The following is a 72089-nucleotide window of genomic DNA, read 5'->3' as shown; positions in this document are numbered from 1 at the left end:
CCAGTAGCAATAGCTGCCTTGAGTGTAATGCCAAAATGATGTGGAGCATCACCTGAACATCATTGACATTGGCAAGATCCCTGTCAGTCAAGTGCAAAACACAGCTTTACTTGGAAAAGCTTGCATCCTGCAATAATAATTTTTACACCCTCAAGCTACATCGGCCTATCCCAGGTCCGTAAGAAAGACAAGATAGGTAAAAATGCCAAATCGAATCTAAACATCTGGCTGACTGTGTGACCAACCATAATAATATCAGCCTGATATCATCCACTTGATGAATAAAGTTCTCTTTATTGAAGATACCTGGACTGTAATCTACCGCTGTCATCAGTATGGCTTGGGGAAGGAAGGAAGCAGAGAGTGTATTTGTGTGTGAGAGAGAGAGAGAAAGAGAGAGAAAATAGTAAAATGGAATGTTTCTTTTTTCAAAGTTTTATAGTAGTATTCATCTTTGACAGATTTCCAAATCTAGTATTCTATGTATTGGATTAAATTTTTCATCTCTCTCAGCTAACTTGGATGAGTCTTGTACACAAATATATCAGGCGATGTGATATAAGACATCATTTTAATCATTTCTAGAGGAAGAAAGGGAACTAGTCTGCACCACTCTGAATCTATTTCCTAATTAAACAAACAGAAGAAATGCTTTGACATAATTCCATAGGTATACCAGCACTCTCTTTGGGAAGCATATTTTATGCCACACTGCCATCCTATGACAAGGTTGAGTAACTGCAACTTCCTTCTTGATTGCTTCAACAAATAGTTGAGATTCTTTTTTAAAAAAACTGAAGTATTCCTAAATAAAGGCAAGTAACAGTTTTTTCTGCACCCATATTTTATTTAGAATATTGTGTGTCTAGCACTAAGCATCGTGCTTTAAGAAAAAATTGGAAATTAAAGAAATTAAAAAATTGGAAGTGGCTCAGGGATGCCAATTAGAAAGATCAGAAAACAAGTCCTTTGAAGGAACTGAATTCATTTAGCCTGTATCAAAGAGAGACTTAGGACAGCATTCTGGATATAGCTAAAGGCCAGGTCTTATTCTTTGCTGCTTCAGAGGGCATGATGAATCCAATAGGCCAAATTCTTGGACCTCTAGAGTTCAACAATACAGTCATATCACCCACTAAAACGCTGATAGATCAGGCTGGCCAGCAGCAATTGTTTGCAGAAATCTATCTTTTTAAGCCTTCTTATTGTAAGACCAATCTAAGCTATACTTAAAACAAACCATCATCCCTGCAGTTCTCAATTTTTCCTTAAAAACACCAACTGCAGGACTTTAGTGCAAGATTAAAAAGTGAGTATTTTTCCTTATGTCATTTCAAGAAGAAACTAAAACAGTTACCCCCTACTATGGTATCTCCCTTTCAAACCACTTGGGGAGGAAGCCATGTTCCTTATGAAGGCAGCAAGAGGAAACTCTTGGTGCTCCTTTCCCCATTGTATCCTGATTCAAATTGACCCTCCTGCAGTGGGTAATTAAAAATGAACGGATAGGAAGGGGAGAAGCAAGTAGGAAGGTTGAGGAGAAGGGGGAGAGGGGGAGAGTGAGGAAGAAGAGGGAAAGAGGGAAGTGAGAGAAGAGGTTAGAGGGTGGATGCGGTTTGGGGGGAAATGGGTGAGCAATACCGAAAGTTGTGCGTATAAATTTATTTTACTCTTTATCTGAAGTATTCTTTATGAATGTAATGTAAAATTGAAAATAAAAATTTTTTTACAAAAAAAAATGAACGGATAGACAGAGGGATTATTGAAGGAGGAATGCGTGCAGACCCTTTGGATCATGAGTTTTAAGCAGGAGTGAGGATCACAGAGCTTTCCACAAGGGGTATGACTGATCTGCAGCATCCAACTACTGCAGGCAGCAAGGCAGATGATGCTGAATGTAAGGAGGCTGTATTTTATAACATTTGGAAGATCACAGGTTCTTTACGCTTAATTTAGTCATTGTCTAGCTCACTGTAAATAAAATCTATATCCCTCAGATGAGGGATTTCATCCAGCATCTGCCTCTGACATAATATCTGAGAGGAAAAAAGGGAGGTAAAAGATCAAGTTGTAAGAATATGCTGGAATTGATCCAGCACAAATTCTTGTGGTGGTTGTTTCTCTTGCCTGCTTGCTCTATCTGACTTTGTGCAGTGCCAGTTCTGATAAAATTCATAATATTGTACTGAGTCATTTTTTAGGGGGGGGGGAAGTCCCATGATGCAATCCAAGAAGTCTGATGAGGATTGAAATACCATTTAATTTAGAAGGCTAAAAGAAAACACTTCTGGTTCCACTGTACACTTTCCGTATGCATGATGACTGGGAGTTCAAATCAGGCAGATAATTACAGAAATGTCTGCAGGGAAAGGAGGGTCAAAAAAGTCAAGATGGTAGTCTCCACCCTTTAGTTGAATCCCTGCCCTTTTGTGCCTGCATGAAATATCAACACAAGCACAAAAAAGGAAGGACTTTGTGCAACGACAACTGCCTCGATTTCTTCTTAGCCTTCTCCTCCCTCATCCTGCAGATATTGCTGGGAAATCGTTCATTTGAGAGTGGATATTTGTTAGTCTTTCAAGAACCACAAATTTTTGATTGTTCCTTCAGGACTCATTCTGAAATGGTGAAGTGCTCCTGGTGTTATTTCTCAATCTGAGGTTTTACATAGTTTGTTTTTTTTTAATTTGGCGGGATGGAGAACTAAAGGAGAGCTATGCTAGATCAGATTAAAAGCTTATACATTCCAGCAAACGTGGGCCTGATGCCAACCAAAACCAAACTGGAATCCAACAAGCAAAATAGGACCTGCCACTCAGGCAGTCTTTGCTTCTAAAATCAGCACTCACTGTCAGGATTAGTGGCCGTGCTGAATCCCTGCCAACTCCTAAATTAAAAGATCGGAGAGTAAGTGATGGTAAAGAGCTCCAGTCAAAATATTTTACTAAATAGAACAGTCTGATACATGGCAGCTATAGTTCATCTGTTAAAGATGCTGCTGCAATTTTTTTTTCTATTGAGTTGAATATTTATGGGCTTTTTGCAAGTTTTTGCATTGGTTCTGGTGCAGGGGCAAGCGTGCTCCTAGACCGGTGATAGTGAACCTATGACATGCAGCTCACAGGTAACATGTGAGGTCATTTTTGGTGACATAACTGGCTTCCAAACCTGACCCTGCTCTTGCACGGCCTCTGGAGATTCCAAAAATCACACAAAAACAACTTTTCCTGTTCTTTTGGGAAAAGAGGCCACACAAATTCCAGAGTTTCCAGAGTGAAAACTTTGTGCAGTCCAGAGCTGCCTCAGATTAACTTTTTTTTCCTGAGAGAGACTGGGGCAGAATGTTTATTTCACCAAGTATTGGTGAAATATTCAAACAATAATGAATATTTTGGGTGTGTTCTTTATGTAATACATAATACCACATATGATTGGGCTGCATTTTTAAAAATAAATCAGTATGTAAAGAATTGTTTCTCTTTCGTCCAGCAGCAGGGTGTGTGTAACACACCAGCAGAATCTAATTAGGCATTTTCTAAAATTTTGACACAATGAGACCAAAAGTTCGCCGTCATTGTCCTAGACCTTGACAACCCAGTAATGCATCTTTTGGACGTATAAAGCTTTTTTTTTTTTTTAGAGGAGTGGAGATGACATCTAACTGCATGTTTTAATATAAAAATTTTAAAAAGGATAAATGTAAATCACAAAAAATGGGAAAAGGCTATAGTACAGATCTACCACTTTATATTGGTCCAACATTTATTTCTTGATGGGCTAGTTTTTAGAGATGCACACAGTGATGGGATTCAGCCAGTTTGCACCACTTTAGCAGAACCAGTAGCTAATTTTTTTTGTTGTCCAGGCCCAGAATGGACTTCCGGAAAGCAGCATCCACACAGAGAACTGGTTGTTCACATATTTGAATTCCACCACTGGATACACACTAATATATAGACATTCTTTGATGGTGGTGTTTTTCGTGTTAATTTTGGATTGTTAATCATGTTTCTAAACCTATTGGCAGGAGAAGATATTGTCTTGCAGAATAAACAAATAAACAAACAAACAAACAAATAAATAAATAATCAATCTCACCCTGGCTGCATTCAGATGGTTAGTTGCAGCAATGGAAGAACAGGTTGTACTTAAAAACAGTACAAAATGTACAGATAGCGTATTTGTGACTTAAGGCTGACCTGTGCGGTCCTTGACGCTCTCTGAGCTTGATGGTTTTCTTGCAGGTATTTCATTACCAAACTAGATAATTTCATCAGTGCTAGCAAAAAAAACACCAAGCTCACCAAGCACCAAGGACCCCACAATACAAAATGAGTATGCACACACACATACACACACACAAGGCATACATACTCAACACATACACAAGAAATACTCTTGAACTACTCTTGATGTCCTTAATCCGCTGTGTTAAGAGAACATTCAGCTGGGCTGGCAACAAAATATTAAGGGCTTAACTAAACCCAAAAGTATTTGTATGTCAGGTGGGAATGCTAGCCCATTTAACTCAAGGAAACTCCTCTTGTCGTCAGTTGTTCTTCTGATTCTCCAGCCAGATTTTCTCCATTTTCTGCTACTTGCAGATACCAGAGTGAAATTAATCCATAGTCTCTGGGCTCCACCACTGCAGCGGATCATTTTCCTAATTAAGAGGTACTTGTATGAAACCTACCTGGGCAAAGGCAGCAAGATAGATTGGAAATGGATAGAGAAATCCTCACACACAGCACTCCCAGTAATCAGCTAGTCACTTCTTGCTAAAACTGAAGCCGGAGGGGGAAACTGGAAGCTTTCTTTTTTTTTCTAACAAGCTCCAGGAAATTCAGACATATGTTTGAGAAGAGCTGATAGAGAGATGGGTTAGGGACAACAATGGAGTTACACACTGCCAATGTGTAGTGGCACAAAGGTTGGAAGAAAAATAGTTCACAAGCCCTGGAAAATGCAATACTCTGGAGGTGCCATCTTCAGTCTGTTTCCTCCAGATATGGAGGAGCTGCAATCCCCAGTCATTCACTGAAGATGTCCAGATCTGTCTAGGAAATGTGGGAATTACGATTCCTAACTCTTCCAAGGCTATTGCTTGAAGAAATCATAGAAGAAACTGCCTTATGCTGAATCAGACCATTTAGTCCTGGGCTGGTTATTGGCAGTTGTTCAGAAATTCAGCCAACCTGTAGATGCCAGGGTTGAACCTGCAATTGTTTGTGTGCAAAGCATGTCACTTGTCCGCTGAGCAATGGCCCTTTCCTTTGCGGACTTTGATCTTCCTTTTAGGAAGCCAAACAAGTTTAAAGTGAATAAATTCTCCAAGGAAAAGAGGACTCCGGTCAGGCTGAGTCAATATTAATTAGGACTGAAATACAAACTTGGAAGCAATATGGATTGTGTCAGTACCTGCAGTCACCATACACAACACTATGGAAATGTAGAATCTTGTTGCATAAGAACAAAATGAAAATTACTCTCCCGTCCTCCGTTTTCTCTTAAATTGCAAAGCTCTTTGCTAAATTGTTAACAGTAGCTTTATCAGGGACATGGTAAATAAAAATACATCATGCTTTTAATATTTACATTTACAAAATAATTCTTTTTGTCTTTGTGTTTTTTTAAAACCTACAATATAATTAATTTCCCCTCAGACCAAAATAAAAAACTGTTGGAAAACAGTGGTTTCCAGAGAAATTTGAAAAGTAGGTAGAAATTCCTTGAAATGATTTGCAGCAAATTCCAGCTTGAGCTCTCACCAATAATCCATGCATGAGAAATGGAAACAGACAATCTCTCTCTCTCTCTCTCTCTCTCTCTCTCTCTCTCTCTCTCTCTCTCTCTCTCTCTCTCTCTCTCTCTCTGTGTGTGTGTGTGTGTGTGTGTGTGTGTGTGTGTGTGTGTGTGTGTGAAAACAGGCATACTGATGGTCACTTGCAAGTCCCATCCATTTTATATATGTGTCCATCACAGGCGTGTCCAAATTAGATGGCCTTGAATCATAGTGATGCTTCTACCACGTTGCATTTTTTGACCCAAAGCAACAGTTTTAATGAAAATGATCAGAAACAACGTTACCCTTCCCTAAGTATATATTATTTATCTAGTTGCATTATTGTCCATGTTCAAGCAGGATTTGTGGACTGGGGGGGGGGCTGCAAAAGTTGTTTGACTTCGAAAAGCATCTTGTCCTTCATTTCTGGGCTCTCTTTCAAAATTGCAGATATTACAAGGCAAAGATTTGCCAGGACTAAAGTTCCAGTACATTACATTCCAATTTACATTTCACGATGAATTTTATTATCTGATAGTAGCCAAAGACTGAAATCTGAACATTACCACTGTGAATCCTATTTTATTATATACACTGAACTTTACAGGATATATAATCATTTTACTGCATAAGCATTTGGATTTTATGATTTCAAACTGTGAGCAAATGCTGTAACTATAATTTACTAGTTCAGCATTCAGTCCAAAGATCTCTCTCTGCTCTGCTCTGCTCTGCTCTGCTCTGCTCTGCTCTGCCAATGCCACACTGCAGTTTTTACTAAATCTCTCTTGTAAATTTCAGTCTTGAAGCCACTGTCATGTAACAGATGGGAGTTTAATTGCCTATCTTAAGTGGTACTTCATGATGTTCTCTTGAGGTTGTTTTTTTTTAAGGCAAAACATATTTAGGAAAATAAAAAAACCCTCAAAGTATAGTAATTGGGAAATGTAGGCCATTCCCACATCCCATCCACTTACTTCCCTTTAAAGTTACCCCACATTCACAATCGTTTAACTTCTACTGGCTTTGGAACATTGAAAATATACAGATAACACTCTGAGTTAATGACTGCTCCTTCCAGCTCACCAAGTGGAGAGCGCAAAGACGGCATTCAATCAGTACTAACCAAAGTTTGTGCACAAAAGGAAAGGAAATACATTGCTAGCTCTCCCTCTTTTCCCATCCACCTATTCAGTCCATGTGGTGTCGATTCACATGACCATTTGGTGAGAACTTCAGTGCCTATGATGAAGCCAAATTGCTGGTTGACTTGGCTTCAAGCTATGTAATAAATATCAAGTCTCTGCAAAATAAGATCGCATCCAGCCACAATGTAGTGGCAGATGAACAGCCAGCGCTGGCATGGATCACAGAAATCTCAAAAGATGAAGATGAGCTTGTAGCTTTGACAGAATATTGCCTAGCCAGGTTTCAGGTTGCCCAGCAGACAGGATACGAAAGTCAGAGAACAAAGGTTAAAGCAATTGTTCTCTGCTGGTGATGAGTATCAGATAGAAGATCCTAGGCAAAGCATTTTAGCTAGATCCTTTCCAGTGAAGATTCAAATCCAGGAATGGGGGGATCTGATAGCAGTGGTCACTTTGGTAGATTATCTCTGATAGAGGACCTAGCAGGTGGATCCTTCTGATATGCTTAGATATTTTGATATTATCAACCATAACATTTTGCTGGACATTTTTGGCAGCTCCTAAATTCACTACTATCAGTGGACATTCAAGCAGTCCTAATGGGGAAAGAGCAGTCAAACTCATGGTTGCTCCAATGTAGGTTGCCATAGAGTTGGACCAGTTTAGGGACAGATTGCCATGGAGAAAATCTATCAGTGTGGTTGCTAAGGGGCAACAACAATTTGATGGCACATCATCGTTGTCATCATCATCATCAATCAATATGTTAGTGGGCAAGGATGATTATTGTAATATAATACCACTCTCTGCTTACTTCTATGATGATGAAAAATCCAACTCCATGTGCTGCCTTGGTCTCAAAACCTTTTATGAATTTATTTATGAATCCAGAAAACCTTAGGGATTATCTCCCTCAGATAGAATCTGTTGGGAGAGGATGTAAGGGGACATTGGCCCAAAGGGTAGCTCCTCAGTGCTGTTTGTGAAATACTTTCCCTCTGGAGTGTTTTGACACACTATTTCTTGATTTTCCACAAAGCTGTGAAGACTGTTATGCTTCAGTGGGCACTTGGAGTTTGACTTTTCAGTACTGTTTGATTTGTGTACTGTTGATAAGAAATTTGTATGTGAACTGGGCTGCTGTTTTTATAGAAATTGTTTTTATAGCATTAGATTCTTTGGTTTATTGAATTTTTAATCTGATTATTGTAAACCAGCCAGAGTATAGGAAAGCAAATACATGCTGCTCATTCATCACTGAGGAAAAGACAAAGGTAGCATCAAGAAATGGGACATGGCATGCATAAAAAATGATATTTGTGTTTTCATGTCTAGACATACATTTAGACATACTGACTCTCACTTAAATAGCAAAGTCTCTTATGGCCCATAAAGGACTTAACAATCCTATTCTTCTTGCTTTAGCCTTAGAGAAACACAATTGACTTAATAAGACACAGCATCCTCTGAAGGGGTGAGCAAAAGGCCAAGATGGCAGATACAGCCATAGGAATGAAAGCCATCCCTTTTTACAAGCCTAACTCATTGATGAAGAGTTGGGCTTCATTTGCAAGGTCAACCCACCATCTTGGCATTTGGCTCCCTTTCACAGATGCCCCTGATGAGATGCATGGGAAAGGCAGAAGGATATGATGGTCAAAAAAGTCAAGATGGCATACGGAATTGGACCATTAAAGTCCTGTAATGCACTTTAAAAAAGACAGTGCTTTGATTGGGCAGGCACATCCATTGTCTTGACTCTTTTTGATTTCAAAAACCTCTGGATGGAAGAATAGGAGAGCTGGCATTTAGATCTGCCACAGAATTGGGTTCATGTCCCTATATTAGTGCAACATGGTCCAGATTTCATGGTTAGCAGCATTTGCAAGTTAGGCGGCTTGCAAGCAAGTACCGCAGAGGTCCACTTGCAAGACTTGTGAGATGGAATTTTTATTGAGTTGGACTAAGTTGAAGATGATGTATGTGTGTCACACCTTAGAGAACATTCTGAGTGCATAATATGCCTGTTCAATCATTTAAGCATTCTTCTCTCTCATTGCATCTTTACAGCAGACTATTCACATCCTTTGCAGCAATGATGAAACTTGAATTGTTGTTGTTTTTTTAAATAGCAGTACAAGTTCTTTCTAAAGTCCTACTACCCTTCGGCTAAAAAGCTGGTCTAATCTAACCAAAACACATCCTCAAATCAAACCTGTAGAGCTGCTCTATGTAGAAACAGCAAAATTGGAAACATTACAAATCACCTTCTAATAGGAATGGCAGACACTGTGTGTGTGTGTGTGTGTGTGTGTGTGTGTGTATTTGCCTGAGGATGCATCTCATCTCTGGATAAACCGTAAGTGTCTCCAGGGCAGCAAAGTTCAATGATGTACAGCTCTTGACAAGTACAATTCAATTTAAGCAGATGAGAAAGAGAAAAAAAGAGATCTCTGCCTGGGAAGCCTATTGAGGATAATGAGGATAATGAAGTAATTGAGGATAATGAAGGAATATATTCAAGTGCCCAAATTCCAAGAGGACAACCTGAGCCAAATTAATAAGTCAATGTCCTTGTTCAGCTCGCACTAAGTCAGGGGACTTCTCTGATGCCATGATGTATTGCACAAGGAAAGGAGTCATGACGTTTAAGAACAAGTAAGGCAAAACCCCTCCAGTTTGGACAAGTTTAAAGGGCTTTGATTGTGAATTTATTAAGTAATGTTACTGGTTTTACACATACTAAAAAACTTCCAGAGGACAACTTTTTCCTCCTGTTAGTCAAAAAGGAAGGAAAACTATTCAACAGGAAAAATAATTGGTTTTGCTTTAAAAAAAAAAGGTGGGTATTATTGGCCTTTATGAGCTTTAGGGAAGGAATTTGTTTGCCATTATCTGGAAAATATTTTAATGTTATAGATTGAAAAGGGGCACAGAGATATATACCAGATGAAGAAATAAAAAGACCAAAACTCCTCCCCACCAGTAATCAGCACCCAGATGAGCATAGATTAACTCCAAGATTAACATCAAACCAACAATCAAGGAACTGCCAAACAAGCCAACAATAAACAGCCCAACAGTCCAAAACTACTCCCACTAACACTGACAGGGCAAGCCACTGGAATATAAATTGAGAGCAAACCCCACCCCTTGCTAGCACTGGTGATGTTACCTAGTATGGGTAATGAAATGTCTGCAAGAAAACAACCAAGCTCAGAGAGCACCAAGGACCCTTCACACCAGATATGGTATTACAGATACACATAATGGCATGGAAGTGTGCACTTAGTTGTGCATATCATATTCTATGCACCTTTCAAAATTTGGATGATGTGTATTCAGTACACAGATGCCTGACCAGTCTCTCACCAAAGATAATGGCTGCCTACATGATAAGAATTTTCTACAGTAGCATATTTCTTATAGTGGCATTTCCAGCATCAGAATAATTGGAAATACAATTTCCCAGACTTCTGGGTTTCTATCCTAAAGTTAGATGGAAGCTCTATATTCTCTAAGCCAATTGAAAAGGAGAGGGAGATTTATACGAAGGATATAGAACAGTGGTGGCGAACCTATGGCACGGGTGCCAAAGGTGGCACTCAGAGCCCTCTCTGTGGGCACGTGCACCATCGCCCAGTCCTAGGCCTTCAGCTGGGTTTTATAAAACCTTTTTGCTTTAGGCCTCCGCCGCCATGTACAAAAAAAAAAGGTTCAATCAATCAGTCAATTTCAACTTTTTGCGGGGAAAAAAAATCTTGCAAAGTTGGAATTGATTGATTGAACTTTTTAGTCCCACTCAATCTGCTATTACCACCGTAGCCACACCCAGCCAATGGACCACACCCAGCCAATGGGCCACACCCACCTGGCACCCAACGATGCATAAGTGGGTTTTGCGTTGCAGTTTGGGCACTCGGTCTCTAAAAGGTTCGCCATCACTGATATAGAATATATATCATATAGATCAGTGTTTCTCAATCTTGGCCATTTTAAGTTATGTGGACTTCAACTCCCAGAATTCCCTAGCCAGCCATGCTGGCTGGGGAATTTTGGGAGTTGAAGCCCACATATCTTAAAATGGCCAAGGTTGAGAAACACTGATATAGATACACAAATAACATAGATGAGAATATTAATAGCCTTCTTGGAGTTTTCTTTTTATAATGCCTATTCCCCCCCCCCTTCCCCATTTATTTATTTATTTATTTATTTATTTTAAATCATTTGAAGGAATAAATAAATGACTGCCTAAAAAAGCACGAAATAAGAAAAGAAATAGTGGCTGAAAAATAAAATCTCAGTATGTGAACAGAGAATTTATAATTGTCATAAAATGTAGGGTTCATTGTTTCATTGATTAAAAATAGGATATATATAAAACTAAAATCATTGTATCATCTTTAGAAATAATTGTAACTCTAAACCTAAAATAAATGCACATGAACTTATAAAAAAAACATAAACATAAATGCTAAAAACAATAAGTTAAAATAATATTTTTCCCATTGTACCCAGCCGGTTATTACATTGATTTATTTATAAATATTAAAACTGCTTCTGATTAATACTTTATATCAAATATTTTTAGAATATGATTCTTTAATCCATTCCTCGTTGTACACTAAGCTAAGCATTTCCAACAGAAAGTTTACTGCAAGAATGTTATTATTCATAGGTAACAGGATAAGTCTCTGGGTTTCTCTATCAGGATATGGAACATTCCTAAGAAGAATATTGCAAATATCTCCAAGTGGCTCTGGGAGCAGAGAAATTGAAATTGCTTGAGAGGTTCTCCAAAAATGTTCAGCACACTGGAAGTGTTACAAAAGAGGCTATCAGTAGATTGGTAAAACTCCCTGATGATTTGTCCATGTACACACCAATATACAGCATTGCAGAAAAGAAACAAAACATAGGAACGATCCTAAAATACCCAGGTCTTCTGCTCCATCAGGAAAAAAAAAGGCATGGGAAATTGCTACAGTAGCCAATTTGGTCATTTGTGAGGCTGCAGCACTTCAGATTCAAAGACAAAAAGCTACTTTGGTGGCTATTGTGGTTTTTGGGGACATAACGATACCTCTACAATGTCTCAGAGACATTGCACCTTTTCCTAGGGTTTGTGCAGCTGTCTTTCCTGCCTCACAGTTCCAGGAAATGGTGTTTGGGTTAGAGACTGAAACGACAGTGGTCCTCATTTAGCAGCCACAAGTGGAACCCTCAACATGGTTGTTAAGCGAAGTGGGCTTCTCAGTGAAACTATAACGGTGTTTATGATCTTATTTAAACTTACTTTTGTTTTACAGATCTGCAAGGATCATAAGTATGAGCCCTGGTCACAAAGTTATTTTTTTTCATCACTGCAATAACTGCATAATAACTATGCAATCAAACAGCCTTCCAAATTGAATAAATAAGTAAAATAAAAACATTTGGTGATAACATTCTGGCTTTGAAAAATTTCTTTTCCTCCTTCTACCTTTGAATATGCACAACTGAGTGCCATAATTTTGTGTGGTTTACCTGTGGCAATTCCAATTATTGTCTCGAGACTTCTGATCTTATATTGGCCGTTGAGCTCTTTCCCAAACTTTTCTTCTCTGAAGCCAATATTTGGATCAATTCATAGGTTAGTGATACAATGTTATTCAGAACACAGAGATGCTTAGAAAATGTGCTGATGCAGCTGTTCCTCTTCTGGCATCTTGGAATCATTAGGATTCTGCTTGAGAAGGCCCCAAACATTTGGAAATGGATTGTGTTGAGCTTTCACTTTTACTGAGTGCCCCAAAGACCCTTTTTTTCTCTCTTCAGGCAAGTAATTTTTGCAGTTATGCTTGCCTTTAAGAAAACACGAAATGGCATTTGTTTCTGATTGCTTTATATTAAACCATTCCCTCCCCTAAACACATCTCTGCATCAAACCAGTACATGCCTGTTATGCATTTTATAGGCCTTTATAAAAATGTCAGAACAAATTATACAAATCCTGTCAGTTCCCCAAGGCAGTTTTGTTACTGGCAGTGTTTAACTTTCTTATGCAGTGGTGCCCCACCAGGAGATTGTGCAGAAGCCTCCCTTATGCACCTCAGAAATCGCTGCTATGTATAAAGTACAGTTTGGTTCCTTGACCTGCCCCAGGCTGCAATACAGCATAGCAGAGGGGAAAGTGTTGCATTTCAGCTGGAAACTGAGGCTCAGTCCCCATGAAGAGGGAGCACAACTCTTTGTTCTTTTCTTTTTTTGAAAGTTGCCCTCAGTTTCTCCACCTGGAGAAAGATCTCCAAGAAATAAAAAAGTCTCAACTTACTTCATTAGAGTGCTATGGGGGGGAAGGAAGGAAGGTATTCCTTCCAAACAAAGATGGCTTACACTCCCAGAGGAATACACACACACACACACACACACACACACACACACCTATGTCTATATCTCTATCTATCTATCTATCTATCTATCTATCTATCTATCTATCTATCTATCTATCTATCTATCTATCGGTACCGCTGATTCTACTTTCCATCCCAAAGACCTTCTAGAGGGCCATGTTAATGGTCCCCTCTCCTGCTCCTCCTCCCTGACTCTTGTAGGCCCACTTGGATTTATCTGGGCAGAATCAATCTAGAAAAGGTGCTCTCTTCGATATCCAGGCTCTGATAAATATAGGGCTTTAAAGATAACAACCAGCACTTGGAACTGCAGTTGGATACACAGACTGGCAACCCAAACAACTCTAGCAACAATGATATCCTTTAATAATGGATTATTTTGTCAATGCTGATCAATGCTGGACCAGTGACTCTGAGCTTTCCCAAACCCAGGTGTAGGGGTGTGATCACAGATCACTGAAAGCTACGATCCTTCCTTTAGATTCACAGGTAAGATTGCAAGATGCCACTCTGTCATGTCAATAGATTCAGCAGCTCCCAACCTTGAGTGAATGAGAGAAATTATACCCACAAAGTGTAAACAATTACAGTGTGGTACATTTGCTTCTTCCACCCAATTCCTAATACGAACTGACACACACAAAATAATAATTTTACTTACTTACCCCACCCTTATTATTTTTACAAACAATCCAAGGCAGCAAACATATAATAATAATAATAATAGTAAAGTTGGAAGGGACCTTGGAGGTCATCTAGTCCAACCCCCTGCTCGGGCAGGAAACCCTACACCATTTCGGACAAATGGCTGTCCAGTCTCTTCGTAAAAACTTCCAGTGTTGCAGCATTTACTGCTTCTGGAGGCAAGCTGTTCCACTGATTAATTGTTCTAACTGTCAGGAAGTTTCTCCTTAGTTCTAGGTTGCTTCTCTCCTTGATCAGTTTCCACCCGTTGCTTCTTGTCCTGCCTCAGGTGCTTTGGAAAATAGCTTAATTCCCTCTTCTTTATGGCAGCCCCTGAGATATTGAAACACTGCTATCATGTCCCCCCTGTCCTTCTCTTCGTTAAACTAGACATACCCAATTCTAGCAACCGTTCCTTATATGTTTTAGCCTCCAGTCCCCTAATCATCTTTGTTGCTCTTCTCTGTACTCTTTCTAGAGTCTCAACATCTTTTTTACATCGTGGTGACCAAAACTGGATGCAGTATTCCAAGTGTGGCCTTACCAAGGCATTAAAGTGGTATTAATACTTCACGTGATCTTGATTCTATCCCTCTGTTAATGCAGCCTAGCACTGTGTTGGCCTTTTTGGCAGCTGCAGCACACTGCTGGCTCATTTAAGTGATTCTACTAGGACTCCGAGGTCCCTCTCACAGTTAGTTTACTATTGAGCATGTGCCACCTATATGCACTTGTGCATTTTTTTCTTGCCTAAATGTAGAACCTTGCTTTTTTCACCATTGAATTTCATTTTGTTAGTTAGTGCCCAGTGTTCAAGTCTGTCCAGATCCTTCTGTATCTGAAGCCTGTCTTCTGGAGTGTTGGCTATTCCTGCCAGCTTGGTGTCGTCTGCAAATTTGATGAGTTCCCCATCTATCCCTTCATCCAAGTCATTGATGAAGATGTTGAAGAGTACTGGGCCCAGAACAGAGCCCTGGGGCACCCCACTACACACTTCCCTCCATATAGATGCAGTTCCATTGAGGACCACTCGCTGAGTACGGCCGGTCAGCCAGCTACGGATCCATCTGGTGGTGGTTCTGTCTACCCCACATTTTTCTATCTTGTCAAGTAGTAGGTTGTGATCTACTTTATCAAATGCCTTACTGAAGTCCAAGTAAATTATGTCCACAGCATTCCTCTGATCCACTAATTTTGTCACTTGGTCAAAGAATGCAATAAGATTTGTCTGGCATGATCTATTTTTGACAAACCCATGTTGGCTTTTAGTAATGACTTTGTTTGCCTCTAGGTGTTCGTTGATTCGTTGTTTGATTATCTTTTCCAGGATCTTCCCAGGTATTGAGGTCAGGCTGATAGGTCTGTAATTTCCTGGATCCATTTTTTTTCCTTTTTTGAGGATGGGAACTACATCAGCTCTTTTCCAGTCCTCTGGTAGTTCCCCTGTGTTCCAGGATCTTTGAAAAATATAGTTCAGTGGCTCCGATATTACATCTGCCAGTTCCTTGAGAACTCTGGGGTGTAATCCATCTGGTCCTGGCGATTTGAACTCATCTAGGCTGGACAGGTGCTCCCTAACCATTTTCTTGCCTATCTTAACTTGTGTTTCTGTTTTGTTTTTTATGGCACTATTTTTAATAGGTTGGTCTGTTTTTTCCCTTTGTGTAAAGACAGATGCAAAACACGAGTTAAATAGTTCTGCTTTCTCCCTGTTGTTTGTCACCTTCTTGCCACTTCCACCCACTAATGGACCAATCGTTTCCTTCACTTTTTTCTTGTTTTTTACATGTTGAAAGAAGCTTTTTTTGTTATTTTTGACTTTGGTCGCAAGCCTTAGTTCATTTTGAGCCTTGGCTTTCTTCACTTCATCTTTGCAGGCTCGGGCTATTTGCTGATATTCTGACTTAGTTATGTTCCCCTCTTTCCACTTTCTATACTTGTCCTTTTTATCTTTCAATTTGTCAGAGAGTTCTTTATGCAGCCATGCTGGTTTCTTTTGAGAGCTGTTATTTTTCCTCTTTGTTGGTATTGTGCTAGACTGTGCTTTTATTATCTCATTTTTCAAAATTTCCCAAGCTTCTTGAGTTGTTTTCCCCTTGAGGATTCTCATCCATGGAATCCTTCCCAAGCCCTCTCTAAGTTTATTGAAATTAGCTCTCTTGAAGTCCAAGACTCTAGTTTGACTGTGTTCTATTGGTTGTGCTTCTATAATGTTGAATTCTAATATTGCATGATCACTTCCTCCCAGGGTTCCTACACATCACACAGATCCAACACATCTTCCTCCTCCTATTTTCCCCACAAAAACAACCCTGTGAGGTGGGTTGGGCTAGGAGAGAGTGACCGGTCCAAAGTCACCCAGCTAATTTTCATGGCTAAGGCAGGACTTTAACTCATAATTTCTTGCTTTCGAGCCTGGTGCCTTAACATAAATAGGGTAATTGACCAACATGCCATAGAAGTAATGAGGGCAAAGAAGTTTTAAATAAGGATTTGTGGTAGCAAAACTTGCTATAGTGGATTGATAGCCCAATATAAATTTAGTATGTATACATTAAATGTTTCTAACAAGTTTCAACTAAGACCTTCACTGAGACACGTCTAGCTCCTTCAAACAGCATTATCACACTGTGGGCCACATCTTTTGCAAGTTAAACTACTGAATTTTAATTTCCTTCTACAGAGAGAGTGTGAAAATGATGTTTTTGAGATAACACTCTTAATACAGCTTTTATTTCAGACACAGCCTTTTATCTGCTTCCTTTTCTTGTTTGATGGTTTTCTTTTTTAAAAAATGCACGTGTTTAGAAGTTGCTTCTTATGGGTTTTCTGATTGTTGGCACATTACCAACTCAATAATGGCAACATTTGAGGCTTAATTAGTATCATGAAGGCATTTCTGAAAATAAAATGTGCAGTGTGCATGTTCAAAAGCAATGATAGTTAGCAACAACTACTTAATGACTTTGGAAAATTTCAGTAACACACTCAAGAAAAATTAAGGCTTGTTGATGGCAGGTAATGTTTATTTCATTCAAATGGATACTAGCTCTTCCAAATAAATTCTGTTCCAAATACAAGCCTGAAATATAAGGAAAAATATTAGTTGCAACAAACACAAATAATTGTCATACGTTAACCGTAAAACCCAATATTAGTTTAGTGTCAGATGTTGAAGGACAGCTAAAAGAGATGACCAGAAAGACACTGGAGCTTGCAAAAGGGTTTCAAGTTTCTAAGCCCTAAGTATAATTACATCATCATCATCATCATCTCCATCTCAGGCCTCTTCTTCTCCCAAGGGTCCAAATTACTGATAGTCTGCACCCAAACTCAAAAAGAGAAACTGGAATTTAGAGACTTTTTGCGGGGAATCACATTTTTGAAACAAAGCAGATCCCCAGCTTGGCAGACTAGAATATCTTCTTGGCATTCACCAAGCCGAGCCTAATTTATTATTATTATTGTTACTATTTAGATTCCTGTAGTTAAGAACAAAATGGATGGGAAACTGGGGTACAATATGCTAAAAAATAACCCCACCACCAAGAATGTTTCTGAGTTTCACATTTATACAGAATGAGTTTTTAGAAAATAAAAATTGTATTTGGGAAACTGCAGCCCAGTATGGCTGTTTGGAAATGTGTATGCTTGCTCACGGAAGCCTAGAGCTTCCTAGAGATCTGAAGGAGAAAACAGACACAGTGTGCCTGCCCTTTTATTTATCTACCGAAAGAAGGTGAAAGTGTGAAAGAATGTAGTTATATCATACAACCTTAGCAACTTTGGGGAAGTCTCTGCCTCATTACTTTTTGGTAAGGAGATCTCGGTTTAGCTTGGATTGGGATCACATGACCAAGGGTGAAATCTGGTGGAAGAGAAATCATAACTTCTGCTCTATCAGTTCTCTGAATGTATTGGCCTTAAAAATGAATTTTATGCTGTTTTGGTTTAACTTGTAGGGTTATCCCTAAGAGAAACTGAAGAAACAATGCTTTAAAAATGTTTTCTTCTTTTTAACTTTCCAAAAACCAACTGGGATCATTGCAGACTCTTGCCTCGGGATTACTAGAGATGGATATGAAGCCCAGTGGATAAAGATCCCAAAAGATTTGGATTTGCAAAGTCAGTCTGATGCTTGTTGTTTTTTTTCTTTATATTCTACAGCAAAGAAAAAGAGAGATCTGTCTTTCAGCCATAACCATTCTCCTAAGCAAAGTGCTACCCCCAGAGGTTGGTACTAGATCCCAAAAATTATTTATGGGTCATCAAATCTTTTGAGAATACGGAAGACTGAGTTGATTCATACTCATACCGACAAACAATTTTTTTCTTGAAGTATATTCTAGCAAAAGTTAATAAGAAGAACAGTAAAGCTAAATGAATCAGTGATGCAGTTATTTTGAATTGTTTCATAGGTGTAGAGAAGCACAAAGATGACCTTGGAAAAGAGATGCAGAGACTGTTAGTAAAACATGAGCCCAATAGGAAGGCAAAAAAGTGTGAGAAAGAAACTCAAAATTGCCTCACCTTGACTTTCTTTGGTATAAGAGGGAGAGAAGGGGAAGCACCATCCGGGTTTCAAAATCTGTTGTTACAGCCTTGATCAATGGAGCAGAATTCTACAATATCTTGTGGTGTCTCCTCCTGATCTGATCTACCTCAGGGGGTGATAACAGTGGCAACCAAGGATAAATTGCAACGAAAAGAAATATTCAGAAAATAAATACAACAAGACTTTAACAATGTTGCCTCAATTGGAAGATATTTTTCAATGCAGAATGCTGAAAGGGGCAGACGTATACAATAAATATTGCTGAACAGAGCATAGAAATTATTATTATTCATCGCAAGGCAATTGCCTGACTATATTCCCTTCTCAGTCATACTCATCAGTTATGTTAGCAATTGATCTTTTCTTGCAACGTGACCGTCACAAACCAAACTTCACCGATGTTTATACATGCATGGGTCCCTGCCTGCATTTAGTAGAGATACTAAAAGTTGAAAATCCTCAGACCTTGCACCTCAGGTTTTATTTCTCTAGCAAGTAGTCCTATTATTTGTAGTAAACTTGTTTTAGAAGAAGAGGGTCTCTATATAAATGGCTTACAATGATCTGGAGTGCCTCATTAATTGAGATGTCAAACATAGTGCCCCAAGTTATGCCCAAGCCATCTGTACGGCTTTTCTGTTGCTTTTGTTTGCACACTTTAAAAAAAAAAACCAATTCTTACCAGCAAACTGATCTCTATTAGAAAAGCTCCAATGGATCACATTCCCCTAAAGGCTTCTCCAGCCTAGGGAGTCAGTTCCCGTGTTAGAAATGTTGAAAGAGCTTTTCGCAAACCTCTAACTTCCTGTTCGGCTTTTTACAAGCCCTGGTCTTCATTTCCACCCATCACTGATTTAATTCTCCGTGCTAGGTAGCCAGGCATGTTTCAAGTCTTCCAGAAAGGTGGTCTTATTTCACTCCCTCTTCACCTTGCAAAGATCAGCTGTAAAACAAGGAGTAAAACAGGGCTTATGCCCTTTCCTCCCACCAATCTTGGTTATTCTGATTACCCAAGATTTATAATGTATTTACAAGAAGCAGAAGGGAAGGGAAGAGGCTTTTAATTTCTTTCTGCCAAAAGCATGATTGTAAAGGCACAGTTTCCTCATTCACTGCCATGACCTTTTCCAAAGGACTTTCTTAGCTAACAATTAGATGTACCAGCACGTATTTTTACCCTGCACGAAAAAAGGGGGAGCGATCTGCAGAGGGAAGGCTGGTATAGTCGATCCTGGTGGGATCTACCTGCAGATCTGGATCAAACAAAGTGAGTTGGACTCTATGATGGTGATAGTACAGACAGCTCATCTACCAAGCCATGGTGTTTTTTATCTACTACAGAAAGCCAGGGCAGTGCTTGGAGACATTCATGCAAAAAAGGCCTCAGGCCCTTTCTGCGTTCCTGATTTATAGCATCTTACAACATCATCCAGCCATTGCTGTGTTAATAGAAATCCTGTCTTCATTACTGATATATCGCCACAGCGATGGCCGGATGACGCTATAAGACTCTATAAATCATTGCTGTGGAAATGGCCTCAGTGTCTTATGGTTTATGAACTCACTGGGAATGGGGAAAACGAAGACAGGAATTGATTTCTAGGAGTCAAGGGGACTGAATGGCATGAGAAGTAACATTAGTCATCACGGTATTTCTCAGTCAATCCCAATAATGTGAAAGTATTAATGTGACTTTTTAATTTTCTCTTTCAAACAATAGAAACCAGATCTTTCTTTTAAAAACAGCCCCTCCTTTGCCAGGAAACTGATCAGTCAATCCCTTCCCAAAAAGGTGAACATTTGTTTTAATTGGGGGGGAAAACACCTTGACTTGGACAGCAAAACAAAGAAGCATTTCCTGAACTAGGCATAAAAATAAAAGAACCACCAACCAGAGTATCTCGCACTGTCTCTCTTGCAATGTCATGTACCTTTGTTACATCACTAACGCTATGAAAATGAAGGTTACATAATAATGAACTGAGATATTCAGATATAGAGGAAAGCAAATTTAGTCCTTGCTCTCATTTCCTGACCATTTTTCACACATACAACCATTACAGCATCCCCATAGTCAAGTGATCAAAATTGGGCACTTGGCAACTGACATGTATTTATGAGAGTTGCACTGTCCTGGGATCACGTGATCTTCATTTCCAGCTAGCTCCCCACAAGCAAAGTCATTGGACAAAAGCAGATTTGCTTAATGACCGCTTGATTCACTTAAGAACTACAGTGATTCACTTAACCCTGGCAAAAAAGATCATAAAATGTGGCAAAATTCACATAATTAAAAGCCTTGTTTGGCAACAGAAAGTTTGGGCTCAGTTGTGGTTGTATGTTCAAGACTACCTATATCAGGTTTCCCTGAAAATAAGACCAGGCCTTATTTACTTTTTTTGCCTCCAATAGAGGAACCAGGTCTTATTTTCAGGATAGACCTTACCTCACCTCCGGCACCGACAACCCCACCCAGCCAGTCCACTTCTTCTGGGGCCGAAGTTCTGCAGCTGTATTCAAGCCTGCATTTTGCAATCAGGCCTTTCCAGAAGGCCTAAGCAGCTGAGTACTGAGCTATGGATTCAATCCATAGCTCAGTGTTCAGCTGCTGAGGTCTTGCAGAACCTGGCTGCACAGCCCTTCCGGAAAGCCTTGTGACTGAGAAATGCAGGCCTGTCTGCAGAAGAGGTCTCAAAAGAAGTGGGCCAGGGGGGAGAGGCCTGGCTGCAAGGTAAGTGGGTGCGGGGCGAGTGGAACAGCTCCCTACCCACCCACTCTGCCCTAGCTTGATTTTTAGGTTTGTGCCTTGCCCTAAAACTAGGTCTTATTTTGGGGATAGAGCTTATATTAGGCCCACCCCCAAAATCAAGCTAGGGCTTATTGTTGGTGTAGGCCTTACTTTCGGGGAAACACAGTAGTTGAGGTTGGTCATTTCTGAACAAGGAGAAATTTCAGGTTTGTGTTTATTTTGTATTCAGCACGGAAGTCACAGGAGACTGATGATTCTTTAGACCTCTACAAGATAAGAGGTTAAGAGGAGAAGAATGGAGTCTCTTGTTTTTCAGCTGTAGGTGAGCCCTGATTGAGATGTGATACTTTCAGCAGTTTGAGGTAAGTAGAAGTGAAGATGAACCTAGGTTGAATTTGGACAATTTTGAGCTGTTGGCCACATTCACAATTTAAACTTGTTTAGAAGATTTTTATTTTACATTTAGTTTCACTTAAATATTCACACCATTTTTTGGTCTGTCTTAATCACCGCAGTCATGTACAATAGACTAATTAATTGCTTCTAAGAGACAAAGCATATAGCCCCAATGAAATTAAAATTAAAACCTGAGGATCTGTATGTGTATGCATGGAAAATCCAGCATTTTTATATCATTTAGATTTTACTGGCAAATTAAACACTTTATCACTGCAAAATCAATAGTTTAACAGAGCTTAACCTCAGCAGGATTGTGCCTATACCCTACATACTTAACACAGAATATTTTTCAGTTTTACTTCTCTGGTTAAAATAATCTATTCAGACAATAGTAATGCTATAGAATATTCCATCTTGTGAAACACATTATTTGACTTTTGTACTGATCATATTATCAATTCTTAATCCCCTACTGGGCCCAGCACAAAAGAAAATATCCAGCTGAAACTCATTCTTCAACAGAATGCATAGTCTGAATGAAACATTCAGATGCCTCCAGATCCGGTTGAGGAAGAATTTAGTCCATGGAGGGGAAGCAGGGGAAGTAGACAGAGATATGTGGACTTCAACTCCCAGAAAAATTCTTAACTATGGTTATTTTGGCTGGGGAATTCTGGGAACTGAAGTTTACATACTACAATATTACCCAGTTTAGGAAACACTGATCTACATAATAGAAAACCAGTGATACAACACTGGTGCAGTGCAGGTGAGTCACTTTTCAACTGATGGCCTTAATCCGAATAATTTGCAATCAAAGTGAAATATTTCAGCTACAGGTGCACAGCCTGCTGCTTTTTCATACATCAGGGAGGCAAATGCATTTGGCAGGCCTGAGTTTAACAGGACTTTTGCATGAGACAATTCTTCAAGGGAGTTCTTGGGAGTTACAAAAACTTTCATTCTGTTTTGATCCCAGGAGTGAAAGCTAAGCACACTTTAATGACAGCTCAGTGATTTTAGTGGTAGAGTTTAAAGACTATTCTTCATTGTCTTTCATTGTCTGAAATCAGTGAGCTATGCTGGGTAATGTTTACATATTTCTTTATTAGCAAGGTCCTGACTTTTTGGGGTCTGGCTTAATATCATGTCAATGGCTCAATTATCATACAAAAGAAGAAGCTTCCTTATAATGGTCATTCTTTGGGGGGGGGGGAAAGACTCCCAGATCCTTGTAGGAAATATTCTCAAAATGTATCTGTATTTGTGCGCCTGCAATTCCAAGATGTATATGTAGGTCTATAAAATCTGCCTCAAAGTAAGTAAAAAAGAATTTTAGGAGAGAGCATATAGTTGGAGTTTATATATTCTAGTGCAGAGGTCCCCAACCTGAGGTCCGCGGCCCGGGACCAGGCTGTGGGATCTTGTCCAGTGGGCCACAGAAATGGCTGGCTGGTGCGCGCACATGTGAGTATGTATTTCCCCCCCACTCACGCTAGCGCCCGCGGCCGTTTGCGCATGCATGCAGGCACGAATGGGAATGCTAGCGTGGGGGGGTGTCTGCAGCCCATTTGTGCATGTGCAACTAGCCCAGGAGGTTTGCACAGCCCATTTATGCATGTGTGAATGGACCGCTAGCCGCTGTGCGGGTGCATGGCCATTTGTGCATGCCCACAGCACCAGCACATGCAACATGCACAAATGGGCTGCTAGTGTGCGTGGCCCTGTGCGCACATGCGCACACACAAACAACAATTTTGAAGCTGCTCTCCTTCCCTCCGGTCCTCAAGCCCAGAAAGGTTGGAGACCTCTGTTCTAGTAGGTTACACCGTCTGTCAGTAGGCTAATTTTTCCTCTGCAAACTACCAATCCAATTGCAGAATCAAAATTAAAAGCAGAACAGCTCCTTGAAAACTAGAAATGAATTAGCACCAAACTTTGATTAAAAAAAAAAAAATCAACAGAGAGAAAAGCTGAGCTACCTGGCTAGAAGAAAAAGAAAATTCAGTTAAGACATCCACTAGTACAAGCACTAATGTTATTTCTATTTGTGAATGCGGTATAGTTAATAAACTGTCTCCAAAGTAAAGCACATATAAACACATTTGTTGATGTACCTAGGCTGTTTCCCTTCTAAATGCAACTCAGAAGATCTCCATGCTAAAAATTATCCTTCTGTAGAAATAATGCCTCATATTTTGTGTATATAAAATGCACTGATTATTTCTATATTTCTCAAGGGAGGACCGTTTTTCTGGTGCATTATTTGACCTGACATCATCCTTTTTTAAAAAAAAAAAAAGTAGTATTTAAAATTTCCCTATCACTGAGCAAGTAAATTCTTAGTACACTTGGCAAAACCCAGAAACCTCTCACCAAAGAAGTCTGTATTCCCCCAAACTTGTAACATTTTATTTTTAGCAGTATCCTCCTGCTGTTTATTTCTTTTCTCTGTAGATAACATTTTGGTTTAGACTTATCCAAACTGTTTGTTGGAAGGGAGCTACATGACTTGTCATTAAGTATGTGATGATGTAACTGGTTTTAATCACAAACTGACAGTGTTATCAGTCATCCAGCAGCCAGCAGTTTGAACTGGATAAGAATGAAAGGCACACACCTCATTGAGCAAGGATTGTTATGCCTTACACTTTAGCAGTTTTATCATCATCAAGACTAATTGACCATTTGCTGAAGGTGCAATAAAAAAATGAAAATAGATCCTGCTTCCCTTTCTACTATGACATGAGTATTCCTACTGGGTTACTGGTGACTCATATGTTTACTTGGCCCCTCACAAATATTATCCAAATGTATGACCTACACAATAAGTTATGAGCAATGCTCTGTTTTATCACATCTTCTCAAGGGAAGTTCCAGAAATTGCAAAATAAAAAAGACATTTCAATCTTTCTCTTCAAGAATCGCCAACACAGAGTGGACTGGCTCAATCAAGAATATAAAGATTCGCTGGGAAAGTATCATTCAGAATAAATGAGAAAAAAACTAAGGCATTTAATTTGTCACCAAACGAGGGCCCAAACTTTGGGAAATTCCCCCACCGCCAATTATTCTGAGACAGCTGCAAAAAGGGATCAAGGAAAACACATTCTGCATTCCTGAGATAGAGCATCAATCTCAAAATGGAAGATTGCAAGGAAGTTTTAATGTATGTTTTTGCAGCCTGTGAAACTGCCAACCAGCCTTTCTTATCTTTCCCACCCTGTTCTTAATACAGTGCTTAGCGCAGCTCTCAGGCGTTTGGAATGCTAGCGGCTGCTTGGAGCTGTATGGTACAGGAGTGCATTCATACATGTGTAAGCATGTATTTCCTATACAGAGAGACCCCAGAATTGCTGCCTCTAACACAAAAACCAGCAGCCTAGTAGCACCTTTTCAGATTAACACATTTTATAAAAAAGGCATAAGGTTAATGATCTGCAACTTACTTCATCAGATTTAACTAGTCAAGGCTAGTCTAGAGCAAAAAAAGCACTAGGGGTGACATGATAGCAGTATTGCAGTATTTGAGGGGCTGCCACAAAGAAGAGGGGGTCGACTTATTCTCCAAAGCACCAGAAGGCAAGAGAAGAAACAATGGATGGAAACTAATCAAGGAGAGAAGCAGCCTGGAATTAGGGAGAAACTTCCTTACAGTGAGGATAATTAACCAGTGAAACACGACTTGCCTTCAGAAGTTGTGGGTGCTTCATCACTGGATATTTTTAAGAAGAGACTGGACAGCCAATTGTCTGAAGTGATATAGGGTCTCCTGCTGGAGGAGGGGGTTGGGACTAAAAGACCTACAAAATCTATTCTGATTGATTGATTGAAAGATTGAACTTTCAACTCTATTATAAAATCTTGCATTTTTCATCCTGCATCTGATGAAGTGAGCTGCAGTCATGAATGCCTAAACCTTTTGATAAAATGTTTTGAGTCTGAAAAGGTTCTACTAGCCTCCTGATTTTTGGCTACCATAAGACTAAGATAGTTCTCCTCCTGAAAGGCTTATAACTCAACAAATGGTGCCAGAAATTTATTTTGATCAAAGGGAATGTGCACACTAAGTAATCCACCTGACCTAGACTCTAACAGACAGTATTAGCTCTGTTAGAAAAGGATAATGCATTTAAAAGAAAGGGGTTCTAGAGATGACATACAAAGGGACATTGAGGTGAATGATAAGGTAGCTGAAAGGGGCGCTGTCTTACCTGAACGCCTTTTCTCAGCATGATGATGGATAATACACGGATGGTTTCCTGTTGTCCGGTCAACCAATAGACTAAGTCTGAGAATTTACCACGCCTCCTGCTGGGCTAGGCTGACCCAGTTCTGACAAATGCAAAGCAGCAGACGAAGTCCGACGCGTTGGTTCCCCCTACCCCTAACACAGGCCCTGACAGACACTAAAAAGGGGTGGGAGTGGATTATCCATCATCATGCTGAGAAAAGGCGTTCAGGTAAGACAATGCCCCTTCTCCAGCATGAGGATGGATAATCCACGGATGGGACATAACAAAGCTAGCCCTGTCCCTATGGGGAGGAAACAGTCAGGGCATGTGTCCCACCGGATGACACCACTTGCTGTAAAACTCTCCGGACAAAGGAGGCGTCAGCAGAGGCAAATCTATCAATTCTGTAAGTGTCTTATAAACAGGGAGGGCGACAACCAAGTCGCCGCCCAACAAATCTCGTCAATGGGTGCCTGAGTCGATCAAGCCGCTGAAGCAAGGAAGAAAGAACCCTAGAATTAGCTTATTTTTGTGGGGGAGAAAGAAATCTTCCTAATTGCTCTCTAAAGGGGATGAGAAAAGGGGATAATTCACGGATGGTACAACCTGTTGTGTTCTGAGGAAAAAAACCAACGCGTCCTGCTGGTACAAGACCCAAGTCGGAACTGGGTCAGCCTAGCCCAGCAGGAGGCATGGCAAATTCTCAAGACTTAGTCTATTGGTTGACAGGACAACAAGAAACCATCCGTGGATTATCCATCCTCATGCTGGAAAATAAATATCTCTCTATTGATTAGTGAACTTCCTAAGGTTAATTTTTTTACTGCTATTTTTGGCAGTTATAACAATGCTTCAAAAGATTAGGCTGCTGAAAAACAATGACAGAACATTAGAAATTTCCAAATATTTTAAGAGGTCACCTGCAAAGCTAGAAAAAAATTAGATCAGCCTGTCTCTCATTCACATATATTCTATCTTCTTCTTTAAAAGGAAGCACACTGACCTTTCATTACAGTTCAGTTTTACACATATCAATATTTCAAAATGCTTTCATTTGCCAGTGAACCATAATTTCAAAAATCCATTTCAGAAATGACTGGGAGCTATCTTGATAGTCATTCCTCAGAAACCAGATGTCCTTGTCCTGTTTCTCTGGATCTGTCAGCCGTTACTTCGTCAAAGCAAAAAAGCATCGGGCTAGACCAAAGATTGCTCGCTTATTGCTAAATATATTTTCAATAGTCACGGGGAATAAGGGATATCAACACAGCATGGCAGAAGCTATCCTGTAGTTTGTAATATGTATATGTATGATTCTAGCCTTAATCTTTTCACAGGTTGCCATATGCAATATTTGATAAGGAAATAGAAATTTTGATGCAACTGGAAAAACTGACAGATCAATGAAAGATGATACATGAAAAGAGAGCTATAAAGGTTTATGGGATATTTATGGAGCAGAAAATTTCAAGTCTATTATTTTTCACCATTGTATTTTTAACTCAGAATTTCTTCCGCTGTTCATAAACAGCTCTATGGCTTATTTCTGCCTACAATACTTACGCGAATCTTTAGTTCTTTCATTCATGTTCAAACTCTAGGCTGTGCAGGTGAAACCGTCAATGTATTGACCCAATGTCTGGAAACTGTTTGGGTCTGGATGGGAAGAAAAGATTTTGGCTCAATCCTCACAAGACTGAGTAATGGTGACTCAATGATATTTGGCTCCCCAGGAGATATTCCCACCACTGATCTTGGATGGGATAGCATCCCCCCATTCAAGACTGATATGCAGACTTGGGGGAATTTCTGGACTCACTGCTATTGCTTGAAGATCAGGTTCCAGGAATGACTTGAGGATTCATTTATTGCACCAGATGCACCCTTTCCTAGGAGATCTGTCACACATTCACTCATGTTCTAGTCACTCAGGTATCTCTTAGTATTGCCTTGGCTGTGGTCCCTTCTCTTCCTCCTCAAGACCACTGCCCACCTTCTCCTAAACTTTTGGATGCTTCCTTTAAAATATCCTAGATTCCCTAAACTAGCCCCCTAACTCATGTAGATGATTCTATTTTATTGCCAATGTTAATGCAACAAATTCACCGTCTGACTTCTTGTTGCTGCCCAGCCTAAAGAAAAATTGGGCGGGACAGCCAATATCCTGGAAGACAAAAATAACAATGATAACATACTCAACAAGTGAACAAAATAGGCTGAAAGTAACATAATATAATTGTTAGATGTGTGCAAACATCATCACTTAGGAAACATAAAGCAGGCTAACAGGGGAAGTAACTTGCTTGGCAGTTGTACTTGTCACAAAAAATCTTGAAATCACCATTTGACAGTAAACTGGATATGAGCTAGAAATGTGATATGGCTGCTGAAGAGGCAAATACAATTTTAACCTGAATCCAACAAAACGTAATTTTCAAGACATTGGGAAGGAATAATTATACTGTGTTCTGCTTTGTTCCAAAACCACAGCTACATCTTAAAAGATTCAGGGAAATTAGAACATGTTTGGAGAACACCAACAAGGATGACTGAGGGATCAGATAAGAGATTAAGCCCTGGAAAAGCCAGGTGTAGCCTCATGAAAAGATGACTCAGATCTCAGTGTTCTTCAACTATTTGAAAGGCTGTCACACAGAAAGTCAAAAGCAGGCTGTCTTGGCAATTTCAAGGTTCAAAACCACAAAAAGTTAAGATTTAAATTTCAGAAAGGCAAATTCCAGTTGAGTATTAGGACAAAAAATAAATAACATCCTTGCAGTAAGAGAGTTTGAGCATCTAGTAGAAACATTTACACAAATAGGTGGCTGTTCCCTTTCATCAAATGTGTTCAAAGGAAGACACACAGTCATCGGCTGAAAGGACTGGAATGCTTCAGTTTAGTGCTTTTAATCACCAGCCAGCATTAAAGCACTACTTTAATTTGAATCCCTGTGAAGAACAGAGGCCATATGATTCAGGTTCTGGTCTGCCCCAGACAAGGACGCTTTAAGAAATCTACTCATTTGGATCAGGCACACTCTCTTAGCCCAGCCCACATCAGAGGACTGTTATTATAGATCAAACTAGGAGGAAGTAGTTCCATGTGCACCACCTTGAATCCTTGAAAGATATGATATAAACTGAATTCATCCATCTATCCACCCACCCATCCATTTAACCATCTGATATGATAACTTCAACATGTCCAGTCTTTTCACCTGAGTTATCAAAAAGCCACTCCCTCCATACATGCTCATGTTTTGTGGGACTTTGCCTTCCTTTTGGGCCTTATGTACCATGTATGAGAAGTTTGCAGCCTTCAAACACAAATATATTTAGGGATGGCACAAAAAAAAAAACCTGGAAAAGAGTATGGAAACGTAAGTTAAATAAGGCAACTTGACAATTTGTGACACATCTGAAAAAAGGTGATGTTCAGTCATTAATAATTCTATACTATGCAAAGTTTATCAGAGACAAATCTTTAATTTTGTTGGACGGTCAAATAAGCATACATGGGCAGTGCAAAGTATATGTAAAAAGTGCTTTCCTTCAAACTATCACAGGGGTACAGAAAGAACATGAGGTCCTCCCCATACTCCTCCCTCAAATTTCTTGGCTTGGGCAATAATAAATGTTCCTCCCATAATTATAATATTCATGAAAAAGTACACTCAATTGTGGTTCAAATGCTATATTTATCAACTGGGGAAAACAGGCAGAGGAAGGTGTGCTGGATATGTTCACAGCCTTGAGTTACTTGTAAAAACAATAAAGGCAGGATATAGAATAGAAATAAATAAATAAATAAATAAATAAATAAATAAATAAATAAATAAATAAATAACTGAACCAGGGTAAGAGTAGATAGAAATGCTTTCAAAAATATTCTAACAATGAATAGCTCCAAAAGCTGCCCCATGTCGCTAGCTTAAGCTGTCTTAATTGGATTTGGATGGTTGTACAAGTATTTGTAATTTATGAGAGAACAGCTATGGGTTCAAAAAGCAATGTAATATGTTGCTGATATGAATTGGCAGGGTATAATTACATTTCAGATACAATTTTGGAATTAGATTTAACAGCATATCTTTCCTTATGAGAACTGTATTTTGTTTCTTAACATTTTGTGAATATTTTTTAGCCCCCTATCAAGACTGGTATTATTATTTTAAGTGATGTGAAATTTATTTATTCTTCTAAGAATTTAGTTTTTAAAAATTCAGATGTTATAAATTGCATCAAACTAGAGTACTCCTAAAACATTGGTGTGTTCTTTAGAAAAATCCTCAAACCACAGGAAAAAGAACAGCATGCTATTCTGTTTGGATATTTGAATGTTTTTTCTTCAGTCTATCAGATTTAATAATGAAGTTTATTCATTTCATGAAGTGGTAATTCTCTTTCAAGTGCAATTATATTACACAGCAGGCTTGCTGATTATGGAAACATAGAAAGATAGTTCATCAGGAAATTACAAAAGAATTAATCATCAACAACTTGGATAGTGAAAATCACTGTATGTTGCAGTTTTGTTTAAGTATTTTACATCCGATTCTTACCAAACCTTTATGGAGAAATGCACCCAAAAATATAAACCCATTGCTAAATTTACATCTTTAATTGTGCTTGAAAGATGAAATAATTAAAACTTTTAAATGAAGGCGTAGAATATATCATCAATAAACATGATTTTCGAGGGTTGTAAGAGTAGAAACCTAAAAAAGAAAAGAATGAATTATTAGCTCATAATATTGTGATAGTAAATACAAAGTTAACTGTCATGTAATAGTTCCTGTCATATTTATTACTTACAGCCTAATGAGTATGCTTCAGCGGCAAGAATGATCAGGTTAATTCTGAATAACGCACTAATAATTTTAACCTAAAAGAATATGCAAGTGCAAACTAATCAACATTAAAAATATTGCTTTATCCTTTAATACCAACAGGGCAATCTTATATGCTATTATTTCAGAATAAGTCCTCATTAATGAAATGTGCTTATTCTGGCTTATTATTATAGCTCTCTAATTCTAGAGCTATTTAACTTGCAGTGAGTCCCATGAAACTTTTAAAAATATAACATACCGTACTTTCCGGGGTATAAGACGACTTTCGCAAGCGGTAAAATCGGCGCCGAAGTTGGGGGTTGTCTTATACACCGAGTCATCTTATACGCCGGAAATTACGTAGTTTCCAGCATATAAGATGACTTTCTAGGCATGCGACTCGGCACCGAAGACGGGGGTCGTCTTATACACCGGGTCGCCTTATACGCCGGAATATACAGTAACATAACATATATAGGAATGTACTGCCTATTACTAATATCAAACCTAATTTCTATTTTTATTAAAGATTAAAGTTTTATCTAGATCATTTTCTCAAGTATCTGCTAAGCATGTATGAAAGGAGTACCAGATTTGAGTTGCAAAAAGTCTGTTGACTAGATCATAGCAGTAGAGTTTTCCACCTCTCACTGCTATCTTCTGTTAATAATCATGACTTCTGGCAGACTTAGTACACAAGAAAATATGTGTCAAGTATCTTGACACATAAAATAATACCTTTATAATGACAAGATGTTTAAAACCGTTTCTTCAGTCATAACCATAGGCATCCCAGTATTCATTTTCCAGAGGGTAATCCTTCATTTCTTTCTTTCTATCTTGTTCTTCCTCATTTCCCTTTATATCTAAAAATTGTGTGCACATTATTTCAGTAGTAAAGCAAATTCTATTCATTTCTATGGCAAGACACTGTTTCTCTTGCGTGAAGAAACAATCAACACAATTTTGAAATTGTTCACTGCTCTCAAAATGTATCCTCGTTTTACATTTATCAATAAGAATGAAAAGTAAAATATGGCACAACACAATACCTCTCAGTAAAAGCGCATTATAATTTCATGAAATAGCATGGCCAATACACATTCAACACTGTCTGTTGGATGTACACAGAATTTGGGGATTTTTTCAATCTTTTGTGACTGAATCACTGGAAGTAAGTATTATCACTCCCATTTCAGAGGTACTTACTTAACTATTGTAGAAAGCTATGGGGGGTAGTGGAAAAAATGCTGGGAGTATTTAATAGGCAATAATAGATAATCAATATGATTTCAACATCTAGATTTAGGAATATTCAATGTTGCAAGAGAATCGAGCCTACAGGAAGCCAAAACATCCAGAGAAAAACTTGAAATATAAGCCTCCTATATTATATACATGCTCTGAAATATTTATTTAGCCGATAATCTCAAGACCACATGCCCTTCTTCCAAGAAAGTTAATGGAATTGAATGTGGAATTATCCCATTTTAGCCTTTAAACTATGATGTGAACAGTAGTCTAGAAACATTTCTAGGTTAAAAATAATCACTAAGATTATAATTAATGTTTCAAGCAGAATAATCGGGTTTTGTGAGAGAGAGCCTTCTGCCAGAAATGTCAGCTGCCTGTCTGGTTCTCTCTTTAATGTCTAATACTACCTACTTTCTGCTATGACATCACAAGATTCCTGCCCCTTCTCTGCTTATTACCTAATGTTAGGAAATGAGAAAAAAACCGCTACAGGTAGTCCTCAACGTATGACCACAATTTCTGTTGCAAAATGAGACATTTGTTAAGTGAGTTTTCCCCACTTTATGACTTTTGCCACAGTTGTTAAGTGAATCACTGCAGTTGTTAAATTAGTAACACAGTTGTTAAGTGAATCTGGGTTCCCCATTGACTTTGCTTGTCAGAAAGTTGCAAAAAGTGATCACATGACATCCAGGACACTGCAACAGTCATACATATGAGTCAGTTGTCAAGCATCCAAATATAAATCATGCTATCACTGGATCCTGCAATGGTCGTAAGTGTGAAAAATGGTCATGAGTTACTTTTTTTCAGGGCCGTTGTAACTTCAAACGGTCACTAAGCGAACTATTGTAAGTCGAGGACTATCTATATATGAATACAGAGGTATTGGCTAAGCTGAACTGCAAGATAACACCCCCCCCCCAAAATTGTCAGTGGCAACCCACTGCATTTTTAAGGCCTTTATGACTAAATGAAAAAGCCTGGATTTCTGTCTCCGGTTTTCTAGACTGACTACCAAAATAGCTTTAGAAGAAACATTTGAATACAGCTTTGCATGATTGCATTATCACTGACTTACGTGTAGTATAAGTATTTCTGACCGCAGTCTCCTTCTTCATTTCCTACAAACTTTCTACCAAAATAAGCAAATGAGGCAGAATCCTACATTTGACAGCTCATGATAAAACTCTATTTTATTCCCAGGCTCTCGTTTCCATACTTTGCTGAATATCTCAGCGCTCCATATAGCATAGGCAAACATGTGATACTATAATTAAGTACATTTTTACCATACAGTACATAGAGCAAGAACATATGTAACCCCTCAAAGATGGCATGCATTTCTAGTATCAATTTATGCTTACAACTAGATATTCTGATTTCTAAAAAGGATTTCCTTATAGCTAAATACTGCACAATTTAGAATTTAGGCGTTTATTGTGCAGTAAGTATGCACCTTTTGTATACATTGGCACAAGAAGCAGGATATAAAAAAATCCTCTTTATAAAAAGGCAGAAACCCTCATCCTATAGATTGCACAGAACAGGAAATTAAATGAAATCAATTAACGACTCTGATCTGGTATACAGAAGTCTTAAATCTACATAAAAGAAGCCATTTGCCTATCAAGACAAATGGGATTTCGCATATTATCACTTCCCTGGAAATAGCATGCCCATTAATCGCTGAATATTTGCAGCCTGAGGCGAATCTGAAATGTTTCCACAATATGGCAATGGAAATAATGTGTTAGGCAATTATATTGACACAATGTACTACTACATCTGCAATAGAAATGAAATAATAATACTTTGGACTTAGCATATATAATTATATCTTTTCACCAAGAAAAGTAATTGAGAGTACAAAATATTTTTCTCATTACATTTATGATAATCAGTTATTTACCTAAACCTAATCAACCAAGAAATGAAACCTTATGTGAAAGAAAGAGTAAATAGGCTGTTGTTGTTACTATATGTATTTTAACATAAAGTCCTCCTGAATATCATAGCATTAACTTTAGGGTATTTAATATCTATGCCTCTGTATATAGGGATCTAATGCATTAATTAATGCATTAATTTCAAAAAATTAATTATGGAGGAAAGAGGGTTAGAAAACATTATATGGAAAGCAGGAAAAACATATATGGTGTACATGAAACTGGTATATTTATTTTACTTTCATCCAATTAAATATAGTAGACAAATGGGAAAATTAGATATATTTAATAAATATGCTGTCAGGTAAGTTATTACTGTCGCCAGTATTCTAGAAATAAGCAATGTTAACAGTATCATTGAGTTTGATCAAGTACACTAATTATTTTACAATCAACTGAATTATAAAGAAATTCTTCTCAAAGGCAGAATAAAAATTGAAAATAGATATAATGCAAAGTAAATATTATATGCTTAGTAATACTTGCCAACATCATGAACTTGATATGCAAATCAAATATCTTATTTCTTATTGAAGAAAGTAAAATATAAAATGAATATGTAAATGAAAGGGGAAAGAAATGAAAATAAATGAAACTTTATATTCAACCATATGCAAAATTTTTACATAGAACAATACTTGTACAGATCAAAAGTAATTTTCTATACTTTTAAGTTACTAACACAGCTACTAAAAATCATATGTATAGGGAAAATGTTTCCTTTTTTTCCTTTTGTTATTAAGTTTATTTAATTTTATGATCTCTTTTTTACTGTTAGCATTTTAGTCTCTTACATATGTCATCTTCCTCTGCCATTTTTGCTTTAAGAGCCTTGCCTTTGGTACATAAGTTACACACAAACTTACATACCAGAGGGAATTAAGCCCTCTGATAAAAACACTCCTCTACTAGATTCTATGGATAAAAACTATGCGCTTGTAAAATCTACATTTTCTCAACTTCAGCCAATTAATCTTTTGCAATTGGAAATCTGCAGCTGCATATTCATAATGCTAGTTATTGAATTTAACAGTAAGACATTTATGACTTTTTTTAAAAAAAGAGAAACCTATTTAGCCTCTCCAATGACAAAAACAATTTTAATAGCCATGATAGGAACAAAGATAATAATTCTCAAAAAGAAATGAAACAGCTGATGTAAGCAATAGGTGGATTAGGTTGCAAGTTTAATATCCACTTAATATTGGAAACAATTTCAGAAGAAATAACAAACAATACTGTCTAAAACACGGGTGCCAAATTCGCCGCGTCTCGTGCCTAGTCGCAACGTATCGTGACTTTTTTCGCATTTCCAGAGCTGGTGTGGGTGTGGGTGCCACATGATGCAACTAGCCCGCGGGCTGGCAGTTTGACACCCTGGTCTAAAACAACAGAGCCTCATTCATGACAGAAATTAGTTCATAAAGCCACGTCCATTTGGGGGGGGGGGGAAGCTTTGAAGTTCTTGAATTACAGAATGGGAGGATTGATGCTGCAAGGGGTTTTTGCCTCTTTCACTGTGAAGAAAAACTTCTTTGAATTATTAACTGAATTATTTAAGACTCTTTACTACTTAATGTTCATGCCTAGTTTTCTCTTTGCTATAACTTTGGAATGATCATAAGCTCTGAATTCAATGCAAGGGAGCAAATCTGTGGCTTCTGCTGCATACATACACATACAATCAACGGAACATGTCATAATCATCAACAAAAGCAAGCTTGATGGCAGACCTGAAATGTCAGACTAAGCATTAATTAAATATTGATATTCTGGAAATTAGCAAATTAATTGATCTAATTGATCATATTAGAGATTTGGAGCCTCCCACCCTGATGAAGTTCCGGAAGCTATTAAAGACCAGACTATTCTCCTTGGCTTTAGGGCAGACTGAAGCTTGAGCCCCTGCTGGAAAGGGGTTCTAGTTATATGTTGCTTTTGGTCTATCATTTTTTTCTACTTTTTTCTTACTTTTTAACTGTAAGCCACCCAAAGTCATTGGGAATTGGGCCCTATACATTGTATAAATGAATAATATTAGAGGAGCACCTTCTATCTCAAACAAGAAAATCATAGACGAAATTGAGCAATCAGCAATATTAGTGTTCAGATGCAACCCAAAAATAATAGAATGATCTCAATTTGAATTAAATCTTTCAGACTGGGGACGCTCCATGAATATGCTCCAAGCACAAATTCAGGATAAATTGATACTGAAAGTTCAATTTTTTTTTCAATACAACACCAAAAATGCTAAAGTTGAAGGTAAAACAATATATGAAATAAACTGAGAATTTGTTTTCATTGTACAAAATGAAGCATAAGGACTTCCAGGGAAGAAATGCTAACTGAACACAGCTCTGTTAAAAAGGGCTATATGGATTTGGTTGTAGGTGACTATAGATCAGGGGTGTCAAACTGGTGGCCCATGGGCCAGATGCGTCATGCGCAGGCCACACCCACCCCGGCTCCACAAAGGCAAAAAATGTCACGATACATCACATGACGCGATCATGTTTGACACCCGTGGTATAGATATATAGTTCATTTGCTGTATTTTAAGAGAAGGTGATGAGTTATTAAAAAAATTATACTTGGGAGAAAAGTAAATTTTATTTTGCTTTACTATTTTCTTATTTTATCTTTTTTAATATATTTTATTGATTTTTTGCAACAACAATTTTTAGTGCTTAGTAAACAGCGTGTTGTCTGGGTTCATATATTTAAAAAACAATCAATAATAATTAATTTCTATAATTCCATAATCAATATATTAATGATATTTTCCTTGATCTTCTCTTCTTCCAGTAATATTCTCCTTTTGTCAACATTAAGCAAATATAATTCTTAATACTTTCGATACATACAAGGATGGATATAAACATTTTTCTTGTGTTTGTACAAATAACAGTAACATTAGCATATAATATCTTTTCTAATCAGCCTGTTTCAATTGTATTTATAAAAGTCATCTTATTAAGTCACTATATATCCTGTTTTCAAGATTCTTATTTAAGCTTAATTTCCCCTCTGTATTCAAACCATTCTTATCAGTCATAATTTTCTCAAAGTTAATTATCTTTAAAAATCCAAACTTTTCATTCATATACACCATCCCAATATTCTTACATTTCATATATTATAAAAAGTACTATACTGGTTGCATATCTTATCCCTTTTACTATAGGGCCTCTTTATATCCATAATTTATTAATTCTTTTAACCATATTCAAACAAGTGTTTAATCATATAGTGTTCCATCTGGTAAGTCGAATCAAATCTCTTGAATCTAACTCTAGCCTTCTTTCTTTTGCCAAGTAGCTTTCCAAGTCAGTTTGTTCAGCTTGCCAGGGGATTTTTTCTGTATTTTTGTGAGTGTTGTTGGGAATAGGAAAGACAAGTTAGGTAGGATGTGCATTTTTTGTCTCCCAAACTCTAATGATACTCTTGGCTGCTCTATAATCCATTTTGTTAGAACTTCTTTCCTATCTTCAAGTTTATTTTGAAGCCCTGAAAAATAAAATATCTTTTCCATTTCCATTGTTGCGGCAAAATCTTGCAAGTTTTCTATTGTTTGTATTAAGCTGTGGTTCTCTTCATTTGTAACTTCCCTCTTTGGGTCACTGTCCTCTGGTTTGTGTTCTTCTATCTGGTTTGTTTGTTCATTCTTTGTTGTTGTTTTCTGAGAGATTTTTAATTGTAAGTTTAGGTTAAAGATGTGCTCATTTATGTCATCAAAGTTGTTTTTAATCTCATCATGGTTTGAAATCATTGTCATTTGAATCTATCACAGCATTGTATACATTTCCTCCTTGAAACTATTTGCCTTGTTTTGGAGTATTGCTCCTGCAGATCTCTGATGTTCCAGGCTAGGGCATTCAGAAGGAGATATTAGGTGTGTTTTCCTGCCACTTTTAGATAGGTGTGCAACATCCATTTTGTCTTCCCCCTCCAGATAGTCTTTCACCAGTACCATATTCTCTGTGATTAGCCATGTCAAACCAGCCAATCTTAAAGTCCAAACAACCAAATCTTGTATAGTTCTTATATTTATATATGGTTTTTATAATCCAATGTGTTTCCAATTGCCCAAGCACCACTAAAAACAGTATTTTATAACAGTTCTTCTATTCAGGGGTCTTACAATTATCAGCCAGCCAAAATTGCAGTCCAGAATGTTTAACCACCTAATAGCTTTCCAGTAAATTCCTCCCAGAAGATTAGCCAAAAGTCAACTTTTTCTTTCTCTGCAAGCAATTCTTGAGCTTAGAGATCACAGCTCAGTAAGTATTTATAATCCCAGAAGGTCAGCAGTTTTTTTTAAAAAAACAAATATAGTTCTCACTCTGTAGTAGGTGACCCAATGTATTTTGTTCCCAGCTGTTCTTTATTTAGCTAGAAGTCACTGAGGTTCAAAGGAACAAGTTGCTCTTTATTTCTGGGCGTCTTGCCAATTTCTGAGTCAATGCAGCTGCTGTTCTGTACTCTAATCTTCCACTAGATGTCAGTAGCTATTCATTTTCCAACTTTTAAAACAAATAATTATGTTCTTGTATTTTCATCAATACTCTTTTTTTCATAATTTTCAGATTTATCCAGACTGTAGTATTATTAACTTCATTTCAATATATTTCTGTCCCCATAAAAATTAAATTGCCACTTCCGTTCTATGGAAGAGTGGGGATGTGGTCCCCTCCCTTCTAACTTTCGGAGGATTTTTTGCTTCTTTGGGATCTTTTCTAGGAAACCAGTTACAAAATAAAAGAAAGAAGATCAATATTCTCACCCAGTTCCAAGCACGCTGTTCACCGTTGTTGTGGTTAGTGCTTTTGGACTTCAGCTTGGGCTAGTCACCAAGGTGTAACTAGGCTTTCTCCTGTTGGCTTGGAGGGCTTCCCCCAGATCAAACGGATCGACCGCCATTGTTCTGCAATCATCGGAGGGGCTCCTTTGCAGCCTCTCCGGGGTAACTTTGGACCCATTTAGGGTCCCTGGCAGGGCGAAACCAGCCGCGGGGTACGGAGCCCTGCAAACCCTCAGCCATGTCGCTACGACGCAAGACTGGAAATCTTTTATTTTTTTCTTTCTTTTCTATTTTTCTTTCTATTTTTTCTCTTCTTTCCTGCACCTTCTATTTTTTCTTTTTCTTTTTTTAGCTTGTTTTAGTTTTTACTGTTGTAACTTCTAATCTTTAACAAAATTACTATCAAAAAGTATATATTGCAATCAACAAACCTGTAGGAATTGATGAAGTACAGCAAAACTGTTCAAAATCTTAAGAGATGATGCAGTTAAAGTGATACATGTGGATTTTAAGGAAGTACAGAAAACACAGCAGAGGCCACGAACCTGGAAAGCATTTATTTTATTCTAGGACTTAGAACATTCTAATGACAATTGAACTGATATCACATTATAGCACAATAATATATATATTATTGGGTTCAGAAGAGGCAGGGCCACTGAAAATTCAGTGCTAATATTCAATGGATAATGGAAAATGCAAAAGACTGCCAAAAAGATTTTTGTTTAATATCTTTTGACTGTATAGACCATATGTAATTATGAATAGCTATGGATAGGAATGGATTGACAATAATATTCTAACTATATATGAGTCAAATCATGTATGATCTTAATTTTTAAAATTTGTAACTAATGATACTCATAAAACTTGATAAAGAACAAGTCCGATATCAACCTCACTGGGATTCCAAATCACTTTAAAGATTATGCTTCTTAACGTCCAGCACTGCTTTACAATACTAGCATTACCCTATTCTTCCTTGAATTCAGAGTAACGTATTCCCAGAAAGTATAAATATTTTAACGGAAAGGAATGAGGCAAGAATGTGAAGTTCTTTGTTTTTGATCTCTTGCAGACAGAGAAATGGGACAAGATAAAGGAAATCCTTCTCTCTCTCTCTCTCTCTCTCTCTCTCTCTCTCTCTCTCTCTCTCTCTCTCTCTCTCTCTCTCTCTCTCCCTCCCTCCCTCCCTCCCTCCCTCCCTCAAACCATCACAGGATGTTGAATCAAAACTGAAGCAAATATATATATACACATATATACAGGTAGTCCTCGACTCACAACTATTTGTTTAGTGACCATTACAACAGCACTGAAAAAAACTGACATGGCTATTTTTCACATTTACAACCACTGCAGCATCCCCGCAGTCACATGATCAAAATTTAGATGCTAGGCAACTGACTCATATTTATGACGGTTGCAGTGTACTGGGGTCATGTGATCACCTTTTGTGACCTTCTGACAAGCAAAGTCAATGGGGAAATGAGATCCAATTAATAACTGTGTTACTAACTTAACAACTGCAGTGATTCACTTCACAACTGTGGCTAGAAAGGTCGTAACATGGGGCAAAACTCACTTAACATCTACCTTGCTTAGCAATGGAAATCTGGGGCTCAAATTCTGGTCATAAATTGATTTAATTTAATTTACCTGTAAATTAAGTTAAGGTGGTGTAGGTCGCCTTTGAGGCAGGCCGGCGAGCAACCGGGTACTTACCGCCAGTCATTAGCCCTTGGGCAGAAGTGCCATTCCAGTGCTGGATCCAATGGTCCCTCGCAGTAATTTCTTCCTCTGTGTCGCTCTTTCTTCAATCAGTTTCCAGAGACAAAGCCACAATAGCTTCCCACCAAATGCCTTGCCCCAGAACTCAACTCAGATCACCCCTCCCCCACCAACCTATGTGAATAGTAGGAGAAACACAAATGGTCTCTTTACTAAGGCTTTGCTACACTCTTTACTAGACAAGAGAAGTAAGGCTACTACTTCCAATCACAGCAACAGCTAAAGCAAAAGTGGAACTTTTCTACCCAGAACTGAATTTTGATTCCCATCTGCAGCAAAACATCTAAACTCACATGTTTTAGAACCCCAAACTATTTGCTGCACATGTCAAAAGATTCATACATGGAATGCTTTGCATAACCCACATAGCAATGACTGCTAGCATCTAAATGGTCACTCTTTTGTTCTCAATGGTATATTTACATTCTGGGATTTTTAACTGTTTTTTCCCAACTGTATTTTCAAAGACACAAGGTTCATCCCACCTTCCGCAACCGGATGACCAAGAGGCCATTTTTTGTGTGACTTTTTTTAACCTATGGGTCAAATAAGCATTTGTGCAAGCTACCAGAGGGGGCAGTAAACAACTCCTCTCCATTTTATACTATTCACTTTTCGATGAAAACCTAAGAAAATGTTAAATGCATCCACAAAAATATAAAGAATTAATGTAATAAATACTTATGTAAACATATCAAAGATCTTAAACTGACTGCTAAGGCATGCCAGTGCTCTAAGGAAGATGTGACATAGCTAAATATTAAAAGGGAACAAGAAAAATATATTTCATAAAAAGAAGAAAATACTTTCAAAGAAAGGCTCAGATGGTACATTGAAGGCCACACTGTTCTGCCTCATCTTACAAAATATCCACAAAGTAAGGACTGATCAAAGAATGCCGAGATGACTACAGGTATAAACCTCTTACTAATTATAACAGCCAAGAGCTAAGATGTGAAAAGCTGACCCAGCTAATCCACAATTTTGCTCTACCTGTTGAATAGCCTATGAGCTGGATAAAATCAGGCATCTCACGTACTGCAAGTGGCACAAAAAATACACTGTCCCACAAAAGAAGGGAGTAGAAAGGAAGGAGTATCAGTGACTGACAGCCTTACTCTCTTTCAGTATGTCTACTTCTAGTTAAGTCCACACAGACTTTTGGCCATCACTAAATTTTAAGCAGCAAATTCCACAAACTGTGCTATATCAAAAAGCACTGAATCTGTCCTGAATCTCAAAATACTTAACTTTGAAATTAGCCAAGAGAAAATAACTTCTTTCCTATATGTGAAATTTTCCTAAGGATCTATCATACTGTCCATTGTTGATGTTATGAATGCAGTAATAATACTTGATCGGTTGTATGTGAAGTTGTATATCTGAAGGCATTTACGATGTTGAAACAATAAATACGACATACCTTTTCTCCTTGATCTACTGAAAAAGAATCCAAACATTCTTTTGAAAGGACCTTTTTTCTCCTGTAACAGAAATCAGTCATTAGAGATCATGAAAATCCTAACTATGGAACAGCAAATTTGTTATATATATTATATATTATATATAATATAATTTTATATATATTATATATTATATATTATATAATTTTATATATACTGTATATATATACACATATATACAGTATATATAAAATTATATTATATATAATTATATATATATATAATTATATGTTTGTGTGCATAATCTTATTTAATTCTATTTAAACCTCTTAATTTTAATCACTTTATATTATCTCCTGTATCTTTTCAATACAGTGTAAGTAGCCGAGAATCACTTTATTAGTGAGATGGGCAGCATACAAATTTTATAAATGAATGTATGAATGAATGAATGAATGAATGAATGAATGAAGTGTATGTGCGTGTGTGTACACACACATATATAGTATAATGATAAAAAAGGCGTTCACCAGGAGATAAAAACAATACAGTTTTAATAGATGAAACCAAGCTTTCAATGGCTAGGAATCTGCCATCATCGTCAGGGTGCAAACCAACCGGTAAGAAAACTTGCTTATGAGTACAGCCACACCCGCATTCTAGTCTCCTTGCGCGGCTGTACTCATAAGCAAGTTTCCTTACCGGTTGGTTTGCACCCTGACGATGATGGCAGATTCCTAGCCATCGAAAGCTTGGTTTTATCTATTAAAACTGTATTGTTTTTATCTCCTGGTGAACGCCTTTTTTATCATTATGTATATACCCAGGAATCGTTACTCTTCTATTTTTAACGTTATTTTTAACATATATAGTATATACATACATACATATACATATAAAGGTAAGGGTAAAAGTTTCCCAGTCCAATCGTGTCTGACTCTAGGGCATGGTGCACATTTCCATTTCTTTGCCAAGGGACCCAGCTTTGTCAAAAAACATTTTCTGTGGTCATGTGGCCAGCATGATTATATGCCGAGCAGCACAGTACACTGTTACCTTCGCACTGAAGTGTGTATCTATTTATCTGCTTCCACTCTGCTCGCTTTCAAACTGCTAATGGGCAGGCGTTGGGGCAAGTATGAGATTTCAACCCATCACACAGTGCTCAGGTCTTGAACCCAGACAGTCAGCTTTCCAACTGACAAGTTCAGCATCTTTAACCACTGAGCTATCACGCCCCTCTACACGTACATATACGCACACACCATTAAAATATTATGGAAATATATTACAATATAATTATATTAAGATTAGGTATTAATGTGATATATTATATAAAATATGTGTCATTAATTATTATATAATGCCATATTAAATATATAAATATTCATACACACACACACACACACGCACACACACCAATACACACACTCAAAAAAATAGACACAGTTGGAGATGGCTTTCCTGGCTCTTTCCTCTTTTCTTTCCTGCTGAAACTTCTGCAGCCACTGCTCCTGAGAAGTGGCAGATTTTCCAGAAGAATACAGTAAGGAGTGCTGGGCCAACTGGTAATAAACATATGATTTTTCTTTCATTTCACATAGATCCCAGTCTTCCCAATAATGTAGAAAATATTTTGAATTTGCACCATTTTGAACTCAAAAGTTTTGAGACAGAAATTTAAGTGAAAAATAATTTTGATTTATAGTAGTGCTAACTTTACCAAGGCCGCCTTATGTCACATAGCAGAGACTTATTATATAATAGTCTGTATTCTTCAAAATCAAATGACTAATGCAAAAAATTGAAATATATCTAGTGGGATTGCAAAGACTGAATAGGGATACAGGATGGGATTGTTTGAGAACAATAATAAGTTGTACATTAAATGCAGAATAAAAGAATGCATGACATTCTTTAAAACAAGGAAATAGAAACTTTAAAAAATGTATTAATTACATTTTTCTTCATCAGCAGAATTAAATGTAGGATTCAACCAATTTTCTTTTGAAAATCTTACTCGAAAATCTTTAGGAATATTTATATCTAGACATAGTTTATATTCAGCATAAATATTTCTCAAGCATATTAGCTATTCATGACATTACAATATTCTACATACAATTGTTACAGTAATGGGTATGTGTAGAATTGTGCCAAAATTCTTATTGTATGCAGCCTAGATTAAAAACTTTAATTGCAAGTTATTTCTACACGTCTTTCAGATTTCAGCTGATGCATAACAGTTCCAGTGAATTAATATCAGATAATCTTTGGTAGCAATTCTAAAATATATAATAGCAGGACTAAGCTGTGTCCTGAAAATAAGCAGCAATATTCACTTAAAAGGATTTGTGGGTAGTGCATGGAAAACCAATTAGAAAATCAATATAGATTTAATTTTTTAAAGTCACAGAATTTCAGTGGGAGACAAAATGCTTCATCAAGCAATGTGCACTTTATTGGCAGATTTGGCATTATTAATTGAAAGATACTCTTTCGCTGATAGTGGATTGCTGAAGTAATCAATAGTAATAAATTATTCCTATGGATTTTATCAAGTATTTAAACCACATTCCTTGCTTAATCCAATAGAAGCAAATGTTTTGTTAACTGTTGCCAAAGCAAATATTTTACAGATTATATAATGCTATAGATAATACAGGAAAATTTAGGCACTTAGACCCACCGAAAAGACCTATATATCTATAAGGTTTCTTATTTTAAAACTGAATCTTAACAGAAGGAAAATAATTTTACCAGACAATGAAATCATTAGTGATCTTTTAGACAATATCATTGAGTTAGGATTTTAAAAGAAACCTTCTGCTTATTCAAAATTATGAAAAATATGTTTTTATTTATTCCAAATACCCTAAAGGAATGATCAAACTTGAGGCTATGTAAAAATTATAATTTTTAAAGAACCATGGAAAAGGCTTTCCTTTATTTGTAACACAGTACTAGCTTCAATTCGATATATTATAAATATTTGCTAAAAAAACAAAGATTGCACCGTACTGTAGAAGCTAAAATTGGTAGACTACTTCCTCAATATCCTGTCAATGCTTCCCCTAATCTGATATATCAGTTGTGATTGACCAAGCAAGATTGTAATTTATCTCTTCTATAGTCACTTTTTCCCTATGAAATTAATCTGAGATCACAACTGAATATATGGAAAAGTGAGATGCATAAGAGTCGATTCTCTCTGTTCTGTGGTGGAAGCAATATGAAAGATGGTGTTTTATTTTCTGATTTAATAAACTAACTCACCTGAAGAAATGCTTACTGTAAACAAAAAAAATAATAATGTCTCCTTGAAGTTGAACTAGACTCCTAGTGACATATCCATGTAATTTGAAGGGGAATAATTAGTTAATCGCTTTCTTCTAAGATTTATTTTTACTTTCAACCTAGACGGATAGCTAGGGATTTCAAGGTAATCTCCTATCCATGCAATAATCAGAAGTGACCCTAATTAGCTTCCATGTCAATTTAGCCACTATAAAGAGACAATAAAGCAAAAGGAAGTCAATAATTTCCCAACCCAAGAATTTCAGATTTTGCTATTTTGTAAGTTTTAACAACTGGAAAAAAAAATGTTTAACACTGACCTGCAGTTGCTCACCTTCTTTTGCCTACATGAAAAAAAAACAGTAAAAATGAACCTTTCCACTTTTTAGTCTTTAAAACTAAGAAGTACATTTGCTACATCTTATCCACATCCATTATAGCTGAGTAGAGCTTTTATTTTATTGTAGGTTCTATATGGAACAATACCTAGCTTCTTCACTACATTCTGGGTCACTGTTATTTAAAAAATATCATGCAGTAAAAATGAATAGTACCTAGATGTATGTTAGAATAATAACAGACTAGATGAAGCCTGTATAAAAACTGAAACAATCTTGTGTCTTAAGCACTGGTGCTCATGCTTTATGGCCCAAAGCAGTCAGGTATCATCAGTCCTATGGATGGTGTATTGGTTGCTGGTTTATTACTGTGCGCTGGTTATAACCTTGAAAGTCTCGTGTAGCTTGGAGCCAGCAACCACTTGCTCCAAACAAAGGTAGTCCTTGATTTATAACCGTTCATTCAGTGACCGTTCGAAGTTGCAATGGCCACTGAAAAAAGTTTTTCACACTTATGACTCATTTCAAACTTATGACCATACGTTTTTCACATGTATGACCTTTACAGCATCCCCATGGCCACGTGATCAAAGTTTGGATGCTTGGCAACTGGCCTCTATTTAGGACTATTGCAGTGTCCCAAGGTCATGTGATCACCTTTTGCGACCATCTGAAAAGCAAAGTCAATGGAGAAGCCAGATTCACTTAACAACCATGTTACTAATTTAACAACTGCAATGGTTCACTTAACAACTGTGGCAAGAAAGAGTGTCCGCTCTCCCCTATTTTCCATGATACTTGAGGAAGGTCAAAGAGACAATGGTCAAAATTGTTATGGATAAAATCATGTTTTCGCTTTCCATAAGAGACTGCTTCTGTCCTCAGTGGATGACCATCTACCAGGGCTGAATTATGTAGCCTTGTGCACCATATAAGGAGAGTCAGCCTGATCAAAGATGTGTTATAATGTTGTGATGCAAGCCCTATCCCTGTTCCATGCAATGTTGCATGCATGTCCCAAATGGCTGAAACTTGGGGGGGGGCTACACTATTTTTGTCATTGTGATTCAACAGCTTGTCCCAAAAATACTTTTCCAAAGGGCACTTGGACTTTCTTGGTTTTTTTTCTCTGAAAATGTTTCGCTTCTCATCCAAGAAGCTTCTTCAGTTTTTGGATGAGAAATAAAACATTTACAAAGGGGAAAAAAACAAAAACAAGAAAGCCCACTTGCCTTTTGGAAAAGCACCTTTGGGACAACCTTGACCTGGATGATTGAGAATCTCTATAGATTCAACAGCTTTTTGCATAGACCAGACTGAGCTATTATGTGTTTTTTTTAAAAAAGCTGTTGAATATATGTACATATTTAAAGCTGCGAATGTGTTGAGTAAGGTAGAAATGAAACTGAAATTATACATAATGTATACTATATATTTTTATGTTAAAAACTGAAAAGAAAATTAATTATAAATCATATAATTGTGCCCACTTGCAACATAAACATATGCCTAAACCATCGAACAGTGAATTATTAAGCACATAGAACTCAATCTTCCTGAAGCTATGCTACCCCCTTCAGCTGAAGTGATTGGCAAAATGTGCTGATTTTTTTCCCAGTTGTTAATCAGATCAATTATCACATATCAGAAGTTCTGGTTCTTTTACATTCATTTCTCTTTTTAACAACTAGGAAGCAAGCACTCAAAACTGAGATTTCATGTTAAATATCAAAGTTTGCTTTCTGGTATTATAAAAACACAAAAGTCAAACTGACCTGTTCCTCTATATTCTTAGCATCAATTGTCTCATCCTGAACAATCTCAGCTGGAGCCTTGGTAAGATAAATTCTAGTTATATTTGCATAAAAGATGGAAATAAATCAAAGTTTTCCTATATTATCATGAATTAAAGAAAGGTAACTTTGTTCTGTTATTTTTTATAAAAACCCATTACCTTTTGCCCTTCGTTAGCAACCCTGAAAGCCGCTTCTTATGAACAGAAAATGCAAATGACAAATGTCCTAAATGATTTTAATTGCTAAGATTATTTTTGGTTTTAAAATGAAAAAAAGCTTTAAATCATCATCAGGATTTCTTTTTACATATCTAATATCATTCCCCATTACTTTAAAAAACAAAACAAAACAAACCTGCACTTTAAAACTCCCAGGATCTGCATAAATCTCCTCATCCTGGATGATCTCAGCTGGAACCTTAGATAACATAAATTCCAATTCAATGTTATATAAATAAAAGTAAACAACTTTCAGCTTTTTAAAACTACAGATTGGGGGGGGGGGGAGTAGCCAGCTATTTTCCTTATTGAGGAATAAACTTTCTACGTAGCAAACCTATGACTCACTTCTTTTGATTAACAATATAAACACAAAAACTGTTGCAAACGTCATGATATTTTTTTTAACAAACTGACAAACAAGGATTTACACCTGAGATTTCATTTGAAACAAACAATACCGATTCAAAAGCTGTAAAAACAATTAACAAAAACTAACCTGCTCTTTTCTAATTCCAGGATGCAAATATCTTTTCTAACTTTCACTTTCAGCTACAGCCTTGGTTAGAAATAAAATCTATTTAAGATTTGCATATACACAGTTCAGTCAAATGAAATTCACCCTACATTATTTTATCACAAATAAGGTAAAAAAGACAAACAGTGATTTATTTCCATTAAAAGCACTGGAGTTTAAATTCCTTATATTACTCTCCAGTGTTGCAAAAACAGTTAAGAAAACTAGTATGTTTTATTGTAATCCAGGATATGAATAAATTTTCTTGATCTGGAAAACCTCAGCTATAGACTTTATTAGAATAAAATCCAGTTATGATCTGCAGAAAAAAAAAACAAAATATAAGCTTTCTGGCATAACTTTCTCACAATCAGTAAATAAGCCACGTTCTATTCACTTTTTAAAAACTGATTTCTATACTTTGTACAAGCAAATCAAATATCCAGTTCTTACTAATGATTGTGTTTGGTCAGAAAAAAAGTTTTTTTTTTTGTTCTAATTCTATCCCTCTAACAATGGAAAATCAAAATCCAAAGAACAGACAACCAGTAGAAATGTTTAAAAATGATTAGAAAATATATTGTTTGCTGCTGCCTCTTTGAAATAGAGGGCATAACCATACCTGGTCAGTAGAGGGCAGCAAAACTATGAACAACCTTCTTTGAAGATGGAATAGTTACATAGCATCTTTAGACTAGTAAGGAAAGTCATTCATCTGCAAATCATCTTAACTAAATAAGGCATGAATTTGAGTATTGTCTTATTACATAAGTCAGTGTTCAAGAGTCTTGAACTGAAATTAAGCCAACATTCCAATAGGTATGCAATAATGCCAAAAACAGAGATGAATCTACAAAATCAGAGACTTCTAAAAATTTTCACATCTGTAGTATTTTATTTCTGAAAATATAGCGTAGACTATTTTTTTGAGTATACATATTAATACTGGTGGCTGTATTTTTCCTTCATTTATTTTCACTTAAAAAGAACACTCCCTCATTCAAAAAAAAAACGTTGTCTGCTACTTAAAATCTGAAATGGAGGACTAGTTGGCAAGATGTTAAGTCCTTTACAGTTTACAGAAATGTTTTGACTTTCTTAGTAGTCCTGAAAGAAAAACAAACATGGGCAGTTGGGAATCAAAGCTCTAATAAATTCTTTCAGGAAAAATCTATTTTAAACTTACCTGATCAATGGGTATTTCCACTTTAACATCTTTGTCTTCTTGAATCTCACGAGCCCCTTCAATTTCTGTTGGGGATTTATGAGCTATATAGACACTATGCCCTGAAAATAAATAATTAAAAAACCTGTTTATCTTACTCTATGGAACTACTAACATAAACATTCTACACACATATATATAGATGAAAACTACAACTACATTATTTTTGCTAAGCGTTATTTGTAGCTAACAGAATTTTGAGCAACAGTTGTCTAATAATAATTAGTAGTATTGTTTACATTAAGAATCATCCTTATTAGTAAATGAATAAGCAAAAGGAGATATTATTCAGCTTTGCAAGCGTGAGTTGATAAATAATAGAAATAATTAAATTCCTAAATGTTTAGCCTTCTTCTACAAACTGTTCAGCTTTATTTTATAAGTGTGGGCTCAATTAGTATTTCAAAGGCAAATTGATCTAATATGGGCTGTGTAAACTCAAATGTACAAAAAGGGAATTACTGTAAGCCTTGAATCTTTATAATTGTTTTCTAAAACCAAAATGAGTATAATATAATGGCAACAAAGGTGAAAGTGCATTTGTTCATTGCAATAAAAAGGCTCTTATTAGAAAAGTACATACTATCTTTTAAATGGTTATTAATTTTTTAATATTGTGATTATACTATAATATTAATAGAATACAGTATTTTAGGGGGCATCATTGTACACTTTTAAGGACAAAAATCCTTCAGCATTATCCACTTTGCTGTTCCATTATAACTACATTTATTTTTTGGTGTCTTTAAATCTGAAGCGTGATCCCTGTAGTTTTCCTGGCAAGGTTTTTTTCAGAAGTGGTTTGCCACTGCCTCTTTCCCAGGTCTGAGAGAGACAGGGCCCAAAGCCACCCAAAAGAACTCATGGTCTCCAGAATTCTAGCCTGATTCCCTTAACCAAATTGGCTCTCTTCATGTGGATCTACTGAGACATAAAAGGAATGAATGCATAAACAAAGTCATCTAGCGTGTGATATACCAGTGTGAGAGTCACTGCCCCCTTAGTTTTCGTTATTAGTTGTACCATTTTCAGCTTCAATAACTGCAACCAAATGTTCAGTCCCTCACATCACTAAGTAGGAATGTTAGCCAACTCTCCATGGCAAACTGCTTCATTTCAGTAGCATTTGAATGTTTCCTAGCCTGACCCCTATACTTCGGCGCCTGCTATAACATTTGTGTGGTGTTTATCACTTTTATATTTTTCATTCAAAAACAATTCATTTGTTTTTCTTTATCCATGTTCTTGGAGACTTACTTGTATGTTTGGGATCACTACCTTGTATGTTATGGATCCCTTACCTCATGGTTTCTACTTCATTTAGGAGACAGAAGATCTAATAGCCTTCTGTAAAAATCCTCTAAAACAAACAGAATTCCCCTTCCTTTAAATAATGGCACATCTAGATTCTGAAGCAGCAAAGTGTCCCTAAACTGTGACACTATCATCTCTATGTTTGACAGGTGGTATGAGATTCTTGTTATGGAATACCAAGCTTGGTTTCTAACAGCCATAACCTCAATGTAGCTTGAAAAGTTGCACTTTTGATTCAGTCAATGTCCACTGAACATTCCTTCACAAGTCTGGAGAGTCATCCAGATATTTTTCTTCCAAACTTGAGATGAGCATTAATATTCTTTTATGAGCCATGAATTTTGTCTTGCTATTCTCCCATGAATTTCATGTTTGCTCAGTTTGTTTTCTTTTCTTGATGTTGGAGTCCTATAAACTTATTTTAACAAAGGTTAGAGAAACCTGTATGTCTCTGGATATTGTTCTGGGGTCCTTTGTGACTTTCTGGACAATTTTATTATGTGCTCTTGGAGAGATTTTGACAAGATAGCTGTTCCCTATTGTTCCAAAACTTTTCATTTTAAAATCATGTCTCCAACTATAGATTGGTGGATTCCAAAGCTTCATATAAGATTTTGTAATTTCTTCCAGAGAGACAGATATCAATGTGATTTCTCTGGAGGTCTTCAGAAATTTCTTTTGAGGAAGGCACAATGTGCCACTAAGAAAAAAGTTTGTGTAAGATATATAGAATAAAGCTGGATCAAATCAGCTGACAATTTACTGATATACTTGTTGGTCCTAATTAACTCTTTAACTACATCAACCAAATTGGAAGGAGAGAAATTAACTTTTTCACTCTGACAAATTACATGTCAGATGACTATTTATTTTAAAAAATTAAACAAATTTGAAACCTTTGGGTGATTTCTTCCCTCAAAATCCCTTTTCATGTATAATTTTGATACAATCAGCAGCAGAGATATAAAAAATTCAGAAAATCCAGAAAAGAATATATACTTTTCCAACGCAACTGTAGTTTAAACACAAATACATAATCATCAGATAGGGTTATCCCAGAGAAGAAATGAAAGTATTTTAAAATACAGACAATTCCAAAATGTAACTGAAATTTTAATGTAATTCATCTTTGAATCTTAAAATGGATATTTTTCATTTGTCAACTTCCTGTTCCTAACCTGAGCTCTGAAGTAACTGAACATGGGATCTAAACCATTGATAAGTGAAGTTTGGCAATGGGTTTTACTGCCAAATGTCAATGGCAAATGAAAAGGATCTGAAGGACTGTTTACCAATGTTGTGCAAAATATAAGAATTTTTTGCTACACAATTCTTAAAAAGTGATTATATTACATATTTTGGGGATTAAAGTATAATTAAATCAACTTAGTCTGTAGCTCTAAGTAGTTGCTTAAGCTCTTCGAGAGGTGCCTATGCTAAATGTAAATTTTGAGGCTTTTTTTTTTTTGCACAACTGATTTTAAGGCAAATAATTTAAAGAGGAATGAACAAGAATTAATATTCTTGAAGAGCAAATTCTTCTGTTGAGCTTATAGAGCTAACTGTGAACTGAAGTATTTAAAAAGAAATTTGCATTTGGAGACAATTGTTTTGCAATTACTGTCATATATAATTTAACCAAAATTGTTTGATGTAAGCATCAATTATGTTCATTTCTCAAACACAAGAAGAATATACAAGTACAATTACAAAGGGCCTTTTCCCACTGCTGTCCATCCATCCCTTCAGAAAGAATATCTGTGAAAGTTGCTGTTTTCACTGGCAGTCCTTATATCTATTGTCTCTGTTCCTAATCACTGCTGACATCTGACTTTTCTCCAAAGCAGTGTTTCTCAACTTCAGCACTGTTATGTGGATTTCAGTTTATTTATATTTTATTTATTTATTTATAAAATGTATTGGCCACCCAGCTTACCATAAGGTAACTCTGGATGGCTTACAGATATAAAAAATATGTCTGCATTAAATAAGAATAAATTAAAACCAAGATTAAAATCAAGGACATGTGAGGAGGGCCGAGGTGGAATGGGGAGAGGTGGAATCTGTTGTTACTTGATCAACCACCTCCACTGTGCTGGTCCCCCATTGGGGCCCCAGGCCAACTGGCAGAGCCAGGTATTTAGGCCCTTATGAAAGGATAGGAGGGTTGGGGCCAACCTCACACAGGGGCGGGAGATATTCCAGAGGGCAGAAGGAACAGCAGAGAAGGCCCTCCTCCTGGATCCTGCCAGCTGGAATAATCAGACCGATGGAACCCGCAGCATGCCTTCTCTGCCGGCATGAGTGGGATGAGCCAACCCCAGTGGGGTGAGATGGTCCCTCAAGCAATCTGGATCTATACCATAAAGGGCTTTAAAGGTGATCACCAACACCTTGAATTACACTCAGAAGCAGACCGGCAATCAATGCAGCTTGTGAAGCAGTGGTGTTATAGGAGCCATTCTCCCCCCAAAAAAACTGCCTGTGCCACTGCACTCTGTACCAGTTGTAGGCTTCAAATGCTCTTCAAGGGTAGCCCCATGTAGAGCACATTACAATAGTCCAACCATGGGATGACTAGGAACTGAACGAGCACAGGGAATCCTGATCCAGGAAATGCCGCAACTAGCGCACAACACGAAGTTGTACAAAGGTTTTCCTTGCTGCGACAGCCACCTGCTCCTTGAGCAGGAGTCACAAGTCCAGGAAAACCCCCACGTTGCAGACCAGATCTGACTGAGGCAGTGCCACCCCATCCAGAGTCAAAGATGACAAAGTCCCAGATTCTGGAGTTTCAGGTACCCAAAGCCATTCGGTCTTGCCAAGGTTCAGTCGAAGCCTGTTTTCCCCCATCCAGGTTCCCACAGGCTCCAGGCACTGCGAGAGGGCAACTATAGCATCACTTGGTCACCAAGAACAGAGTACAGAGTTGTGAGTCATCCGCATATTGTAGATACCTTAACCTGTGGTGACGGATGATCTTGCCCAGTGATTTCATACAGATGTTGAAAAGGAGAGGAGAGAGTACTGAGCTCTGTAGCACACCACAAAATAGGGCTGGACTACTCTGGACCAATACCCAGAATTCCCCAGCCAACCATGCTGGCTAAGGGATTCTGTGAGCTGAGTCCACACAGCTTAAAGCTACTGTGGTTGACAAACACTGCTGCAAAATAAAGATGACAAAGCTTAATAGATTTTATACATCTTCAAGCTGAGTAAGGAAAAAAACATGATTTTAATGCTAGTATAGTGAAAGATGACTTCACTCTGTCTTATTTGTGGGATAGAAGCATGATTAACAAAACAGCATGGAGACACAGCAAAAAATGACACTGCCAAATCAAATCTGTGCCACAATTATGTGCAAGTAGGAAAAGACCCAATGTCATTTTGAAATCTTAGGCACCAGCTACCGTACATTATGTCATGTTACCATCATTGGGAGACACAGGTCTAGGAGCCTGTCTTTCTTGACTTGGTTTCTCAGGTTTGGCATAATAAACAGAGATCCTATCTCCTCCTCCTTGTCTTGATACTTCTATGGGAGTCACAATACGATTTCTTTGCTTAGGTGTTTCTATAGGAGGCTGCAACAGATACAACAAATCCCAAAATGATGGATTTATTTCTTTGGTGTTCAGAACTCTCTCTCTCTCTCTCTCTCTGCACTGGAGTGCCAGAGTGGTATAGAGCAGAGGTCCCCAACCTTTTGGGCACCAGGGATCGGTTCCGTGGAAAGAGGCTTTTCCACGGACTGGAGGACACATGGTTTTGTGTGCTGCCTGCATCCCATGGATGGGGCTTTGCTTGTTTGTGCGGACCAGTTGCTGGCAAGCCGCGGCCCGATACTGGACCAGGGGTTGGGGACCCCTGGTGTAGAGGTTATGGTGTTGATTTGCAAGTGGGAAGACCCAGCATTAGTTCTCTCTTAGGCACAGAGGTCCTGCCTTGGGTACAAAGCCAACTGGATGACATTGGGCCAATCACTCTTGCCCTACAAAGGAGAAAAGGGCAAACCACTTCCAAAACCTTGCCAAGAAAACACAGGGAGTCAAGCCAATCGCCAAGAGTCAACACTGACCTGAAGGCGAAATAAGTAAAATAAAAAATAAAATAAGTAAAAAATAAAGTAAAACCATATAGTACATCAGCTCCCAGTCCAATGGTGACAAAGAGAAGTGGACCGGAGAAACAGAACATATGGCACAGCTCTTTCCTTTGTTAGAAAGTATCTATTTCTAATGACCTTTTCTTCAGCAATTGTTCAAAGGTACAAGGGACTGAATCATTTTTATGCCCCGCCCTCAAACTTTGGGCTGTTAGTGTAGCTCAGAGGTCACATGATTTCCAACCCCGTCTAAGGGGCTGCCACAAAGAAGAGAGGTCAATCTATTCTCGAAAGCGCCTGAAGGCAGGACAAGAAGCAACGGATGGAAACTAATCAAGGAGAGAACCAAGCTAGAACTAAGGAGAAATTTCCTGACAGTGAGAACAATTAATCAATGGAACAACTTGCTCCAGAGGTTGCAGGTGCTCCAACACTGGAAATTTTCAAGAAGAGAAATGAACAACCATTTGTCTGAAATGGTATAGGATTTCCTACTTGAGCAAGGGTTTGGACTAGAAGACCCCCAAGGTCCCATTTCCCTTCCAACTGTGTTATTCTGTTCTGTTTCCCTGCACTCTGCAGCCCCTACTATCCTGCCTTCTACCAGCACCTAGCTTAATGCAGTAATGAGGAGGAGAGCCCAACACCCTGTATGCTGTACATATGATAAGAAGAAAGATAGGATGTTAGATCAGCAAAGTAAAACTAAGAGGGGACACAGAGTAAATCCTTAACTCTGTACTGTCCATGGTAGTCAATTGGTCATATGATGTTGAAGAATTAGTGCCATTAGATTTGGACAAGCGGCTAATTCCAGGAATGATACTCTTCCTTGTATAAGCTGCATTTATATAACAAATTGGCTGCCAGTGAGTTGGTGTATTTGACTATTATATTTTGGGGATTTACCAAGATTTTGCTTTTTGCACTGCCTTAAGGGAAGAATAACATTTGTGCTGTGATGCTATAGTATTCTATTTTGCAATACATGATATGCAAAAATAGTAGAGTACTAACTAAAAATCATTTAGACTGAGAATTTCCCCATATAAATTTAGCTCCATTAGACTTAGAGCTCAAGCAATATTCAGAGTTAATGTTATATATGCACTGCATATTTCATAGCATTTTAAAACAAACTCTTACCTGTTTCAAATGGGGCTTTTCTGGAGTTTCTGGTGAATTCAAAAAATTCCTAAAATGCAAAGGATAATTTACCTAAATAATTATTTATAAATGTAACTGTAAATAATATTATTGTAATTATCTTTATTTAATGGAGTCAGAACTACCATTCAGATTCATAAATAACTCTCAGATTAGTTGGTCACAGAGTACAGTACTATAATCTCAGTAGTGAGCATGAGAACATTTTTTAAAGAAGTAGAAAGGTGAGAGAATAGAGGATTTAAGAATTTGCAGTAGTATGCAATCTTTTATGAGCCTGGGACAAAAAAAATAAAGTCAGGATAAAAACTAAATTTGTTCAAATTTAGTTTAATTAAATTTAATTAATATAATAATTATTCGTCATATTCCTTAGACCAGGGGTGTTAAACTTTCGGCCCATGGGCCGGATGCGTCACGCCAAAACCGCACCCACCCCATTGCCGGCAATGGAAAAAAAGTCATGATATGTCGTGACATGTCACGTGATGTTGCAAGTTTGACACCCGTGCCCTAAACATTTATCAGCAGGTCACACTCAAACTTTCAATATGCTGACATATTTTGGCAGAACTCGTCGACCCCCATGCAGTCGCTGGCCTCTGTGTGGGGGGGCCAATAGTGTCAGGCAGCAGCTGCCCCGGCTCCTGCCTTGCCTTGCTCCACGGCAATGGCATCCCCACCTTGGCCCCTGCCTCCTGCTCACTGCCCCACCCACCAGAGACCCCCTGGATCTCCCCCAGTCCTGCCCGGTCTCCACAGGCATCCCTCGCACAAGCAACATCAAGGTGGCCACGCCCATCCTGGCCATGCCCACCCAGTCTGCTGTGACCACCACATCCATGCCCACCCAGTGGGCCACGCTCACCCTGCTGCCCCCCTCCCCGAGGACACCACAATGCTGATGCGGCCCTGGTACTTTGCGATAAATAAGTGGGTTTTGGGTTGCAGTTTGGGCACTCGATCTCTAAAAGGTTCGCCATCACTGAAATAGAATATTTCAGATCCCATAAAGTTCTAAATGAAACAGGCCTGCTTCAGAGCCAGACCACTCCCAGGACCTTGCAAACCAGCTTCAGATAGTAATTTGGCAATTACTTCGAGAAATTGTCAAGTTGCCCACAAAACATGTTTTAGAGAAGTCTGGCAATGTCTGGAAGGGAAGGGAACATTCTGGAATGTTCTGAAGCAGTTCATTGCTGAATTACTAAGTTTAACACACCCTAGTTACTATTATTACAGTTCATCCATAATTTGATTTCTGGAAGTTCTCTTCATATGACCTATAGGCACCATTTTCCCTAGACACTTCCTTTGTTACCCCTTTGTTATCACACCTGATTTTTTTTAAATTTCTTTTAATAAATACACAAATTGGCATGCTGTGAAGTAAAATTATCAATTGCTAATCTCATGTTTACTTACAGCTAAGTATTTCAGCCCCATAAAATTTTCAGTGAGAATGCATAAATCATCTTGCAGAATTAGTTCATCTTATTGATATTTTATGTTTATGCAGGCCTAGGAATCTTAGTCTATACCTGAAAAATACTGAGCCAAACCAATTAAAATATTTTAGTCTGGATATACTTGTAATTTAGTCTTCCTAACAGATTTCTAACTACCTCATTAAGTAACTACAGCCTTATCTCCACCCCTCTTGATTTCAATTGATTAATGTGCACACATTTCTAGAGGCGATAAACTGACATTTAAAATTTGTATTTGTTTGGCTACTTTTATCAACTTCATTCTTCTTGGGAAAATATGATATGATGATACTGAGAAGCATGAAAATATTTATATGATCACTAGCTTATAAAGAAATACCCACTCGCCTCATTCTTTCCTCAAGTTACAAACATCACTTGATATTCAAATGGTCAATTATATAAATTGCTATTTTCTTAAACAATTCCCACTATTTCCTAGTATTATCTGTATAGTGATGTTAAGGATCTAGAAGGAAACATCCTTGCATACTTTTTATCCTGCATTTTTTTTTAGTGGGCAAATATTCTTCATCTGAAGAAAAGAAATTTTAGGATGACATTCAGGTAATATCTAAACAACAAAGGATTTGTAGCATCATAAAAACAATACATTTACATTTCATGGGCTTTTACTTCATAAAGATCATCTTATTCAACTCCATATTTTATGGTGGTTTCCTATTGCAGATACATTTTACCAACTGCAGCAGAGTTGCAAATGACAAATCTATGAATTTTTTCCCTCCAAAATGAATCAACTTTGCTGCACTGTTTTTTTTTTTAAATTGTTGCCTGCTATGTAATCTCTTCTGCTTCTTATTACTTACATTTCAAAGTTTAATAGATGGGAGCATATTAAATATGATATGTAGGGATAATAGGGAACAATTTGGGTGGTTTTTAGTTTTCTGCAAACGTCAAAGATTATGTACTGAAGGGGGAGATTCATTGGTGGTTAAATCAGAGTGCTACAATAGTTTTCAAGCCTATTGCTTTTTAACTTACTCCCCCCAAAAGTGGGAAGAACAAGTGTGAAGAATAATTACCGTACATGAAGGTACTGCATGATCTTCACTGAGGCAAAGAAACCCAGTTTGTGTTTCTCCTAAGTTTACTTTTGCAATGCTGCCACTTAGCAAAACAGGTTCTGTAAGGCAATAAACTGTATAATAACTGTTAACAAAAGAAAGAGCTCAAGGACTAACATGCCATTACGAGCTCTGGAGAATTCCTAATGCAACTCTGTGAATCATAAAGACCATGATAAAGAATAGATGTTTTTGAACCTGAATCTCCAACAACGAATTGAACTGAATGCACTGAAAATAGTTAGCTGTGAATCTCTGGCTAATTTTTAGTGGATTATAAAGTGTGTTTTTTTCTCACTAGATCTGAATACATTTGCTTTACTACAGCTTATCTTGATCCTAGAAAGGAAGAATGCAGCAGGGATGGTTCAATCCCATGAGATAAAAACAGAGGTTAAAAAAAAAAAGACACCAGAAGAAATATTACAGAAAATATGACGAAAACAAGCCTTACTTAGTTTGAATTTCCATATTTTTAAAAGCTCCTCAATTCTATTTAGAGTATTCTCTCTGTTGTAACCCAGTGGGTTCAATCTAGTTTTTTTCATGGTTTTAAAGATGATAGAAGGACTGCCTGCTACCCACTTAATAGAAATATATTCTTTAGAATACAATAGATATAGAGTGGTATTTTTTTTTATTTCTCTATAGTAATCATCTCCAAACCTATACATTGTGGAATGTATGAACATTAAAAATGGTTTATACTGTACATTGTGGAATGGCAGGGGAATAATAAGTTACTTTATAATATTTTACATATCTCATATATGGAACAAAATAATAAAATCAGTGACTAATATATTAATCAGAAGCATGTCCTCAATAATTAAAAAATAAAGGAACAGCAACCATGAGCTAGATACTATTGTTTTAAAAATATTTGAATGTTTAAACTCAATATTGTTGACATATTAACAATTAAGCTATCATATATTAAATAGGTAGTTTATTATTCTAGCAAACTAATATTAAACAAATTAGAAATAATAGAGACAAATGAGTGTATTTAAAAAGCTTTGGGTTAAAGGAGGATTTAAATCTGCAGATCAACTTCATATTTTTCATTTCAGAAAAAAAATAACTCCTGCAAAATACATGCAATCCAAATAATCATTAATCTTTATCTTAACTCTAGGAAAAATAAGGTTTTTGGTTCAGCTAGTTTTCAGCAACTAGCGACATAAGATCAGTTTAGATAAGAACGCACTTACCGACGAATATTTTCTGGAACCTTAGGATGTTGCCAGTATGGCAAACGCTGAAATTTTTCTTTGCCACATGCAATATAAAATTGGTTATCTTCTAATTTATCAGGTCCATGTACAGGCTGACCATTTAAAGTAAACAATCTACAAAGGAGAGGAAATTAATATGGGTATAGGTATACCTAAATGACATTATAAACTTTACTCACTGTGAAACGTTTATTTTTATATTTTGAATTCTATCTTAGATATTCAAATATGTAAAGCCAAAACAGAGAGAAGTACTGGTACAAGGAACAGTACAATAATGAAATTACTATAAAAGGAGAATTAAGATGACTATGAAAATATACAGAAACAATGACCAATGGAGAGATAATTTTCTGGTTCTAATATTGAGAAAATTAGTAATCATTGCATTTAATTCCAATTTTTAGGCTGGGTAGAAAAAAGCAATACACATTAAAATACCTTTCAGTGTAAACGAGGATTAGATCTTTACTGCAAGTTACAGGCAAGTACAGAGTAAAAGAGCTTACCTGAAGCCTGCAGTTATATCCATTGGCAACGCTGCAAAGAAATGTGTTTACTTAAGTTGTAAGCCAAATCATGCACCCCGGATGCATGTAGAAATCTCACGTTCCTTTAGTGTGCATGAAGACTGACAGGAGTTTTAAATATTCAAGAGCAAAAACAAATTGAACAATGGATTCTTCCAAACTATGGTTTACAGATCTGAAAGGGTCCTCAGAATAACAGAATAGTTATTCTAGTCCAATCCCCTACTCATGCAGGAAACCCTATACCATTATACAAATGGCTGTCCAATCTCGTCTTAAAAACTTCCAGTGTTATAGCATCCACAAGTTGTTCCATTGATTAATTGTTCTGTGAGGAAATTTCTTCTGAGTTCTGGGTTGTTTCTCTCTTTATTTAGTTTCCATCCATTGCTTCTTGTCCTGCCCTCGAGTGCTTTGTAGAATACCTTGACTCCCTCTTCTTTGTGGCAACCCGAGATACTGGAACACAGATGTCACTCCTAGTCCTTCTTTTCATTAAACTAGACATACCCAATTCCAGCAACTGTTCTTTACTACATATGTTTTAGCCTCTGGTTCCATAATCATCATTGTTGCTTTTCTCTGCATTCTAGAGTCCCAAAATCTTTTTTACATCGTAGCAACCAAAATTGGATGCAGTATTCCACGTATGGTCTTACCAAGGCATTGTAGAGTAGTATTAACACTTCATGTGATCTTGATTCTATCCCTCTGTTAATGCGGCCTAGGACTGCATTGGCTTTTTTGGCAGCTGCAGCACACTGCTGGCTCATATTTAAGTGATTGTCCACTAGGACTTGAAGATCCTTCTCACAATTACTACCATTGAACCAGGTACCACCTATCCTATACCTGTACATTTGGTTTTTCTTGCCTAAGTGTAGAACCTTACTTTTTCTTTCTTTCTTTGTTAACAATAATTCCTTAACTCAACAACACAAGTTTTACTATAAAGCATGTTTAATTTTATAAGTCCTAAATTAAAGTATAGTTAAAGTATATATTAAAGTATAGTTTAGGAGAGAAGGGATTCCCAGCAGTGGATATCAGTTATTTGGCTCTCTGGAAAACAGTAATCTGAGCAAAAAATGAAAATTTAAGAAATGTGGTATTTGTACTAGGGCAGTCAGCCACCACTAGTACCAACAATAGGGTCTAAAAATTATTGTCCTCATATCCTGATAGAGTGTTTAGTATTTAGCCACTCTGCAAAGCACTTTTTATACATTTGATTCAGCAGTAAGGTTCTTCTGATGTATTAGTGCCTTTGGTGCTAGAGAATAGGGCTTCAAAATCAATTCAAAACTACTTCAGAACTTGTGTAAGCACAAGCACAGATTGTGTGCAAGCCTGAGAAAAAGATAATTCTGTTTTAAGAGTTTCTAATCATGCAACTTTATCTTTCTTTTTAAGCTCATATGGAAGCCTGCAAAAAAGCAGATCCACTTTAATGAATAACGGACTGACAGCAGTCTTAATTTCTGCAAACTAATATTTTGATTATTACAATTGCCTTAAAGTTCTAATTTAACTGTACTTTTAGGAAGGGCAAAAATTAATATATTAAGTCCACTCTTATAAAAGGTTAATATTTATTATTTATTATTATTTAGCATATGGCATCAGAGTTCATGCAATCCCTGATATACAAATTTACTTTAAATAAAGCATCAGCATACACATACACATGCATATAAAAGATATGTGAACAATACGAGATAAAATGTTAAATTAAGATAAAACCATAATAAAATTACCATAATATGGAGCCATAAAATTCCAATGGGATAGATTTATAATCCGATATCTAAGGAAGCTAACCATCTAACTGCTTCTGGTGTGATTGCAATGAAATAAACCCAGGTGCTTTGAAATTTCCCGAGGAAGCATTTTTGAGTTATATGTGTTATAGTTTTCTCCGGTGCAGCAATTACATTGTGGGTTCCTCAGTCATTACCCACTTAAAGAGTTTTGCCTTAGTTCTGGCATAGTCTGTGCTGATTGTATTCATGCGGCTCCATATTTGCGGGAGGGGGGGGGGCAACTGCACTCTCGGAAGTGGTTTTGTTGGATCTGTGTGATCTGTTTTGTTATAGTTATTAAAAGTCGCCTATCTTAATCGCCATTCTTCATTCTTCTTATAGAAGGTTACTATAAAATGATCTTACCTATGAATACCCCCACAGCGAGGAACTACTTTTTCATTTACAAGTGTAAGGACACCATTCCAATTATTTAGTGTAAATCTAGGTATAAGGATTTTCATGGGTGGTATCAAGGTATCTCCATTTGTGAAAACACTGTCAAAAACAAACATATATAAATCTAATTTTAATAAGACACATTAGCAAATCACATTGATGATTTCATTAAGGATCCACCCAGATTCAGCAATAAATTTTAAATCTTAATTTATTGAATAAATTCTAAACTCCTTAGGTTGTTAATGTTCATATTTCAAAAATATAAATGTATCTAGTTGAAGAACTCAAGAAAGATTTGGCCTTTGAAAATGTAATTATTTTCTCTCTATACCAACTGAAGATGCCCTCAACAATTCCCAGAGGAAATAAAGTACACTCCTTTTAAAAAGCTAATAAAATCAATTGATTTTTCTAACTGAGGCCTTTATTAGAAAATGTTTCTTCCTCAAACTGTAATGATATATAGAATTATTATGGCACTATAGTATATTGATCCAGATATTGTTAAAATGAAATCAATGAGACTTACAGTATGCTTCTAAGCAACTATATTTAAGATGTAGATACAAAAATCTTTGTTTAAAATGAGTGAATTTGGATAATTTATCAGACAGACAGACGAGAGAGAAAGAGAGAAATAATAAATATTAAGTATAATCACTTTTTCTTTTCAAACATACATGTGTGTAAGGAAAGGGAATTTCTAACAAGCTTTGCTACTGGTATGCAAAGGATTGTTCTCAATACTGCTGTTAACTCCCTTAAACATTTTACTTAAGTGTGTATCTGTTCCATTACATGAAAAATATAAAATACATCTAACTTCAAGGGTTAAAGAATACTGTGATACCACTATATAGCTCTGGAAAATTCATCTACTTCTCAGTTTCACATCCTACTTCTTTATCTATAACAATATATCATTGAAACTATTTGCAGCAATTGTAGATTGTTGCTTTAAATATTATTAAAACTGTTGCATATTATCTAGGAAAAACATTCCAATATGGTTCTTAGTACAGCAACATACCAAAATTACAATGTATTCAATAACCATCTAACTCAATTACGTAAATCTGGTTTCAGGTCAAATATTTGTGTCCAACTGATTCTTTAAAACAGGATTCTAAAGCAATGGAAGTTGCATTTATAAGATATTTGGGGCCATCTAGTGGAACTCTCATTATACACATATTAAAGTTTCTTTGTTGAAATAAATTTTAGTGGCACTTATACAGTATAATACATGTAAGGAAAGATCCATCTCCAATCATAATAAAGGCATAGTCAAGCCCACTTGTAAACATTATAAAACGTCGTCCCTTCATTTTCTTTTTTATATATCCCAAAAGTCTGAAAAAGTAAGATTGATATTAGTGCTAACTTTATCAACGTAGCATCATTCTTGTAATTCCAGGAAAGTGAGATGGATAAATTACTCAAAAGTCAGTACTGAAAACATGAGTTCCTCAGGATCTTCTATATAAAAAAGAATTTGTTGTCTGCTAAAGTGGTCCAGTTGCAACAAAAAAACAAGAAAAATTACTATTTGCATGCTCCTGCATAAACCAAACTGACCTCTTTTATTTGCTTGCAAGCCTTTTGCCCATCAGATAAACAAATATGCCTGGAAGATACCAGATTGGAGAAAACTGACTTATGATTTTTGGTTTGTTTGTTTGATCCCACACCTGCTCCAAAAGGTCCAGAGCAGCATGCAAAATTGTCTTCCCCTATGCCCAGAAAAGCCCTGTGAGGCAAGTAAGAAAGAAGCACAATTAGGCCCAAACTTACTTCTTTGATTGTTGTGAGCTACCCAGAGTCATTTTAGAGTCCGGTGGCCCAAAAGTTTAAAAAGTTATTATGGTTGGTCATATACTCATCCAGATGTTTATAATGAATTTGGCATTTTTATCCATCTTATTGTTCTATACTGAACAGGATTTGAATTCTAGCCCAACCCTCAAACCATCTTCATATATGCTTTTTCAGTTGGACATAAATGGCAATGTAAGAACTCTTACAAACTTATAGTCTTAACAAATGTAAAAGTAAATACTCACTTAATATTTCTTGGTTTATTATAAATTGATTGCCATTTGGAAGGAACTTTTATATTACTATGGACTACCGGTCGAATCTGCAAGAGACAGAAAGACTCCAGAATCTTAAAAGCCAGCTCATGCTTGACCCACACATCTGTAGACAGGGCCAGATTTGAAATCCAAGTGCCTTTCTAATTATTCAAATTCTGACCAGAATGTATTGCAAAAAACATTCCCTTAGAATTTAAGAAATCTTATCCAGGAATTTATTTTGATTATCCAGACTGAATGACACTCATAGTTCTTACACATAAAGGTCCCTGTCTTGTTGTTTTACAAATTGCAATTACCTTCCATTTTTAAAACATTCTTTTCCATTGGAAACCAGGGTTCCATTCTTGCTATTACTGGCAGCAGTGATTAGATGAAGACAGAATTGGGGTGGAGGGGGAATGCTGCTAAGAAAAAAAAGAGCTATTTCTTGTATGGAGGACACTCAGTGATAAATGCTGTTACGCACGTCTTTGCTGAGCTCCAGCCACTGATTTAATCAGATAGGATACTGTTATTTGCATTCAGAAACAATTCTGGATGTTGATAGTTGCTAAATGCAGGAACATTCGTTATGTGTAGACTATGTGTAGGGCAGTGGTGGCGAACCTATGGCCTCCACCACCGTGTGCAAAAAAAAAAAATGTCAATCAGTCAATTTCAACTTCTCACAGGGGAAAGTTGGAATTGATTGATTGAACTTTTTAGTCCCACCCAGTCTGCCATTACCACAGCCACGCCCACCCAATGGGCCACACCCACCCAATGAGCCACACCCACCTGGCACTCGACGATGCATAAGTGGGTTTTGGGTTGCAGTTTGGGCACTCGGTCTCCAAAAGGTTTGCCATCACTGGTGTAGGGAAAGGGGGGGGAATCAAGTTGGGAGAGAAGTGCATTTTTGTAGCTTTGGTTTGCAAGCTGTGTCAAAATGAACCTCATTTACTATTGTTCTTTCTCTATGCTGTTCTTTCTTGGTTTCGTGACTGTCTGTATAGGCACAAACTCTTTCCTTTGACCATTTTTCTGTACATATCATAGGTAACAGTCAGCATGAACCTCATCTTATCTACTTCTGTGGTGAAAAACAAGGGAGCAAGCAAGGGACATGTTTTTCCCTACTGTTTTTATTTTAAAAGGTTAGAAATATTTTGAATTGTGCTGTGCAGGGAATGTTGAATCCATTGCAACATTTGCTCCACTGGAAGTTGTTGAGTAAGTTTTGTACATTTTCTAGCTTCATCTAAGGTGCTGATATGGATATTTCCAATTCCACAATTCTATGATTGGTGTTGTATATTACACCAAGCCACAGATTGAATATCCTTGGATTGTTGAATAAAATGCAATGTTTAGGATCTTACAACAGATTGTGTCACATTACAGCTTAATGTGCACCTCTAGAGACATCAGTATCATGTTCTTTCTTTGGCCCTCAGAGATGCTGATGGAGGAGGAGGCAGAGTGTTTTTCCATTATATAGAATAGTTTTAAACTATCAATAGGCCTGCAATTCCTGTGAAGCATGAAGGTATTTTCATAATTATACAAATCACTAGATTATATACATGGGCTCTGTAGTTCAAGGATCAAATTGTTTTCTTCTTCCAAAGACTGCAACTTATTGTGTGTGTATTCATTCATATTTATGGTTTATCAATTAATTATAGCACTTATTTTTACTGTGCTGCATTGTAATCAAATGTAGGCTAAATATGTGAGCTCTCTATGGCATATAAAGTGGTAAAATAAATTCAGGATTTCTACATTTTACTAAACCATAACATAGTGAATTAAATTAAGTTGGTACATGACAAATTGATAAAATGAAGTCACTGTTTCCTTCAGAAAATTATTGAACATGGCACTGATGAGATACTCACCACCTCATCCCTCTTCTTTCTTTGAGGTTTCTTTGTCCCTATATCAGAGTAACTGCGGAAAAGTATAACACATCACATTTTCATTAATTTGTCAATCAACTTGTAAATAGGATCTAAAAGAGAAATCTGGTCCAATAGAGCAATCTTGCCTTATGTAGAAGCTTAATTTACTCAGATTCTCTTCAATCAAATGCCAGAACTAAGTTATGCCGCTACTAGAGAAAAAAAATGTATGTAGTAATAAACACTAGAAGAACACGAATAATAGGGAGATACAAAGGTCTGACTCAGATTATAAATTTTAATCATTATCTAATCCTAACCCTAAATCTATATCAGTTTCTGACTACTACAGTATGCACAGATTTTGCTATTTACTAGTCCACTAAAATCCACGTACCATACTACTAAAATCCACGTACCATACTACTAGAAAATAACTCTGCAACAACAACAACAAAAAGCTAAAGTAACAATACATTAATAAACAATTTGGGCTGAAGTGTTGGTTTACTTCAAATGTCATTATTTACAAATGTTAGTTCAAGAAAAATAATTTCACTGCTCATATCTTTACATACAATTGAGAAATTTTTAAGTCATAGAATTTCAATATAATTTATTCCCAAAAGGATGAACAATATAAGCATGAGAAATAGTTTTGATCTAAAGGCTAAAGAGATGATTAACTCCCATTTATGTCTATTTTACAGGATCAATTTTTATTATTAATCATTCTTGTATACATTTCTAACAAAGCTTTTTACTTTTGGTGATCCTCTGTGGAGGAGATAAAAGGTACACAGAGAAACAAACAACTCAAGAATTGAAGTCCCAACAGAAGCTCAGAAATAAACTCTCAGATAAATAGTTTGTATGACTTGAAGGGAGTTAGATGACTATGAGAAATTAGTTTTTGTACAACTGAGCTAATTTTTTATTAAATCCAACTTCCTTAAGGATACTTGTCAAGAGACCCTTTGTTATTCTTAGGACACACAAAACCTTCAACTCGCTTTTCAAGTTAAACATGTCGTGGGAATTGGGCCACTATATATTTTTGTGGCTCTGTTTAGAGCTCTATTTAACAGTATAGAGCAGTGGTTCTCAACCTTTCTAATGCCGCGACCCCATAATACAGTTCCCCATGTTGTGGTGACCCCGAATCACTTATACATCACCGGGTGCCAGGGGCGTGGCCAAAGAAAAGGGGGAAAAAATGGCGGACAGCCTTGTTTGGCGACCCCCGTGAAATGGTCGTTCGACCCCAAATGGGGTCCCGACCCACAGGTTGAGAACCACTGGTATAGAGCAACAGAGATTGATCACTTTTTCCTTCCTTCCTTCCTTCCTTCCTTCCTTCCTTCCTTCCATCCATCCATCCATCCATCCATATTATTCATATCATACTGCATAATTCTAATCATCAGATCCCAAAATTAACATTTCATTTCTTTCAATTTCTCACAAAAATCCCAAAAGTGGCTTCCAAATAGAATTAAGCCAGTGTTTTCTTTAGTCAAAGCTGTCAGTTTCACCATCCCCATCAATTCCATCAGCTTCACCATCCATTCTTCCCTTATAGGTATTTGTAAGTCTTTCCACCTTTGTGCATGTAAAAGTCTCACTGCTGTTATCATAGTGTATATAAAAGCAAAGTTCCATAAGACAATTTCCATTTGCATGTCAATTAAATCCCAAAGAAAAATCTCTGGTTTCAATTGTACATTAACTTTTGAAATCTTCAGCATCAGAATATATGCTTGATCCTAATATTTCCTAACTTTCTTGTATGTCCACCAAAGATGAAAAATGTACCCTCAGTTTGATGCCCATTTTATCATACAGATTTTAATTTGTTCATCCTATTTCCTTTTCAATAAAAGTGTACACAGAAACAATATGATCATTTGTACACAACTACACATCAAATTTAGTCTTACCATATTCAAATTCATAATTCTTATCAAGCGTAAATCTTCTCATTAACTGAGCATAGGGAAACCAATGGCATGTAAAACTTTCCAACTCAGCAGATCAACATAAGTTAACCATTTTTGTTTAAATATCATTTCCCTTCTCAAAAGTGTCCTTGGAGTGACAATGGATTTTAGGAGATAATTTTGCTTTATTCCAAATTCTCAATATGGCACATCTAATAAAATGATTTTTAAAATCTATATTCACCTTAACTTTATTGTACCACAAATAGCTGTATCAACCAAATCTTAAATTATGTCCTTCCAATTCCAATAACGGCCTATTTCCTAGAGACACCCACTCTTTCATCCATACTAAAAAAACAAAAACAAGCTGCAAAATACAGTTTCAAATTCGATAGTCCTAACCCTCTTCTTTCCTTAGTATCTTGCAGCACTTGATATTTAATTCTTGTTTTTTTGCCTTGCGAAACAAATTTGGAAATATCTTTTTGCCACTGCTTAAATGCTACATCAGTCAAGGTAGTCTGGAATAAAAATAACATTCTAGGTAAAATATTTATCTTAATCACAGTTCCCAACTGCAAATTTTTTCTATCTCAACATATCCTTTTTAACTTCATTCCATACTTTCACATAGTTAATTTTGACAACATACAATTCGTATTAATCAAGACAATATCTAACCATTTTCTCAATTTTAAAACCAGGTATTTTTTCATCAGATCATGTTGATCTTGTAGTCATATTTTTACCAAGACCTTGTTTTTTTGTTAATTAAGCTTTAAAATGCTAATGCCAAAATCTCACAATTTTTTTTAAATCAAAAATTCACTGCAGCAGTCATAAATATGAACCAGTTGCCAAGGGTCTGAATTTTGATCACATGATCCTGGGGATACTGAAAAGGTTGTGACTGTGAAAAACAGTCATAAGTCATTCTTCAGTGCTGTTGTAACTTTGAATGGTCAATAATGTGTGAGTCTCAATGATTCTAATGAGTCTTAATTATGAATAATTTTGCATATAGACAAAAGATTTTGAGAACAAGTTTACAATACTGTGTATAATATATTGGAAGTCATTTCCAGTTTTTTAATAGTAATAACATATTTTAACCAAGTGAACAATGAAATATTATCATAAAAATGAATCTAAGTTCTTTCAATACAATGTAGGCAGTTGTTAAATTGATGGTAAGCAAGTGATTTTACCAGCTGGCCACTAGTTTACAGGCAATCCAATCACTACAACTCCTCCTAAAATTAGCTATTATTTAAGCCAAATCAGAGTTTTTAATCACTCTCCACTGTTTTAAGAACAAGCAGAAAGTAAGTGACCCAAGGTAGAGATCCACTTATTGGCCTATATACTGTAGTGCCTCTGTTCTTAATTTCCTTGCTCCAGAAAAAAGCATGTAAAAGCTCTCTACTCATTGGCTATATTCCCAAACACATCGCTTGGTTAGTGAATTACCCATTTTTCTCTGAACTAATCAATAGCTTGGGATCACACAACAATCAATGGCAAAAACTCTGGCCAAAGATAAAATTGAAGGGTCTCTGTTGCTCTTTGGCAAGGGGAAGAGAGCAGACTGAATTTCATATTGCACTTGAGCCCTAAATAATTAAATAAATCCAAGGCAGAGAAAGGAATAAGGAATATCAAATTAGCAAATTGGGTTGTGTTGGTGCAGGACAATTATATACTTCCAAAGATGGACCGCCTATGAAAACACAGTGCAAAAAGCAAAATATAAAGAAGTTAATGTTTCTTACATAAGAATTCTAGATTATCTAACAATTTGAGACATTTTCTATTTTGTGGGATTTTAAAACCGTTATTTGCTGTTTTTAATCCCTGGTATCTATCAGGCAAGCTATAAATCCACTGATTTAATATCAGTTTCTAATGCAGATTATGAATACTGCAAAGGCAAATGCATTCACCTAGCACAGGGGTAGGCAACCTCGGCTCTTTTATGACTCATGAACTTCAACTCCCAGAATTCAGCTATGCTGACTCAGGAATTCTGGGAGTTGAAGTCCATGAGTCATAAAAGAGCCGAGGTTGCCTACTCCTGGCCTAGCACAAGGGTGCAGGAAAAAAAATCTTTGCAACAAGGACTTTTGAATTTTGCACTAATATTTTCAGTTTTATGCTAAACTCTGCTATCAGCATTTTTTTTTTTCCTTTGGCAGTACTGGATAAAGGTTTAAAATTAGCACCGTGCAGATTTTCTTTTGAAATTTGTACTAGCTGGATTGTTATCTAGTAAAACTGAAGAGGAAGGAGAGAAAAAGAAACTTTGCACCTTGAGATAACCTGAGCAAAACTTGTAAGATCCAAAAGGACTGCAATGGTCCGGTCTTCATACTTACTTTAGCTTCCTAAACTTCTCCCTGCCAGCAACCACATATCTACCTCCCTGCTGCAATTCCGGTAGGTCTGTAATAATATGCCCTTGACTGGGTGTATAGAGCTTCCGCACCCCAAAGGGTGTTGGCACACCTTCATTCAGCTGGATCATGAAGGCTTCAAAGGTGGGCACGTATCGAGGGCTGATTATAAATTTCCTCCCCAAGTAGAACGGATCCCCGTTACGGTAGACCCAAATTGTCCGGGCAGGAGTGGAATCTGTTAAGCTGTACGTGGGCCGAGGCTGAGCTGTCCCAACCATATTGAATCTACTACTTTAGACAGAGGGTTGGGGAAGATAAAAAATACCACGGGACATCTAAAGGAAAACAACTATACGAGACGCCTCTCTACCCCCAAAGCGAAGTAAGTGGGGCAAAAAAGAGCTTCAGAGATTGCCTAAGCCCCTCGTTTAAACGATCCTGCTTCAGCAACCTCCTACCTCATAGTGTCATCAACACTGATTTCCCCCCCACCCCAAGCCCTCCCCTCCCCGACAAGTCCTCCGATGGGCAGCTTTGTCTTCCCCCTCCCCCCTTAACCTCAACCCACCGGGCTGGGCGTCACGCCAAGGGGGAGGATTGTGACTCACAGATTATACCAAGTATCCTGCAAGGGAGAAGGTGGTGCGGTTGCCTCGAAACCTTGTTAGGCGGGGAGGGGGGTGGGACGAGAAGGAACCTCTTCCAGCACTGAGCTTTTGCTCGGGTTGCATCAAGGAGCAGGAGAGGGCTCTGCAGATCGGCCGGACAACTGAGATCCAGGGTCTGCTGTCGCCTTTCGCCCGCGGGAGTCTCCAAGAAAGATTTTTGAAACGGTGCTGAGTTGGCAATGGTTGGTTGGTTCTTCGCTGTTCAGGCAACGCTCAGCCTTGGAAAAGAGAAACTTGGCCCTCAATCCAGGATGGAAGACGACGGAATTGAAGGATTTGCAGCAAAGGGAGAATGATGACTATTCGGTCAGGAAGGGTTCCTTTATAGTATAGCGTGTCACCCTTGCAAGGCAAGCTTAGATTACGGGGGATTGTTTAGAAAAAAAGAGAAACTCCCAATAGAAGAACTGAAGAAACTGTTTTACTTGTAATAATGGTTAAAATGACCCAAACAGGTAGGAGATAAAAATATGCAAGTAATTAGTAGCTGGCGGAGAAAGCGGGGGAGGGCTGCCAGAACTCCCTTTTAATTATTTTGCAAAGATCCTTTTTTTTTTGCTTTTTTAATTTTTTTTAAAAAAATT

The 72089-nt window shown here is 37.1% G+C and overlaps 1 protein-coding gene across 8 annotated transcripts; it reads right to left on the bottom strand.

Moving 5' to 3' along the window:
- Positions 1-29413: 29413 nt before the first annotated feature.
- On the bottom strand, positions 29414-71570 carry DCDC2C (doublecortin domain containing 2C). Of its 8 annotated transcripts, XM_039331880.1 has the most exons (14): positions 71446-71570; positions 66496-66547; positions 64580-64656; positions 62481-62612; positions 59759-59896; positions 55943-55991; positions 54122-54275; positions 49333-49433; positions 47766-47828; positions 47391-47447; positions 45598-45621; positions 42001-42061; positions 31518-31645; positions 29414-30665 (listed from the first exon to the last, which is right to left on the bottom strand). In XM_039331880.1, the coding sequence occupies exons 4-13, from the start codon at positions 62576-62578 to the stop codon at positions 31551-31553; spliced, it is 840 nt and encodes a 279-aa protein (XP_039187814.1). In that variant the 5' UTR covers positions 62579-62612; positions 64580-64656; positions 66496-66547; positions 71446-71570; the 3' UTR covers positions 29414-30665; positions 31518-31550. The 8 variants fall into 8 exon arrangements, 7 of the variants coding, with proteins under 7 accessions (XP_039187814.1, XP_039187816.1, XP_039187811.1 ...); XM_039331882.1 differs by lacking the exon at positions 47391-47447; XR_005555244.1 differs by lacking the exon at positions 29414-30665 and having other exon boundaries at positions 31546-31645; positions 40512-42061.
- Between the last annotated feature and the right edge of the window lie 519 nt (positions 71571-72089).

This window comes from Crotalus tigris, unplaced genomic scaffold, assembly GCF_016545835.1.
Source record: "Crotalus tigris isolate CLP2741 ecotype Arizona unplaced genomic scaffold, ASM1654583v1 scf7180000024439.5362192, whole genome shotgun sequence".
Lineage (NCBI taxonomy): Eukaryota > Metazoa > Chordata > Lepidosauria > Squamata > Viperidae > Crotalus > Crotalus tigris.
This window is presented reverse-complemented; position numbering and strand designations above follow the sequence as displayed.

Coding starts and splice junctions, on each gene's coding strand:
- DCDC2C (XM_039331877.1), bottom strand. CDS start 62,578: ATGAAAATCCTTATACCTAGATTTACACTAAATAATTGGAATGGTGTC. Junction 55,992..59,758: donor GTTCCAGAAAATATTCGTCG/GTAAGTGCGTTC, acceptor TTTGCATTTTAG/GAATTTTTTGAATTCACCAG. Junction 54,276..55,942: donor AAAAGCCCCATTTGAAACAG/GTAAGAGTTTGT, acceptor TATCTGTTGCAG/CCTCCTATAGAAACACCTAA.